The sequence below is a fragment of the Mercenaria mercenaria genome, chromosome 14 (genome assembly GCF_021730395.1).
Source record: "Mercenaria mercenaria strain notata chromosome 14, MADL_Memer_1, whole genome shotgun sequence".
NCBI classification, from domain to species: Eukaryota; Metazoa; Mollusca; class Bivalvia; order Venerida; family Veneridae; genus Mercenaria; species Mercenaria mercenaria.
In genome coordinates this window covers 49329888-49401976 of record NC_069374.1, presented here as the reverse complement: position 1 = coordinate 49401976, position 72089 = coordinate 49329888, and the positions used below count along the sequence as shown (strand labels likewise).

Here is a 72089-nt window from a genome sequence, read left to right as displayed (position 1 = left end):
GTGTTTCCGTGGAGTTCGTCGGGCTACTGTTGTACATGTCAGGATGTGTTGATACATAACAATTGGAAGTGATAATAATTTTACGTTTCAGTATCTAGTCGGAATCAACCAAACTGTTTTTATACAGTTGGACACGGCTGGTTGTGTTTGCATTTTCATATGGAATATTTGAATGGCACTTTTCTGCGTGCCAGTTCATTCATTTCATTATTACAACTTGATGTTGCACGACTCATAGGTACAGTGGTGAAGAGCACATACTTTATGTGTCAAGCCGCCCTATACATAAACATAGAATGTGACCTACTGACTTTCTTAATATTTATCATCAGTTTGACATTTGAAACATGTAACTCATATTACTCAGGTGAGCATCCAGGGTCACCATGACCCTCTTGTTTACACTAAGGCATATATTTACTGGACTCAGAAGGGCACATGACGCCATTAAAACGGCAGGACGCTTTGAGAAAGGGGCAGGGCTCCGCGCCCTTCTGTTCCGCGCTAGCTGATTGGTCAATGTCTCCCTGGTCAATATCTGTTGTTGCGAGTGTGCGAGTAGTGTGTCCTTAATTTTTAGTGTTTACACATATATGGTTCAATCTTAATTAAACTTGGTCAGAGTGTTTTTCAGAATTGTCTTTTCATCCCTGTAGAAACTTGGTCATGTGGGGTCAGAAACTAGATTTCTATGTGGACATTGTATTTTGTAGCTCGACTTTTCTAGGAAAGTTATAGCCTATACGATCACTGTCTGTGTCGGCATTGGTTATATTTTTTTTCAAAGTCTAATAAATTCTAAACAATCAAAGATATTCATTTGAAACTAGGTATGTATATTCAGTTGGACTAACACTACCCTACAAAGACTGCCCATAAACCTGGATGCATTATTTTCAGAATTATGGCCTTATGTACTTGAAAATACCCATTTCATAAGGTTAAAGTTTTTCTATGTTTAATCATTTGAATATTATCCTTTTTATTATACTGTAATTCTAAATATATATTCATTGGGACTATACCTACCTTACTTAAAATGCCCATTACTCTGGAATCACTATTTTCCAACCTGTGTAACTTCTTTACTGTTTTTTTTTTTTTTTCTTTGTTTTCTCATAACGCTTTAATGAATTGAATAAGCTCTTAGATATTTACCTCTACCTTTTAACGTGGTTGGTGGTCATTTAGTTCAAGGCATCTACCCCTGAGGCATTTGATGTACCAACCAGGCTCTAGGGCGGGGATTTAGACAAAAAAGGTTGTCTCTAGGGTGGGGATTTAGACAACAAAATTTTTGAAATGTCAAGTTCCCCTGGGTCAGCCCGCCGCCCCTCGGTCGGGCAAAATATTGACAGGTGCATAAACAAACAGTGCTAAAATGCATTTAATATGATGATCGTGATTTTCTGCCAAAGACTGACTTGGCATATTGGTAAAGAGATTGCGATAGAGCCGCGTCAGTAGGGACACACTGGATCGCACTAAAATCAGATACGAAACGATTATTTTTGCAAAAGCAGTAAAGTCAAATACGACTGAAAATAAACAAACGCCCCTAGTACTCACTAAAAGTGTTATAATGATTATTTTAGGAAACACCACAATGCAGCGCAATATACGTCCGAATGTATGACGTGTGACCCATAATTGTGACCTAGACATTGAAGCTAGCCATCCAAAAAATGCACTTGGCATGCCGTCTCGATGTGGTGAACATTTGTGCCAATTCTTGCATAAAAACTACTTTTTTTTCACTGGATCCGCCCATGTATAAACGGGAGAAAAATCGTGTGCAAACAAGGCAATTCACGTGCTGTTAATATATGACTTTTATTTTTGAAATGCTTTGCCAGGGACGTATGTATGTATTTCTGCGCAGACTGATATTTGGCATCTGCATCTTGTTTCTTCCATAATAGCCTCTTCTTGTAGCATTATAGATACAATGTAATCCATAGTATGTTTAGCTGTATCAGTTTCCAACCTCAAACGTACTGCCCCCATCAATGTACGCACTAGCTTTAATGAAAATGAGATAGGTGTTGAATTGAGATAACAGAATAGGTGTGAAAATGAGATAGGTGTTGAATTGAGATAACAGAATAGGTGTGAAAATGAGATAGGTGTGAAAATGAGATAACAGAATAGGTGTGAAAATGAGATAACAGAATAGGTGTGAAAATGAGATAGGTGTGAAAATGAGATAGGTGTTGAATTGAGATAACAGAATAGGTGTGAAAATGAGATAGGTGTTGAATTGAGACAACATGATAGGTGTGAAAATGAGATAGGTGTTGAATAGAGATAACAGGATAGGTGTGAAAATGAGATAGGTGTGAAAATGAGATAACAGAATAGGTGTGAAAATGAGATAGGTGTTGAATTGAGATAACATGATAGGTGTGAAAATGAGATAGGTGTTGAATTGAGATAACATGATAGGTGTGAAAATGAGATAGGTGTTGAATTGAGACAACAGGATAGGTGTGAAAATGAGATAGGTGTGAAAATGAGATAACAGAATAGGTGTGAAAATGAGATAGGTGTGGAAATGAGATAACAGAATAGGTGTGAAAATGAGATAGGTGTTGAATTGAGATAACAGAATAGCTGTGAAAATGAGATAGGTGTTGAACTGAGATAACAGAATAGGTGTGGAAATGAGATAGGTGTTGAATTGAGAGAACAAAATAGGTGTGAAAATGAGATAACAGAATAGGTGTGAAAATGAGATAGGTGTTGAATTGAGATAACAGAATAGGTGTGAAAATGAGATAGGTGTTGAATTGAGATAACAGAATAGGTGTGAAAATGAGATAGGTGTTGAATTGAGACAACAGGATAGGTGTGAAAATGAGATAGGTGTGAAAATGAGATAACAGAATAGGTGTGAAAATGAGATAGGTGTGGAAATGAGATAACAGAATAGGTGTGAAAATGAGATAGGTGTTGAATTGAGATAACAGAATAGCTGTGAAAATGAGATAGGTGTTGAACTGAGATAACAGAATAGGTGTGGAAATGAGATAGGTGTTGAATTGAGAGAACAAAATAGGTGTGAAAATGAGATAACAGAATAGGTGTGAAAATGAGATAGGTGTTGAATTGAGATAACAGAATAGGTGTGAAAATGAGATAGGTGTTGAATTGAGATAACAGAATAGTTATGAAAATGAGATAGGTGTGAAAATGAGATTACAGAATAGGTGTGAAAATCAGACAGGTGTTGAATTGAGATAACCGAATAGGTGTGAACATGAGGTAGGTGTTTAGTTGAAATAATATAATATTTGTTAATAATATCAACTGTCTTTAGAAGTCTTTCAAAAATCTTTGTAGACTAATCTGGGCTCTTTTGTAAAGGAAAAATAGACCCATTTCTAACAAAGGAAGAGGTATGTAATAATACATACACGTAGTCAATTTATGACGGTACACCCCATATTTTAAGTTTGATCACCTCAAGACTGGGCTGCAATCACCAGAATAACTCCCTGTTGCGTTTTATGTATGCAAAAGCCTCACATTGAGTTAAAGTGTGGTAGTGGCATTATGCATGGCAGAATCAGTCAAAAGTAGAATTCTTCAAAAAAAGTAGCAATAGTTTCTTTTAAAGAAAAGAAGGTTAAAATTCCTGGTTAGAACTTCTGAATTTAATAATTAAAATGTTCATTGTAATGTTAAAAAGCCGTGGCTTGAAAACTTTTATTTGGATATAAGAATATTGTTGGTGACCGTGTCCACTCGTGTGCAAACCGTTCCTAAAAACATACTTGCAAATAAATACCGTGATGCAGGACCTAAACTGGTGCACTGTAGTTTTAAGTAAAATATTATGGCACTAGTATCCAGAGAACGGCATTTTATAATAACATGGATAACTCCATGCCGTTTCCAGACTTAAGCAGACAACTTTCAGCGCTTTAATACGTTTTAAATATACGGGGTGGGATTGATTATCTACCTTTTCTTCAGAAAAAAAACGTTATGAAAAATTTTACTCAAAAATCTGAATTATATTGTTTTTTGAAACTTTTACCATGTGATCAAAAACCTACGACTAAGCACAGGCAATAAATGACTATGCGATATGGAATCAGTAAAACGAAAATGAACATATCAGTTGAACCGAACTGTTAATTTTCAGCTTCATAATTTGTGATATCATATCGAAACATCAAGAGACAAAACGCCAGGCGTATGAGGATGCGGATACATATTTTGACAAATGTTTGCTCATGTAATGTGAAGAACAAATTTAACAATACGTTAAACTTGTATAAGCGGTCTGGTACCTCGGTCGCTGGAGAATAAGAACAGATAGTGGTCCGGGTTTCATAGGCACTTCCGGCCTAGTCGGATAATGGCGAAAAGAAAGAATCCTCAATTTTGCCAGTTAAATTGGCACTTTCGTGTTATTCGTAAGCCAGTTCCTGTTGTTGTTTTTTTGCATTGTGTACAGCAAGAAACATAACTCCATCCTGCTTTTTGCAAGAATTATGGCCCGTTTTGGACTTTGAATATCATAAAAACACACGGATAGGACAATATTTCTTTTATACAAAGACAAAATAATCAGATGAGCGCCTGCAACTGCAAGGCGTTGCTCTTGGTTTGATAGCATGGCGGGGTCAAGAAAAAAAAAAAGAATTCAAAAACACCTATCCGGTGTATAGAGGTCAAATGCCCACAGATATCTACATTTCTAAAACAGTCAGGCATTCGGCCTGGCACCTGTAAGATATTACGAATGTCACAGAAAACATTACATTGCTTTATATTTTAAAACGAATTTTATGAGTGTAATCATTACCTTTTTATCCAGTCAGATAACATCTCGTTTAACCCTTACCCTGCTAAATTTCTGTAATGAACTCGTCCATCTTTCAATTTGGACAGTACCATTAACTGTTAATAGGGGTGCTTACCAAAAATACTGACTTAATGGCCAACAGTGTAGATCATGATCGTACTGCACGGATGTGCAGGCTGATCATGATCTACACTGATTGCAAAGGCAGAATCAATCGTGTCCAGCATGTAAGGGTTTATATTACGGGTTTTTCCGTTCTTTCTGTATTTTCAACCAGTTCAAAGCAGGTATCAGATAACAACTTGCTTATTAGGTAGCAGGGTACACTTTCGAATTTTGGCCCCCGTCAATATTTGTTATAAAGAGAACATCGTGATTTTGGATGTCTGTAAATTAAGGTGAGAGATAATGATTATTAATTCTTTAGAAAATTTATACAGCCGATACATGTAAAATTCTGATGTCAGTTGGAAAACTAACTGCTGGTAGCTTTGTATGATCAATGAGACACCATTTCGCGGAAAAATTCAATTCACGGAAGGGTTCTGAGCTTGTTGATTGATACTCAGGAACATTTTCGTTATTTTCCGAAAAAACGAGCTGGATGGGCCCCCATTCCGTTTATGTCCTGACGTTCAGTAAGGACTATTAAATTAAGAAATGCAATAAAATTGGACAGTGTTCTTGCAGCGGGATCATTGTAGACTGTTCAAAAGGTGCAAAATTGATGATTTTGGCACGCTATTTTTCATGGATGATGTAAACCTTTCGCTTTGATAACTTTCTTTATTCTTGTATGAGAATCCTGATCTTGCCATTAATTAAAAGCACAAAACATGCACGCAATTTATAAAATAGCCACCCAAATTTTGCTCATAGGGGAAGTGCAATATTGCGACTCGCTACATGTAAGACCGTCCGTGCCCAAAATTTTCGCATCTAAGTGTACCTTGCTACCTTACGACTCATAACAAAAGAGACAGAAATGATAAAACGAAATCCATTTCGCGAAATGCAACTCCTTCCGCATTTCTTACCGAAAAAAAAATAAAGATACGCGTACCGTACGGTTAATTAAGGAAGGGCTTCCCCTTCATGAAAGAAAACGTATGCGTGGTATAAAAATGGCTTTGAAGTTTTTTTTACTTTTCACCTGTAGTGCCATTTCTCGATCAGACGTGCGAATAAGATATTTCATATCTTTTTAAGATTCATATCACTGTTTTAAAAGTCTGGGAAGTTGGAGAAGCAATAACCTAAATCATTAAGTAAAATCTCTGATTTCTGTCATCTTGTTCTGGCGTGTTGGCGCGTCTGAAGAGATATATGGCAGAAATCAGCCACCATAGTTTTTTTGTGATTTCAGTATGCAGTATGTATGCGACCAGTGCAAACCAAGATCAGCTTGCACGTACTTGCAGTCTGATCGTCCGCTATTCAGTCAGTTAATTTTCAGTATACCTTCAAATGATAAATGGTACTGTCCAAATTAAAATGATGGACCAGTCCGTTATAGAAATTTAACAGGCTAAAGGCTATCAAGACACTGTCATAGTCTGTAAAAAGTAAAACAAAATAGTCTTAAAATATCCAGTTGAAATACTGATTTAGATTTTAACTGACTTTTCCAACGTGATTCAGATATGGAAGCATTCCATTTAAGACTGTTTGTGACAATATATCAAAATAGAACTCAATTTGACAGTTGTTACTGTTTTTATAAACCATTCACTATTTACAGTAAAGTGATAAATTGTAACTGGATGTAATAGCTAAATTTGAGAATTTTCATAGCATATAAAACTGAACGTTTTTTTAAAAGTACAATATCGAGTTCGAGAGTTATTGTCTAAAAGATTATCTCTGGCCTGCGGCAGATTTTTTATCTCCCGTATACATAACAGGTCATTGTTACTGTATGTTTTGTCAGAATAGCAATATAGAAATTGAATATCATTTTGTAACAGTTTGACCATTATGAATATGTAAGAAAAACGTACTTAAAATCAAGTCATTGCCGTAGGACAACTGTAATGAACGAATTCGTCAGAGCAGCACCTCTTATTGCAGTCCAAAAACTGTACAAACAGTAATTGCTTCGTTGCAAATGACTTAAAACAGTTAACTCATTTTGTCCGGTGTAAAAGTTCTTTTTTTTTTTGTCCAAATTGATTCAGTCACCCTGGTATAAGTACTGAACAAAGTAGACAGCGCACCACTTTTATTTTATTGCAGTGTATAAGCAAAAATACAATGATTCTTTCATTGCAATTGACTCAAAAACAGTTTTGTCACATTAGCCCGATGTTACTAAGGCGTGCAATATCGTGTGTGGTTTTACATTTTGTTTAATGTAAAATTTCTTTTTTGTTTTAATGGAGCCCGTCATGCTGCCCTTACTTCTGAACGTATTCAGCAGCGCAGCACCTCAACTGCAATTTAAAAGCTAAACATAGAATTATTATTTTCTTACAAATGAGCAAATGGCACTGTAGTCACAGTGATTCGATATTACAAAAGACCTTTGGAAATATTTAGCATGTGTACCTCATTTGGTGCAATTTGGTGTATATTTTCAAATTTGAACATAAATATTTGGCAGAGTCATCTTTTAAATATAAAGCAATTTAAACACGATGACAGTTTTTTTTAATATGTTCTCGTTAGATTAAATGCGCGCCCGTCTCGCCGCTACATTGGATCCGCCTTTGATCGAGCCTATTCTATGGATCTTTCAATTTTGATACCTTTGTCTACTTTGCACAAGTCTAGAATTAGCGTTAAACACTTTTCGTCACTTTCAACGAATCCGTGAAACAGCCAGTTGTTTCGTGGACTACGGACTTTCTAGCTGTTGAGCTTACTGTTTAGTTATGTTGACGAGATACTAGTAGGTATGTAGGCAGATACAAAATTTGTCAAGATAATATTGTAATCTTTCCAGGTATCGTGTGCAGTTTTCTGAAAACATATCAGTAGTTATTAAGATATATAAGGATAATATCTTAAACTGTCCAGCAAAGTTGTACATTTTCTCGAAAACATTACCGCAATGTTTTTTTGCTACATGTAATAGAAAGAGCATTGAAACTCGAGGGTAAACAATTTGTACGAGGGGGCGTAGCCCCCGAGTATAAATCGTTTAGCCGAGAGTTTTTATGTTCTTTCTGTTTTGTATCATAGCCATCCATATATGGTAGTTGTAGGCGTTCCACAATGCCATATACAGCAGTTCAGTGAGTACTTAAAATCCTTGCTTTACAAATGTGTAAAGCCCGGGTAAAATAAACCAATGCTAGAGCAGAAAACTTCCCTGTCTACTGTTCCAGACACGCTGGCATACTTTCCTATCCAACAGTGCGGTAACTAGCGTGCGGGTATTAAATACCTGCACACCTTTAGTTACCGCACTCTGTATTCAGAGTATACGAATTACCTGCACCAAATTTTGTTAAGAAAAAACACCGAGCTATGATACAATTGCTTCTTGTTTCATAGCTCAATGTTTTTTCTTCAGACAAATTGGTGCAGGTAAATCGTATACACTGAGTGCAGGGTGCGGTAACTACAAGTGTGCAGGTATTAAATACCCGCACGCTAGTTACCGCACTGTTGGATAGGAAAGTATGCCAGCGTGTCGGGAACAGTAGACAGAGAAGTGTATTTTATTGATTTTCTGCTCTTGTATTGGTTTATTTTACCTGGGCTTTACACATTTGTAAAGCAAGGATTTTAAGTACTCACTGAACTGCTGTATATGGCAATGTGGAACGCCTTCTGAACTACCATATATGTATATGGACGGCTATGATACAAAACAGAAAGAACATTAAAACTCTCGGTAAGCGATTTATACTCGGGGGCTAAGCCCCCTCGTACAAATCGTTTACCCTTGAGTTTCAATGCTCTTTCTATTACTTATTTTAAGGAAACTTTAACTTTTCAGAAAAGTTCCAATCATCAAGGTTAGTTCGTTTCATAAAACTTATTAACTGTATTAAGACCATTGCTTAGTTCCGCGATGGCTAGGTTATGATGGCATATTTCTGTCACCAGAAAGTTAGATCACAGACACCGGGGCTGTAGAACACTTGCCCACAATATTGGGAGGTTTACTGGAAATGTTATTGTGATAATTTACGTTATAATCTCGAATAATCTCGAAAAGTTTTTGTAAGTGACGACAACTGCCATTTATTAGCAAGATTAGCTCGATGCTTTCAGAAATTATGTTGATCTCTCAAAATTTTCTGAAAAAGCTTTCCTAAATTGCTAAATGTTTCCTCGAAATAGAAAGTCTGTCTAGAAAAAAAAAAGATTTATTGCGATAATGTTTTGAATAATTGAACTTTGTTGGAAATTTCAGAAACTAACCTATTTTCAGGAAATGAATAAAATACCTAGAAAATATCATTTATTGCTGAAAAGTGTGAAGAAAAATGCACACATTTCCTGGGAAGTTTACAATATAATCGCGATATCCGTGGCAGAAATATGCCACCATATTTCGTAGCTATCTCATGGCAGAAGTATGCTACCTTGTTAAATGCAAATGAAGGAAAACAACTGCAATAACTGTTTGCCTCAGCGAGAATAACGATTATGTCCCTACTAATTGTTTCGAATATACCCGGAATTGAGAGTGATTAGAAGTCAGCGACCTTAACCACTCGGCCACGGAGGCCCCTGAGATACCGGCATCTCTAGATACCTGACATACGGTATATTATTTCACACCTATATATTTTTAACTAAATAATTAGAAGCTTTTCATTCTATCACGTGACAATACAATAGAAACCAGTACTGTATGTCACCTGTCTTAATTATTTATAGTAACATCCGAAATCTACAATCCACCAACTCCATATTCTTTTTTTTTTCATATTGAACTCCAGTCCTAAAGATCCATATCTTTTACAGACAGTATCTAAATTTTTCAGATCATAGGTATGAAGTTAAAAAGCTTTGAAATGAAGACAAATGTACATATATTTCTCAAAAATAGATATATTAACAATAGTTTAAGCAGAAGCATATAGTTATGAGCATTTAATATTTTCATGTAAAAGAAAATGTTGTGATCAAAAAAATGTAACTCTTCTTTGACCTGGAGAGCATAAACATCAAATGGACATAATATAGCGAATATTTTCTACTTGGGTGCATTTGATTCAACATTCAACTGTAATCTGGATTTCTAAATACTGATCCATGATACTGTATGCTAAAAATATAGAACAACTGGAACTGTCCTTTAACATCAAAAAGATGCTGTAGCAACATGAAAATTGTTAAGCTCTAACTAGGACTCGAACCCAGGACCTCTCACACCTAAGGCAGACACTCTACCACTTTCCTATAACAGCAGTAGCTATAGCTAGGCAGTTTAAGTGCACCGATTACATTACGTGAACTGGAACAGTTTTGTGACAATAACACATAACCGGCTTACTCCGGATTATCGGCGTATTCGCTTTGTTACCTAACGGCAATTTTCGTGAAAAGAAAAATATAATCTAATGCTGCAAACGTTTTAATCTGAAAAAACTGCCCGAATTTCTCTGACGTGTTTGTTTAGAGTATGAACTTACTAACTGGTAGTACCAGTGAAATATAACTTACACTGAATGTTATATATTTGCCTTTATAGCAGCTGGCGAATGGCAAAGCACAGGCGTCTGAAATTCTATCAATAAGACCATAGAAGTCTATCTTTACAAAAAATACCCCCTATATATATAAAATAATATAGGGGGTATTTTTTGTAAAGATAGACTTCTATGGTCTTATTGATAGAATTTCAGACTCCTGTGGGCAGCCAGTGGGCTTTGTCAAAATATAAGCAGTTACTTTACCAGTTTCGAGAGGACATCAGTTGATAGGAAAGTACAGTTCTAAACTAAATACCTTTCTGCAACACATGGAGTCATTAGCAGTCACTGTCAATCAGTATTATGACTAAGATCGGCGATCATTCATTCATTCATTCATTCAAATAAAGTCCGTTGTTTACATTTTTATCGTAACCGGTGCTCTTGTAAAAAACACTTTTTTGAAAACTCGAAGAATGCGAAGAGCTATGGTACGGTCTCTATATCTTTTTCATATTGGAAAGGACAACTCTTCCAATTCCGTATGATATTTGGAATTACCTCCCTTATACATAGCGACAGCAGTATTTAAAAAAATGTGATATGTTTCTTATTTTTGAACGAAACATGTTACTGTAAGCACTCAATTTCTTAGTAAGAACGTTTCCTAACTAGTTATGATTTCGGTTCAAAATGTCACGAAAACTTGTTGTCATATGTTCGTTTAATGTACATGACATTTTTCTACTTTTTTTTTCGTTTAACGTGGTACTACGCCCGGTAATCTCCAGAATCATAACCTTTCGGTTATATATGGAAATGCTTCTGTTGTGATTTCCGGTTATGATGGTTTTCACGTGAAAACAGTGACACAGGTAAGAATTCTTACGTTTTCTTTCTAATATTACTATAAATGAAAAATCAGCGAATGCTATTCGATGCACGTTTGAACAATGATTACATACATACAAGATTTTCCATGCAGCGGCCAACAATTTGCTTCCTGTCAATTTTAGAAGTTGTACACATGATGACATTTCAGCGTTTTTGTGTCACCCATACCGCTTTCTGCTGTTTTCGAACGCAGAAGTTTTCTTGCCATAACTCTGGTTACTCTGGCTGGCCAGAGTAGCCAGAGTTCAGCCAGAGTAGCCAGAACTCTGGTTACTTTGGCTGGCCAGAGTAGCCAGAATTTCTAGGATTTTAATACGTTTCGCTGGTTAGCCAGAGTAGTCAGAGTAACCAGGTCCCACGTAAAAGGTTTTTCAATCTTAGCTGAATTTGATTATGAAATCTAATAATTGAGCCGTGCCATGAGAAAACAAACATAGTGGCATCTGCGCAGTCTGTTCAGGATCCATGCTGGTCGCTTTTAAAGCGTATTGGACATAGAGAAACTGTTAGCGAACAGCACGGATCCTGACCAGCCTGCGTGGATGCGCAGGCTCGTCTGGATCCATTCTGGTCTCAAACCCACTATGTTGGTTTTCTCATGGCGCGACTCATATGTCATTTCTATCTAAATAGCTTGCTTAAAACTGAATTTCAAGTTACTAACTATTTTCAAGTGGCTATTTAGAGTAGCCAGAGTAGCCAGAACTCTGACCACTACGGCTGGCCAGAGTAGCCAGAGTTCAGCCAGAGTAGCCAAAATTCTGGTTACTCTTGCTGGCCAGAATAGCCAGAGTTCAGCCAGAGTAGCCAGAAGTCTGGTTACTCTGGCTGGCCAAAGTAGCCTAGTAACCAGGATGTCAATTGCTCTGGCTACTTTAGCTAGCCAGAACAGCCAGAATTTTCGAGATGTCCATGGTTCTAGCTATCCTGGCTAACCAGAATAGCCAGAGAAAATACTGTAATACGAAATGACCTTTTTGGATGATACTCAGGTTTGATTTTTTAGTGTTTTATATGTATCAAGTGTATCATCGTACCATCGTGCATCGCGGTTTAGTATTAAATAAAAAGTCACGATTGTCCGTACATAACAGTGTGAAAATAGTGAAAAGTCAAATTACATTACTGAACAAAATTGATTGGTAAGACTAAGCCAGATTAAATGATATTTAATAGTTACCATTATATATTGAATGACCCTCTTACACTATACCTGAATGTTTTAGCTCGTGTCACTGTGTGACAAGGTGAGGTTTTGTGATCAATTTTTGTCTTGTCTATCAGATTGAGTCATGCTCTTTGACTGAACTCAGTACTTATTCCATTTTATATAGTAAACCCTTAAAAATCTTCTCAAGTATCACAAGACCAAGAGCTTAAATATTTTGCAAGAAGCATTGGCAAGTACATCTCTTTCAAAATTGTTTAAATCATGGACTCCGGGGTCATATTTGATCTGCCTTGGGGCTTTAAGTTTCACATAGAGTAATATATTAAATCCTTTAAAAATACTTTTATTTTCCTTTAGGCCCAGACTATATATATTTTGTATGTAGCATGGCCTAGTGAATGCCTCTCTTAAAATTGTGCAAATTATGTCCTCCTGATGTCAAAATTGCCCCCACTTGTGCTAATGAGATTGCAAAGTCGTACAGGAAAATCATTTCATCTTCTCAAAAGAATTGCAATGACAAGATGTAAGATATTTTACATGTTCAAATCAATACCCCAGAGTCAAAATGGTTTCTACTTAAGTTTTATATAGAAAAAAAGAAAACATGATATACTTACATAGTAAAAATCTTTTGGTTAAGAGTTGAAATATTTTGCATGTAAATTAGCAAAATGTATAATGAAGTTTTTTTTTTTTCAAACTTGATTGAATCACCGCCCCCCCCCCCCCCCCCCCCAGGGCAATATTAGTCTCTCTCTGTGGATTATCAATATACTTCTAATCTTATACAGTTAAGTTTAAAATTTCCAGAATTGCCCAGACTTTAGAGTTAACAATTACAAATTGTGAATCTTTACTATGACTGTCATAACCCACAAGGTCCAGGTAAGCGATTCAGGACCTTATTCAGAACCATATGGGTCCTCTTCTTTATATTGATATCATAAACAATTGCAGTGAATTCCATATAACTTTAAGTGTAAAAATAAAGAATATTTATTTGAAGGCTTCTGGTTTTTTTTTATTTATTTAACTTTAGTGTTTGCCTTGAATTTGTACCAAATAAATCAACTTGAAGACATATAATATAAATAAATTGGAGAATAATTTTTTCATACTTGTTAACAGCAACCAATTCCTGAAATTTGCATTTTAAACATGTGGAAGCTGCCTACATGTTGACATGTGAACACATACACTTAAAGCGGCTTAATAACGGTATTTCATCTAAACCCTTGGAAAAAAGGTAGGTATCTGTGACATGCCAATCAAAACGCAAAATGCCATTCAAAACTTGATTGTGGTCACCTTATGCCATCAGGCATCAACATTCAATGTTGTATTAACTCGGTATTACATGTGTACGTGTATGAAACGATATTGAGTGTGTTTGGATTAAACAGTTATAGGACTGCTAACTGATAAGCAAGACAATTCTTTGAAGTCCGTTTGATGAATCACTTGATACATGAAACACTGGAAAAAACCCTGAGGGTACAAAAAGGGTCATTTCGCAACATGTTAAAGCCCTAGAAACTCTGGCTACTCTGGCAAAAGTCCGTTTTATGAATCACTTGATACATAAAACACAAAAAAATCAACCTTGAGAGAACCAAAATAGTCAACAATCTTCTCACACCTTTCCAATATAGATTCCGTTCCAAACATGTGAGGCTTAACTATTTTCCTTTACATAAGAAACTTTTGACAATCTCCAATTTGGAAACAAACAGGTCTCATTGTAATGGATTTCTCGAAAGCTTTCGACAAGATCGATCATCAACTCCTTCTCTATAAAATCGTGAAACTTTGTGTCTACAGAATCTCTCTATCCTGGATTCAATCTTTCCTTAGTAACCGTTCTCAATCTGTAGTAGTTGAAGGCTCACACTCTTTACCAGTTCTATCAGGGGGTTCCTCAAGGTTCAGTGTTGGGTCCTTGTCTCTTCCTTTGTTTTATCGATGACCTTCCTGACTGTTAAAGGTATTAAAGGTAGAATACGCTTATTTGCTGATGACACTATCATATACCTCAACATAGACTCGTTAATAGACTCTTACAAAGTTCAAGATGATTTGACAAAATTAGAAGAATGGGAACGTAATTGGTCTATATAATTCAATCCTGATAAATGCGAAGTAATAGGAATCTCAAAAAAGAGAGAAAAATATCATCTTTCTATATAAATTACTTAATCAAGAACTAAAAAACTACAGGAAATGCTAAATATCTTGGGATTACTATTAGTGATGTCTTAACTTGGAAACACATATTGAAATTACATCTTCAAAAGCTAGTAACACTCTCAGATTTATAAAACAATATGTACAGTGTAATAACAATAATATTAAATAAACTGCCTGAAAAACATACGTTCGCCCACAATTAGAGTACTGTAACACCATATTGCATCCACTGCAAAAAAACTTAGTATATGGGATTATTATCATTATTATATTATAATCATCATCATCATCATCATCATTATTATTATTATTATTATTATTATTATTATTATTATTATTAATCCAGATTTGTTGAGCGCCCATTTAATATAAAATATACGTTCAAGAGCGCTTAACAATTAAACATGTGACACATCGCATGTAGGAAAATCACAAAAACATGGCATATGCAATATTAAAACTAAAACTGAATGATTTGATTAATGGTTATTTCTACAACATTATTCGGGATGCATGTATTCTTCTATGTTCTAGTGTCTGCCATTTAAGTTTCAAGCATTGATGTTACGTTGCTTTGGTATGAGTAGCCAGAACATGTTAAATCCTAATAAAGTCTTGTTACTCTGGCTAAACTCTGCCTACTCTGCCCAGCCAGAGTAACCAGAGTTCTGGCTATTATGGCTACTATAAATAGCCAATTGAAAATAGTTATTAACTTGAAATACAGTTTTAAACATGCTATTTAGAAAGAAATAACATATTAAGTTTCAAGATCGAATTAAGATAAGACTGAAAATGTTTTGCGAACACGGGACCTGGTTACTCTGGCAACTCTGGCTGACCAGAGTAGTCAGAACATGTTAAAACCCTAGAAACTCTGGCTACTATGGCCAGCCAGAGTAACCAGAGCTACTTTAATTAACCACTTGAAAATAGTTATTAACTTGAAATTCAGTTTTAAATATGATATTTATATAAAAATGAATATTAAGTTTCATAATCAAACTCAGCTAAGACTGAAAATATTTTGCGAACACGGGACCTAGTAACTCTGGCTACTCTGGCTGACCAGAAAAGCCGGAACATGTTAAAATCTTAGAAACTCTGGCTAATCTGGCTGAACTCTGGCTACTTTGGCCAGCCAGATTAACCAGAGTTCTGGATACTGGATGAATGCTGGCTACTCTTGCTGAACTCTGGCTACTCGGACCAGCCAGAGTAACCAGAGTTCTGGCTACTCTGGCTGAACTCTGGCTACTCGGGCCAAATAGAGTAACCAGAGTTCTGACTTCTCTGGCTACTCTGGCTAAACTCTGGCTGAACTCTGGCTACTCTGGCTAAACTCTGGCTGAATTCTGGCTACACTGGCTAATTTCACGCACATGACATTGTACAATTATACTAGTAAGTGCGATAAGCACCTTGTACTTAATGAAATTTGGTGTCTCAATGATAAATCGAACATCTGGAAACAAACTGCAGTACAAGGTAAGTAAAAATAGCTTAAGGTAATATCTAATTATTAAGCAATGCAGACAGAAACCAGTATAAGCGCGGCTACTCCAATGATAATAATAATATAGGCCTTTAAATTCATATTATAATCCTATTTCTTTATTTCATTAAAACAAACTGCTTACTATTTTGGCAATTTACTTAATCATCCTTAGCAGAACCTTTGCAACTCTATAATTGTGCAATATCAGCCCATCATTGTCAGCCCATCATTGTCTGCTGAAAGCTGTATAATGAACCAAGACTGAGCCTCGGGAGACATTGAGAATAGTCTACAGAACACAGTCATTCCGCATGTATCTATGATTGAATCCCATAGTTGAATTCTTCACGTGAGGAAGCCATCCAGCTTGCTTACGGAAGGTCGGTGGTTCTACCCAGGTGCCCGCTCGTGATGAAATAATGCATGGAGGGGCACCTGGGGGTCTTTCTCCACCATTAAAGCTGGAAAGTCGCCATATGACCTATCATGTGTCGGTGCGACGTTAAAAAAAAGAATCCCATATTATAGGCATATGTCTCTCATTTGTAGAGCAAAAGCAACTAAGACTAAGTGTATCGTCTGGTTTTCTAAGAGCAAACCAGACTTTTTACACTTGACCGTATAACTTGATGACATAAAATATCCAACAGTAGTCATTAGAAATGTTTACATATGATCAAGTCTGGAGTTGTTTCTCGCCACGAACCACAACGATGCTGGTTTGTTCCACAGAACAATTTTAGTAAGTTCTTGTTTGGCCGCGACTAGATTTTCAATACGTTCAGCATTGGCCTTTTGTGTAACAGCTTTTAACAATAACGACTACCAAGAGCGTTTTGATGGAAAAACACCTGACTGAATAAATAAATTCAGAGTCTCCTCCAAGCCATATTTTTGTAGGAGCCTAAATATATCGGAAATAAATCCACAGTTTTGTTTGCCAGAATTCAGGTATCTGATAAGTCTATTGTCGTAGGGTAAAATAGTGGCACCTATAAATCCTTAATGTTTTAGTTGTTTTATTTCATTTTCCCCGTTAATGTCCTGTCTGGTGTTCCGTACTTTTACCAAATCCTCCAATATTTATATATAGTCTAAGGGAAGTAAATCATCGCCTCCTTTACTAATCTTACTAATATTTATGCATGTGACTTATTCCAACCAATTACGATCTGGTCACTCATAAATGGTCAATGTTTTGAAAACATTTATACTTTTACACCGTGCAAATAAAACCAAATATCTTTGGATATATTCTATATATATTCAGGTAATTAACTTTTTTGTACTTTGTAATCATATTTCTTGATGTAACTGAAATTCTGTATTGATATTTCAAGTATTTAATGAATTATTGCGAGTTATAAATTACCGTGTAGAGAGCGGTGAGTTACGCGCCACCACACCTATTGTAATTCTCGTTTGTTTACCATTTTGAAAGCTGTCATCTGTCAAATGATGTTTGCTATTTCTTGTTTATATTTACAATTAGTTGTTTTATATTTTCAGAGTACATCTATGATAGTAATGAAATCCTATTGATCATTATTATTAAACCCATAATTGAACATTAAAAATTCTTTGTCATCCGACCCACCTACGGAATCCTGTTGGGGCCATTTATAATGTCGCCGTCGCGTTTGTTGGGTCGACACACGACAACGCGAAGTGACATAGCGACATTGCGAAGTGACACCCGACAATCGCAAACGACGGCGACAATCCCAAACGACAATGTCGCGATATCCACTTTAAAATGTCGCCTTTCAAAAGCACGATATATCGCGATGTCACTTCGCATTGTCGAGCGTCGTATCGCATTGTCGTTATGCCACTTCGTAATGTCGCGATGTCACTTCGCGTTGTCGTGTATCGACCCTGCAAACGCGACGGCGACATTATCAAACGAATGCGATAATCACAAACGACGCTCGACAACGCGAAGCGACATTTTCCAAATGTCGTATCGTATGTCGCGTGTCGCGGGTTCTAGTGAGGGTCGACGCGCGACAATTCCAAACGATACACGACACGCAAAGTGACACTCGACAATACGAAGCGACATTTTCATAATGTCGTATCGCATGTCGCCCGTCTACCGGTGAAAGGGTAAGGTAAAAAGCTGTATTTCGTACTTTTCCGTACGTAAAATGTCCATGTTTTTCATTAACTTCAAATAATTGTAGAATGTTACAAACACAAGATATTTTAATGAAATAACTTTTATAAATTAAATTCAAACATTGTCTAAACGAATATGTAACTTGTATCATTTTACCGCCGACGGTTTCGTCAAAGGACTGTCTCAAAATGTATCATTTTTCGTGAAAATATGCATACTTCTTCATAAATTAAATAGAGGGGTGGTCCTTTCTAAGAAGCCATATCTTCATAACCTGATGTCCGATTTTAATAAATGATACCTTGTTGCAAAGGGCAAGCCAGTACCTAGAGAAATGAGGCCACGTCAGGTTCGAACACGGTCGGCTAGGATTCAAGGTCAAATTCCGGTAATATGAACTTGTCAGAGCAGTCAAGACAGTCCTGGAAACCCAAGCACTACCGGTACCTTCACTGAGTCCAATGACACCATTGGAGCAATTCTCATGGCTCCCTGGGTCAGACCAGCTTAGTCTTGGCCAGCACCCTACCGTATATAACAAGTTTAATCATTTTCTGATACCTCTCCTGAGCTCTGATGGCATCATATGGACTTGTAAGTAGCTTAAATGTAAAGCCAAAACATCTACGAACATATTCATATATATATGGTATAGGTAGGTACCTGGGGTGTAGAGACTCGAACAAGGGTCAAAATCTACCATAGTGTCATTATCAACTGAAATTCAGTATAAATTACAATAATAATAATTAAAAAAAAATAGGACGGGTATCAGAAAATGATCAAACTTGTTATATGCGGTAGGGTGCTGGCCAAGACTAAGCTGACCCGTACCGGGGAGCCATGAGAATTGCTCCAATGGTGTTACTGGACTCAGTGAAGGTAGTGCTTGGGGTTTCAGGACTGTCTTGACTGCTCTGATAAGTTCATATTTTGAGAATATTACCGGAATTTGACCTTGAACCCTAGCCGACCGGGTTCGAACCTGACGTGGCCTTTTTTCTCTAGGTACTGGCTTGCCCTTTGCAACAAGGTATCGTTTATTAAAATCGGACATCAGGTTATGAAGATATGGCTCCTCAGACAAGGACCATCCCTCTATTTAATATATGAAGAAGTATGCATAATTTCACGAAACCGCCGGCGGTAAAATTATACAAGTTACATATCCGTTTAGATAATGTTTGAATTTAATTTATAAAAGTTATTTCATTAAAATATCTTGTGTTTGGAATATTCTACAATTATCTGAAGTTAATGAAAAACATGGACATTTTACGTACGGAAAAGTACGAAATACAGCCTTTTATCTTACCCTTTCACCGGTAGACGGGCGACATGCGATACGACATTATGAAAATGTCGCTTCGTATTGTCGAGTGTCACTTCGCGTGTCGTGTATCGTTTGGAATTGTCGCGCGTCGACCCTCACCAGAAGCCGCGACACGCGACATACGATACGACATTTGGAAAATGTCACTTCGCGTTGTCGAGCGTCGTTTGTGATTATCGCATGTCGTTTGATAATGTCGCCGTCGACACACGACAACGCGAAGTGACATCGCGACATTACGAAGTGACATAGCGACAATGCGATACGACGCTTGACAACGCGAAGTGACATTGCGATATATCGTGCTTTTGAAAGGCGACATTTCAAAGTGAATATCCCGACAATGTCGTTTGGGATTGTCGTCGTCGTTTGCGATTGTCGGTGTCACTTTGTAATGTCGCTATGTCACTTCGCTTTGTCGTGTGTCGACCCCACAAACGCGACGGCAACATTATAAATGGCCCCAACAGGATTCCGTACCCACCCCTCATACAGCCATGTAGCCAAGTCATCTATAACTATAAAATACTTGAGCTAGTTAGGAGCGAGAAGAAGGGTGACACTATGAATAAATATGTGCTTTGCGAGATAACTACGCGGCAAACGACATAGATGGCCAAAGAACTGAAGTTTTCTATAGTCAATAATGTTCTCAATAGAGTCTATGTTTAAGGAACACAAAGCGAACTCTGTTGCAGTGTTAGGGCGAAGTCGCTGCACATGAGAACATAGCCTTCACACAAAACCGGTGCGAGATTTCTAATCTGTACATGTCCGAGGAAGAATAAGAGCTCCAAAGTTCACAGCCGTATAGAGCTTTAGGCAATACAACTGAACAGTAAATCGTTCTTGAAGTGATGGGAGTTGACTTGAGTGGGTGTATACCATTATTCGCAATATTCAAGAGTGTACCTCGCAACTTGTTACCAGCGTCGTAAACAGGCTTTTGTGTACTTAAGTACTTATCACATTCCATTCCCAAATTAGTGTAGGGTTCTTTTACAATTATAGTTTCATCACCTAAAGGAAAAACTTTATCGACGACTGAATCAGCTTCATTATAAACAGTCATACCACATTTGTTCGCGTTGTAGCAATATCTCCATTTTCGGGAATATTCATAACAGATATTCAACATTTCATCAATCCCGCACTTTGAAAATGAAACCAAAACTATGTCATCAGCAAATGTTTGCGAGCAAACGTTCATGTTATACAAGCAAAACCCATAGCCGCAATCCTCTAATTGCCTAATTAGACCATTAATAAAGATAAGATACAATATATAAAGGAGAGCTTTTCTCTCCCTGTCTGGTTCTTTGCATGACCGGAATACTGGTCGATGTTATACCTTGGTATTTTACACAACTGTAAACGTTCCTATACATTTCTTTATTCTATACCTATTTTATCTATCCTATCGCGAACGTTCATTTGCAACACGTGACCGTACAATATTATTAGGTTATTTAACATTGTTCTGGACAATACGGAGATATATTTGGACGGGTACTCAGCTGGGTACGAGTCCAAATATATCTCGTATTGTACAGTACAATGTTAGATAACCTTTTTATTCTATATCTATTTTATCTTACTGTAATAATAGTGAAAAGTGAAAAATGTTTCACTGAATATTGTATTCCTGCCTTTTCTAGATTTTTTCCAGCTTGGTATGAGTGCAAATATATATTATACAGAACAATGTTAGACCTTAAATAACCTTTTTATTCTATATTTATTTCACTTCATAAGTAATATACGTAATTAATTGAATGTTGTTTTTTCTGCATAACATCATTAAAAAAGGTATATGGTGCAACCTCCCTACAACAGCCATTATAGTAACTTAAAGATAAAATAGATATAGAATAAAAAGGTTATCTAACATTGTACTGTACAATACGAGATATATTTGGACTCGTACCCAGCTGAGAAAACCATATTGAACTCGCCTAGCGGCTCGTCCAATATGGTTTTCTCAGCTGGGTACTCGTCCAAATATATCTCCGTATTGTACAGAACAATGTTAAATAACCTAATAGTAATCGCTATTAATGTCGTATGGTCAATTCCACTTTCAATAAGTTTATAAAACAAGCCATAATGCAAACTCAATGTTAATGTGTATTACATTTCCGGATGGTATTTGTTTCGGATACTTGATTGTACTTTCAGTGTAAGACTAGTGTTTTACTGTGTTTATTAGTGGCATATATAGTGTATAAAAAGAGAAACAATAGTGTCCAATATACTGTCAGTTCTCAATTTTGAACAATAACTTTCATGTGGTAACAGTTAATGACCAATGAATTTAAGAACTCGTACCGAACCACTATATTTACAGTATAAATGTGCGCGTCCACTAAAACACAAAATGTTTTTTATGCCCCCGAAGGGAGGCATATTAGTTTTCAACTGTCCGTCCGTTAGTTCGTTCGTTAGTTAGTTCGTTCGTTCGTTCGTTAGTCACAGCGTTAACTTTTTGCATGAAGGCACTTTACTCGCGAACCACTGCCACACTATGTACCCGGATAATCTTAACTCTATTCAGCGACCCTAACTCAGTGCCAATATGGCGGATGTAAAGCCGATACAGCTTTGTTTTCTGTGTAATTTCGATGTATAAAGGAATGTTTCGGTTGTTATATCTGTCTCCGTTGATCAAATGTATATTTATTTCAAAACGTATCATGTTAAATATATCAACCCTTGTGTTTTCAGGTGAAATACCGACGAACAAGGCAAACTTTTCACTGAAAAAATTTACAAAAAATCTTAAAAAATACTTGTATGCTTTTGATGCCTCGACTATTTTGTTGTTTGAAAGCAAAAATATACTGCTTTATAGGCCCGTTTACACTTTGTTGTTAACCCACTACACGTTGACACAATACATGTTCAAATGTACTGACAGCGAGAAAAGGGATAAAAACCTAACTTCGAGTTGATAAAAACCGAACTCAGTTTACATGAGGAATGGATAAAAACCTAACTTACACGAAATCGCGGGAAGGATAAACACCTAACTGACTAGTGTTCTATAGAAATGAATAAGTTGACATGTACATGGTCTGATTATTGTAAACATTACTTTACATTGTAAGCAGTATTGTTTTCAAACTTTGGCATTAATTTTACAAGATGTTATATGTATGCCCACTTCAGTCAAATATTTTTTCATAATTTTAATATTAGGCAAATAGCAGTGTTTGCAAAAATCTGGATAAACCCTCGAAAATAATTCAATATAAAAGTCAAAATGATTATATAATTATATAAGAAATTATTTAATAACACCGATGTTCGAAGTTCTGTAACCCCCAACCTTCTCTCCCTCCATCTCTCTCTCTCACGCACTGTTTCAGAAGAATTGCGTTTGTTTCAAATTTTGTATATCTTATAGTGTAAGAGATTTTAAAGAGGTGCTAATGGAATATTTTGATATTGTTTAAATGGGGTTAGATTTATGATTGATCATTAAAAATGATATTTTTCAGACGGTAAGTAGGGAAGGAAAGTGTGTGTGTGTGTGTGTGTGTGTGTGTGTGTGTGTGTGTGTGTGAGGAGTTGAGGGGAGGGATAATCATGGACTGACAGGGCAGGTGTGTGGAAATCCACGCATTTTTCACTTGTCCAAGGACACTTAAAACTCCACTTGTCCATAGTCAAATTTCACTCGCTCGGATTTGTCATATTAAATCTTCATGCAACTGCAAATAGTCACATTCAAAAAAAATCTTAAGACACTGTATTTCAGAGATTTGGCGGCATTGTTTTAAATTTTTGATTACTGTTTGTCGTGCGAAAACAGCAGTTGATAGTTCTTAAATTTTTTGTAAAATGTTTTACATTTCAACATTTATATCTCCAAGGTTTGTTTTATAAACGCTCTTGTTGGTAAGGCTCTTTGGGTGGGGTAGTGTGTAGTATTTCTTTCTTAAATAGTATATGATGGCACCATTAACCGGGGAGGGGGAGGGGTGGTGGGGGTGGGGGGGGGGGGTGAACCTCTATATGCAGCTCGTCTGGGCGCACTGGTATTAGCAATAGAAGTAAAATGACCTCAAGAGGGGGAGTGCGGTCATGACGGTTTATAACAATAAGGCTGTAAGGCTGTCATTATTAATATTGTTATGATAACTATTATTATTATTATTATTATTATTATTATGTACAACGCCATTGAATATATCATTGTATAAGAATAGGCGTTTAATCAAATTGATCAGTTTCAGAAATAATTGGCTTTGAAAGCGAACAGCATGGATCCTGACCAGGCTGGTCTGGGCCCATGCTGGTCGCAAACGCACTATGTTGGTTTTCTCATGGCGCGGCTAATATACCATTTTAATAACTGAATAACGTAGAGATAGTACCTAAGTTTTTCAAATCATAGGTTTGAAGTTAAAAAGCTTTGAAATGAAGACAAATGTCCATATATTTCTCAAAAACAGAAATATAGACAATATTTTAACCAGAAGTGCGGAGTTATGAGCATTTAATATTTTCATGATAACGAAAATTTTGTGATCAAGGACATGTAACTCTTCTTGAACATGGAGAGCATAAACATCAAAGGGACATAATATAGTCAATATTTTCTAATTGGGTGCATTTGATTTAACATTCAACTTTGATCTGGATTGCTAAATACTGATCCATGATACTGTGTGCTAAAAATTTAGAACATCTGGAACAGTCTATTAACAGAAAAACTATGCTTTAGCAGAATCTAAATAGTTAAGCTCTAACTGGGACTCGAACCCAGGACCTCTCACACCTAAGGCAGACACTCTACCACTTCCCTATAACAGCAGTAGCTAATAGCTATGCAGTTTAATTGCTGGATTACATTGCGTGAACTGGAACAATAATCGGTGAACTCCGGATTATCGGCGTATTCGCTTTGTTACCTAACGGCATTTTTTGTGTAAAGAAAAAATATAATCTAATGCTGCCAACGTCATAATTGGTCAAATCTGCCCAAATTTCTCTGATGTGTTGTTCAGAGTATGAACTTACTAACTGGCAGTACCAGTGAAATATTACTTACACTGGATATTTTATATTTGCCCTTTTTGCAGCTGCCGAACGGCAAAGACGATAAGATTTGTCCAAATATAAGTAATTATTTTACCAGTTTTGAGAGAATTTCAATTAATGGGAAATTACAGTTACAAACTAAATACCTTTCTGCAACACATGGAGTCATTAGCATTCACTGTCAATCAGTATTATGACTAAGATCGACTGTCATTCATTCATTTCAAAGTTTCATAGACAGAGTCCGTTGTTTACATTTTTATCGTAACCGGTGCACTTGTAAAAATCACTTTAGTTTGAAAAATCAAAGTACGCGAAGAGCTATGGTACGGTCTCTAAATAACGCCTCTGTCAAATTATATAGAAATGTGATAATTATACGTATAGAAAACGCTTCGGACAAGAAATCGTTTAGACCACGTGACTGAATTTATTGTATTCTCATAAGTGTAACTGTATTTTTCTGTTATTTACTCGGATGAATTTTGTGCCTTGGGCATGTATATCTGACCAGTTTTTGATTTATACGTATTGACTGAAGTCAGAAATATTGTATCTCAACAAGATTTTCACGAACTCAGACGATACACTCGAATTTGGTTTGCAAGAAGAAAAGTTTTAATTTATTTGCAGTATTCGGTGGTGTACAGCTGAGTTTGAGCACAGTACACTTCACAGACCGCTCGAAAACAGCACCAATTGGCAGGACACATCGGTAAAACATCATTGCAGAAAGCTTAATAACAGATGATAGATAAGGTATTTCACAGTTTTTACTTTGATAAATTCAATTTCCACTCAAAATTGATACAGATATTTTGTTTAATATGCGTGTATGTTTTATGATATGGTAATGATTTACCCTTAGAATATAATAATCTGTATAAAATTTAGCATTTTCAACACGCATTTTTCTCTGAAAAAAATATAACTTTAGATATATAAATGAATCGAATTTCATAGAATGTGCTCTACCTGATTACTTTAACCTTTATCATGCTAGACACGACCGATTCTGTTTTTGCGATCAGTGTAGACCATGATCAGTCTGCACACCCTTGCAGTCTGATCAAGATCTGCACTGTTCGACTAGTAAGTCAATATTTTTAGCTCTACTATTTATTCTACTCACCCTAGCGTCGACGTCGGCTTCACACATTGGTTAAAGTTTTGCATGCAAGTACATATGTCTATCATTTAAAGGCATATAACTTTGAAACTTCTTTTTCTTTTTGTAGGTCAATTTTCAACCTCACTGGGTCAGGTCCCATAACTATGACTTGTATTTTTCGGAAATTATGCCCCCTTTTGGACTTAAAAAGATCTGGTTAAAGTTTTACATGCAAGTTACTATCGCCAAAACTAATGCAGATATTGAAATGAAAATTCACATGTGTCTTTGGGGTTATAAAACTAGTTGATAGCATCAAGTACAATATCTCTGATATGAATGTTGGCCAAATTACGCCCCCTTTTGGACTTAGAAACTCCTAGTTAAAGCTTTGCGTGCAAGTACATATAGCTTTTACTTAAAGACAAATAGATTTGAAACTTATTTTTTCTTTTTCTAGATCAATTCTCAACCTCACTGTGCCAATTTCCATAACCCTGACGTCTATTTCGGGCAAATTATGCCAATTATGCCATTAACCATTCTGGTAATAAGTTTTGCGTGCTCGTTACTATCTGCATAACAAATGCACATAATAAATTGAAGCTTCACATGTGTCTTCGGGGTTATAAAACTAGTTGATTGCATCAAGTCATATAACTCTGACATGTAATTTGGCAAATTATGCCCCCTTTTGGACTTAGAAAATCCTGGTAAAAGTTGTGCATGCAAGTTACTATCTGCAAAAATAATGAAATTGAAACTCTGTAGATATCTTAACATTAGGGTAATATTCCTGCCTCTGGGACACAATTCGAATAGCCGAGCACTGGCTGTCTCAAGGACAGCTCTTGCTTTGGTAGCCACCCCTTTTAACAATAAATGGTACTGTCCAAATTTAAAGACGCACAAGTTCATAATAGAAATTTAACAGGGTAAAGGTTAAGCACCAATAGAATCTAATAGATATCAATTCCAACAAGTTGTGTAATACAATAGTAAAGCATGACAATTTTTAGCTCGACTATACGAAGTATAAGGAGAGCTATCCTACTCGCCCCGGCGTCGGCGTCGGCGTCGGCGTCTTTCCGCGTCCCCACCTTGGTTAAAGTTTTGGTGCACTTTCTCTTTTTTCAACTTATCTCTGTAATTACTTGATGGATTTGATTCAAACTTGAAATACTTATTCCTCATCATCATCCACATCATCTGACATAAGGGCCACAACTCTGGCACCAATATTTCATGAATTATCCCCCCTTTTCACTTAGATTTTCAGGTTAAAGTTTTGATGCACTTTCACTCTACCTCTGTTATTACTGAATGGATTTGATTCAAACTTAAAATAGTTGTTCAGCATCATCACCCACATCATATGACACAAGATGCCTAACTCTGGCACAATTTTTCATGAATTATTCCCCTTTTTACTTAGAATTTCAGGTTAAAGTTTTGGTGCACTTTCACTCTACCTCTGTTATTACTGAATGGATTTGATTCAAACTTAAAATAGTTGTTCAGCATCATCACCCACATCATATGACACAAGGTGCAAAACTCTGGCACAATTTTTCATGAATTATTCCCCTTTTTACTTAGAATTTCAGGTTAAAGTTTTATGCACTTTCACTCTATCTCTGTTATTACTGAATGGATCTGATTCAAACTTAAACAGTTGTTCAACATCATCACCCACATCATATGACACAAGGTGCAAAACTCTGGCACCATTTTTTCATGAATTATTCCCCCTTTTTACTTAGAATTTCTGGTTAAAGTTTTGGTGCACTTTCACTCTACCTCCGTTATTACTGAATGGATTCGATTCAAACTTAAAATAGTTGTTCAGCATCATCACCCACATCATATGACACAAGATGCATAACTCTGGCACAATTTTTCATGAATTTTTCCCCTTTTTACTTAGAATTTTAGGTTAAAGTTTTGATGCACTTTCACTCGGTCTCTGTTATTACTTAATGGATTTGATTCAAACTTAAAATAGTTGTTCAACATCATCACCCACACCATATGACACAAGGTGCATAACTCCGGCACCAATATTTAATGAATTATGCCTCTTTTTGCTTAGGATATACTTATATAGTGTTTTGATAGATTTTATTTTTACCTCTCTTATTACTTTAGGTTGATATTTTTGACATAGACTCAGGCTATTGTGTAATATCTTCATCCACAATTGGAGCCATTAAACACTCCAGTGACAGCTCTAGTTTCCTCAGATGTGCCCAGTTTCACTATCCAACATCGAAATAGTCGAGCGCGCTGTCTCCTGTGACAGCTCTTGTTATTCATCCTAGAAAGATGTTTCCTGTATTTTTTTAAGAATTTTAGACAGAGATTTCTTCCCCATTTTTCTTCAGATAATTAAAACATGAAAGGCGGTAAAACCCGATTGTGAATGCTAGTACTGGGTAATATTAGAAAAAACATTTGAGCTACACCATGAAAATACCAGCGTAGTGTATTTGCGACCGGAATGGATCCAGACCAGCCTGCGCATCCATACTAATCACTAACAGTTTCTCTAATTGCAATAGGCTTTAAAAGCGAACATCATGGATCAAAAGTTTTTCTTCCGGATAGGAAAAGTCTATTATGCGGATCAAGGGAGAGAAATTCATACTGTAATTTCAAGTGAGTTTATTTATGAAATAAAATAGGCAGCACTCTAAATGAGATATCAGCTAACATACAAAAGATCGCGCAAAACTGCTCAGTCTAAACGAAGTGTAAAACTTTATGAAAAAGCAAAAGATAGTAATGGAACCTGTGTGCTGTATGTCAGATCATTCAATATAGTGAGCTGTAGCTTAGATCATTCCTGCCAGTGGTTAATAGGATACTTGCTTCAACACAATAACTTAACCAGTTATTTCCAAGTTGAAAAAGCGGCATTACTTTACGAGACGCCTAGTTATGAAACGCGTGCCCTGCAAGCCAGACAGTCACGGACGTTTTAATTCAGTCCTGCTACAATTACAGATCTTTTTAAACACTGCATAGCATTTTTGCCTAATCCATTTTAATTACTTAATCCGCACCGTTGAAATATAAATTATATATCACATTTTGAAATACGTATTGTTAATATGATGTGAAAATTAAGACAACCGTGAACTAGTGCAGTCACATAAATTTATTTGTTTAAAATTTCATAACCCATGTTGAAAAAGTCACAAAGTATTAACCAATGTATAATAAGCTGAATTTATTCAAGTAACAGTCATAATGGTATAGTATAGGTTATCGTCAGGTAAACCATTTGTTTTAAACTGACGACTGTTTGAAAAACTACTTGGTAACGAATATTCAAATCGTTCTTGTTCAGATCTGATTAAAACACTGACTTATATCTTTTATTTCGTATTATGACAGAAAACATCTACAGTTGCGTGTAGTTTCATAAAACATATTTTAAAAAGGCTTTTTGTACGCCGAAATATAATTTCCCATGAACTTTCATAATGAAAACTTTTTAGAAGTCCAAGTTTTCAAATCCGTCTTGACAAGCAGAAATATCAAGCAGACGACCAAACATTATTTGAGCCGTGCCATGAGAATACCAACATAGTGGGTTTGCGACCAGCATGGATCCAGACCAGCCTGCGCATCGGCGCAGTCTGGTCAGGATCCATGCTGTTCGTTAACAGTTTCTCAAATTCCAGTAGATTATAAAAGCGAACAGCATGGAGCCTGACCAGACTGGTCGCAAACCCACTATGTTGGTTTTCTCATGGCGCCGCTCATTTATTTTCTAAAGTTGCCTAATGCATGTATCACGAATGAAATAAAATGCATTGTAGACCATGATGAACCTGCACGGACGTGAAGGTTATGAGCCTGCACGGACGTAAAAGCTGATCTTGGTCTGCACGGGTCGCAAAGGCACCATCAGTTGCCATCAGCAGGCTAAAGGTTAACAATATTCTAGTATACAAACGTCACATTTGACATTTTTCAAGCTGCATCATAAATTTTTGACCTAAAAGTGTACTTCAGTTTGTCAGTTTCCGAGACACTTATTAACGACTATGAATAAAATTATCTTTACCAGCCATTAATTGAAATTCTTAAACATCGGAAACTAAATTCATTAAACGAATTTAGATTAAGGCTTTAAAAGAAGAAAAGTAATTATAACGAAGAGCGAAAACAACATTTTTGAAAATGTATCATGCTCAATCTCACATTGATATAGAGGATATTTGTTTGTTTGCAGTGAGATATCGAAATATATCATCACCGATAAGGGAGACAATTGAATATTTTCACGAAGGCGGAGTCTGAGTGAAAATATCAGAATTGTCTCCCTTATCGGTGATGATATATTTCGATATCTCACTGCAAACAAACAAATTTTCTTTCTATTTTATGCTAGTTTGTGAAGATCAACGAATTTTCTGTTTATTACGTGCATAAATGTTCATATAAATCCAATATTTCATGACGAAATTCGGATTTATTTAAGCTACCGTGTTACATATAATACATCCGCTAAATTACCATGGTCACTTAGGCACATTAATATCGAATATTGGTGATTAGGTTTATTAAATCAACACGACGCCATTTTGTTTTTAAAAACAAAAACTGCATTAAAATATTCTGTGTAAAAATACACAGTCCGCGGCTAACAGAGACATTGACAAATGCCGGTAGTTAAGTAGACGCATATTTAAAGCTTTTCGGGTCAATCCGTCAGTTCGTTGAATAACCGGAAGCTTGCTTTGTTTACCAAAACACACGCTGAAGGTCAGATTAAAAAAACAACACGAAAATTCTAAACAACTGTGGAATATGCGTAAGTCCTTGGAAAATCAAGCTGCAGAATTAAATATCATCATGGATTCAATAGAAATAGCTAGGAAATATTGATCTAGGAGCTGCATAGCATAACAAAATGGATGGAAGTTGGAACACAACTGGCTGGGTTGCCTTGTAGTTGTAGTGGGAACGTACTTCGACGAAAATGCTGGCATATTACGTAAGGTTGAGTTGATGTCTTGTGATAATTAACTAAGACAACAACCAACTAAATGTGCTGTCGCCAGTAAAATCTACCACACGATAGTGAACCAATGGAAAAAAGTAGAGGAAACACACAATGACACATATCTAGCTACATGAATGGCAATGCCTAGCAACCAAGCTGACAAAGGTAACATAATTATAGCTAGCCTATTCTATATAGGATTGTCTAGCAGTTCATGACTCGTGTATGGCTTGAGTATTAGTATAATCCAGTAATTTTAAAGGCAGCAAAGGGAGGTAATTAAAGAATATATTTCAAGGGAGATAATTTATCTAGAAAAAAAAGAAGTTCGGCACTGTGAGTGATATCAATTAATATCTCATTGCTATTTTCCAGTATTTCACCAATAAGCATAAAATAAATAGAGGATATTTGTTTGTTTGCAGTGAGATATCGAAATATATCATCACCGATAAGGGAGACAATTGAATATTTTCACGAAGGCGGAGTCTGAGTGAAAATATCAGAATTGTCTCCCTTATCGGTGATGATATATTTCGATATCTCACTGCAAACAAACAAATTTTCTTTCTATTTTATGCTAGTTTGTGAAGATCAACGAATTTTCTGTTTATTACGTGCATAAATGTTCATATAAATCCAATATTTCATGACGAAATTCGGATTTATTTAAGCTACCGTGTTACATATAATACATCCGCTAAATTACCATGGTCACTTAGGCACATTAATATCGAATATTGGTGATTAGGTTTATTAAATCAACACGACGCCATTTTGTTTTTAAAAACAAAAACTGCATTAAAATATTCTGTGTAAAAATACACAGTCCGCGGCTAACAGAGACATTGACAAATGCCGGTAGTTAAGTAGACGCATATTTAAAGCTTTTCGGGTCAATCCGTCAGTTCGTTGAATAACCGGAAGCTTGCTTTGTTTACCAAAACACACGCTGAAGGTCAGATTAAAAAAACAACACGAAAATTCTAAACAACTGTGGAATATGCGTAAGTCCTTGGAAAATCAAGCTGCAGAATTAAATATCATCATGGATTCAATAGAAATAGCTAGGAATATTGATCTAGGAGCTGCATAGCATAACAAAATGGATGGAAGTTGGAACACAACTGGCTGGGTTGCCTTGTAGTTGTAGTGGGAACGTACTTCGACGAAAATGCTGGCATATTACGTAAGGTTGAGTTGATGTCTTGTGATAATTAACTAAGACAACAACCAACTAAATGTGCTGTCGCCAGTAAAATCTACCACACGATAGTGAACCAATGGAAAAAAGTAGAGGAAACACACAATGACACATATCTAGCTACATGAATGGCAATGCCTAGCAACCAAGCTGACAAAGGTAACATAATTATAGCTAGCCTATTCTATATAGGATTGTCTAGCAGTTCATGACTCGTGTATGGCTTGAGTATTAGTATAATCAAGTAATTTTAAAGGCAGCAAAGGGAGGTAATTAAAGAATATATTTCAAGGGAGATAATTTATCTGGAAAAAAAAAGAAGTTCGGCACTGTGAGTGATATCAATTTATATCTCATTGCTATTTTCCAGTATTTCACCAATAAGCATAAAATAAATAGAGGATATTTGTTTGTTTGCAGTGAGATATCGAAATATATCATCACCGATAAGGGAGACAATTGAATATTTTCACGAAGGCGGAGTCTGAGTGAAAATATCAGAATTGTCTCCCTTATCGGTGATGATATATTTCGATATCTCACTGCAAACAAACAAATTTTCTTTCTATTTTATGCTAGTTTGTGAAGATCAACGAATTTTCTGTTTATTACGTGCATAAATGTTCATATAAATCCAATATTTCATGACGAAATTCGGATTTATTTAAGCTACCGTGTTACATATAATACATCCGCTAAATTACCATGGTCACTTAGGCACATTAATATCGAATATTGGTGATTAGGTTTATTAAATCAACACGACGCCATTTTGTTTTAAAAACAAAAACTGCATTAAAATATTCTGTGTAAAAATAACACAGTCCGCGGCTAACAGAGACATTGACAAATGCCGGTAGTTAAGTAGACGCATATTTAAAGCTTTTCGGGTCAATCCGTCAGTTCGTTGAATAACCGGAAGCTTGCTTTGTTTACCAAAACACACGCTGAAGGTCAGATTAAAAAAAACAACACGAAAAATTCTAAACAACTGTGGAATATGCGTAAGTCCTTGGAAAATCAAGCTGCAGAATTAAATATCATCATGGATTCAATAGAAATAGCTAGGAAATATTGATCTAGGAGCTGCATAGCATAACAAAATGGATGGAAGTTGGAACACAACTGGCTGGGTTGCCTTGTAGTTGTAGTGGGAACGTACTTCGACGAAAATGCTGGCATATTACGTAAGGTTGAGTTGATGTCTTGTGATAATTAACTAGACAACAACCAACTAAATGTGCTGTCGCCAGTAAAATCTACCACACGATAGTGAACCAATGGAAAAAAGTAGAGGAAACACACAATGACACATATCTAGCTACATGAATGGCAATGCCTAGCAACCAAGCTGACAAAGGTAACATAATTATAGCTAGCCTATTCTATATAGGATTGTCTAGCAGTTTCATGACTCGTGTATGGCTTGAGTATTAGTATAATCCAGTAATTTTAAAGGCAGCAAAGGGAGGTAATTAAAGAATATATTTCAAGGGAGATAATTTATCTGGAAAAAAAAAAGAAGTTCGGCACTGTGAGTGATATCAATTTATATCTCATTGCTATTTTCCAGTATTTCACCAATAAGCATAAAATAAATAGAGGATATTTGTTTGTTTGCAGTGAGATATCGAAATATATCATCACCGATAAGGGAGACAATTGAATATTTCACGAAGGCGGAGTCTGAGTGAAAATATCAGAATTGTCTCCCTTACGGTGATGATATATTTCGATATCTCACTGCAAACAAACAAATTTTCTTTCTATTTTATGCTAGTTTTGTGAAGATCAACGAATTTTCTGTTTATTACGTGCATAAATGTTCATATAAATCCAATATTTCATGACGAAATTCGGATTTATTTATGCTACCGTGTTACATATAATACATCCGCTAAAATTACCATGGTCACTTAGGCACATTAATATCGAATATTGGTGATTAGGTTTATTAAATCAACACGACGCCATTTTGTTTTTAAAACAAAAACTGCATTAAAATATTCTGTGTAAAAATACACAGTCCGCGGCTAACAGAGACATTGACAAATGCCGGTAGTTAAGTAGACGCATATTTAAAGCTTTTCGGTCAATCCGTCAGTTCGTTGAATAACCGGAAGCTTGCTTTGTTTACCAAAACACACGCTGAAGGTCAGATTAAAAAAACAACACGAAAATTCTAAACAACTGTGGAATATGCGTAAGTCCTTGGAAAATCAAGCTGCAGAATTAAATATCATCATGGATTCAATAGAAATAGCTAGGAAATATTGATCTAGGAGCTGCATAGCATAACAAAATGGATGGAAGTTGGAACACAACTGGCTGGGTTGCCTTGTAGTTGTAGTGGGAACGTACTTCGACGAAAATGCTGGCATATTACGTAAGGTTGAGTTGATGTCTTGTGATAATTAACTAAGACAACAACCAACTAAATGTGCTGTCGCCAGTAAAATCTACCACACGATAGTGAACCAATGGAAAAAAGTAGAGGAAACACACAATGACACATATCTAGCTACATGAATGGCAATGCCTAGCAACCAAGCTGACAAAGGTAACATAATTATAGCTAGCCTATTCTATATAGGATTGTCTAGCAGTTCATGACTCGTGTATGGCTTGAGTATTAGTATAATCCAGTAATTTTAAAGGCAGCAAAGGGAGGTAATTAAAGAATATATTTCAAGGGAGATAATTTATCTGGAAAAAAAAAGAAGTTCGGCACTGTGAGTGATATCAATTTATATCTCATTGCTATTTTCCAGTATTTCACCAATAAGCATAAAATAAAGTACAATAACTTTCAAACATTTTCAACCGCGGAATCTCAGAACTTAAGAGGCCAAAACTATTTTGGAAATGAAAATTTTGACCATTTACCATTTATTAGAGCCAGGACTTACAACAAAAGGTCCGCATTCATTCACGCTTTACTGATAAATAAAATTTGTGAAAAAATCCTTTGGAAGCATAGAACGCAACCAAGTAAGCGAGATAATTATGAAATGAGCTGTGCCATGAGAAAACCAACATAGTGGGTTTGCGACCAGCATGGATCCAGACCAGCCTGCGCATCCGCGCAGTCTGGTCAGGATCCATGCTGTGGCAGTGCGCTAACAGTATCTCTAATTCCAGTAGGCTTTGAATGCTGGTCGCAAAGCCACTATGTTGGTTTTCTCATGGCACGGCTCAAATGTGCAACATCCCTCACGCTCCCTAGCACGTAAGCTTGAAACTTAGACTTGAAAATGTGAAAAATTACTTTTTGCATTATATTTGTAAATTGTTTACGGAATCTAATGAAATTTTGCTCCAAACAACAAACAAAAGCTTCGCAAAGTTTCAGCAATACAGATTTATTAGAGAAGAGCTAACGGCATATTGAATTTTTAGAGGTTTTAAGTTTAAGACTTAAATTCAGATGTAGCTATTATTGTTAAAACAAATAATTAAATACTCTAACACATAAACAAGATTCAATATCGAAAACAAATCACTTCATTTGAGTTTGTTAACATTACTGACCAATCAGAATGGACCAAATATTACTTTAATTAGTACCACAGGTATGCGATTATCTTGTTTCCAGTACAGTTTACTGTTTACTTTATTAGTTGTCTCTGACCTTAAATAATTGTTCAACATCATCACCCATATCATATGACACAAAGTCCATAACTCTGGAATATAATTATTTTTGCTCAAAACAATAACTTTCAGAATTAAGAAATACATGTACATATTCCATAGCCATAGATCTACTTGTAAATCATGTAGAATGGAGTAACATTTCCTACATTAAAGCGTAATGGTATCATAAAAAAATCGCACGTCATTCACCCATAGGTTACTTTTAGCACACATACGTCCGTAACAATTACTGGTCTGTATAACTTCTGGCCGCAGGAAATCTTTCGACTTGTTTCATACTTGAAATGCTTGTTTCACATTATCACCCACGGTTCTTAATTCGGGCACCAATTGTTTATTAATTACGCCCATACGGTGTAATATTCTTGCAGAAATGGTATATGACTTATGTCCCTTTTGTTTATTTAAATTTTTGATACATTTTCTCTTTATCTGTATCATTACTCAATACATTTGTCTTAGAGTTAAAGCATATACCAGTATCATCATCCACATTGGAGTCAGTAAACACTGCAATTATAGCTCCAATCTCCTCATATTTGCCCTAGCTGACTATCCGGCATCGTCCTCATCTTTTTCAACATTATTATTTTTATGGATACTATTTTAACCATACTAGCTCGTGTATTTCAATGACCTCGAAAGTAATTTATCTAATCGTAAAGACTGATTCATTGAGATTTGATAGCATAGACCAACACTGACAACAGATTTAACAGAATTTCTACAACAGCTGTCACATTGAAATACACGATCTAGTATGGTTAAAATAGTATCCATAAAAATAATAATGTTGAAAAAGATGAGGACGATGTTGGTAGTGATTATGGTTATGACGATGATGAAACTGATGTTGATGGTGTCGAAACTGATGGTAATAAAACTGAGCACAGAAGTCTCCCCTTGCGCACCTTAATGGTCTTCTGCCTTTCAAGTATCTATATAAATGACCTCCTTGAGTTTGCGTCTCTTTGCAGATAATAAGTTGCAAATGACATTTTCCTCGCGAAAGCTACAATATCCAAATAAATGTATGTACAACACGACCTTATCCAGCTTCAAAAATGGAATTCACTATGAGAAATGAATTTCAATCAATCTGGATGCAGTATAGGAAAAAGAAAAACTGATTTAGACACCAAATATACACTGCACAACGCCTCACTAGAAACAGTTTCATCAGCAAATTTTGGTATCACAATCTCAAATGTTTTTACATGGAAAAAAAAAACACAAAGAAAACATCACCAAAAGGAAAAGGACACTAGGATTTTTCAGACGTAACATCAAAAGTTCACTCCGTCAAACTTAATCCAACACTAGTGAGTCCAAAGCTCGAGTACTGCTTCTAACGTCATGTTGGTATCGGTCCTACAGGACAAATGAGCCGCGCCATGAAAACACCAACATAGTGTCTTTGCGCATCCGCACAGTCTGGTCAGGATCCATGCTATTCGCTTTCAAAGCCTACTGCAATTACAGAAACTGTTAGTGAACAGCATGGATCCTGACCAGACTGCGCGGATGCGCAGCTAGGTCTGGATCCATGCTGGTCGCAAAGCCACTATGTTGGTTTTCTCATGGTGCGGCTCATAAACATAATTATTATGATGATGATTATGGTGAATCTGAAAAATGAGAATGGTGGTTATCATGGTAACGAGTTGCGGTCATGTCGATCTCAAAATGTCAACAAAAATACTAACACGGGTATCATCTCCGGTAATGGAATATATTCGGGTTGTTGTATACAAGGAAAAGCCGTCCCTATTTTATCTATGTATATGTATATATTGACACTGTAAATTTGGCGTTTCAATTCTGTGCGGAAGGACTACAAAATGTTCTCAAAATCGGTCAGTCATGACGGATGGGTATGACTATGTGGATCGTGACTGTAAATAAAAACGTACCTCAAACTGTACATTGTTCACCGTTTTTAGTCTTGATGGACCTGGGTAGTGTTCAGTGAAACTTTAGAAATACAAAGCTGTCATTGCTGCAATTCTGTTATGAAGTTCACAGTTAAGCCCAAAAATGCTTGTTCTTCTACACATTAAAGAAAAGAAAAAAAAAAGTATCAAGCCGTCACACGATTGTCAGTTAAAAAATCATATGTGTCGTTGCAACGCATTTTAGGTCGAGAATCATAGCTGTCTGAATTATTGCCTTTTTAGACTTAGAAAACTGGCAACATTTTAGTTATAGTTATCTCAAATACTAAAACTATATCACTTTAAACATTTTCTTCAGTAGTTGAGAAGGAAGACCTGGAACCATATTTTTTTCCCTGCGTGTATATAAGATAATTATATATATATAAAAACTTACAGACGAGCATAAGCACATGTAGATGGCGCTCTTGTATTAAATAGAGATGGTGTTTTAGACCCCGCCCAACCCATCCCGACAAAAAATATTGTCGAAGACGAATTATTAACAACTAGACTTTTTCCGGAATACTTTTACGGAAGCTTTCTCGTATTCGATGAAAGCTGAACAGGAATCTGAGACTATAAGAGACGCGCCAAGAGAAAATCAACATAGTGCGTTTGCGACCAGCATGGATCCAGACCAGCCTGCGCATCCGCGCAGTCTAGTCAGGATCCATGCTGTTCGCTTTGATGAAAGATGAACAGGAGTTTGTATCTTAGACAGAAAATCCATAGATGTATATAAAGCCGTTACAGTTTTGATACTGTTTGTTATGGCGACATATTTCTGCCATAATATAACATGTTAGAGTTTGCGAGCTAGATAAATATCGAGCTGTAGTTGACTAGTTATCTACCTAATGTTTGCGATTTATTTCCAGTAAGATAAAATATCTTAACATAAATAAGGACCAAGGGAGTGCTCAAAACTGCCATCAGATAATTTTTTCTTCCTTTTCTTTTTCCTTTATCGTACTGACTAAACAACGCAAACATTAACTAAATAAATAACCGCGTACTTTTCTTGATATTTATCTAGATAACGCGAATCTGTTCGTGAACGTTTACGGGTTGATGTCCTAAGACTTTTTTTAGATACATGGACTACTTAGCTGTGGTATTAATATATGCCTGTTTTCTACTTTTGTTTATTATTGTAATGTAATTTGTGCTGCCCTGATGCTACAAATCATGTTTAACTTTGACCTTTCCATCAAATGACAGGCCATTTGTCAGTGTTCCAAAATATCAAAACGCTAAAACAGACAAATGAGCCGCGCCATGAGAAAACCAACATAGTGCGTTTGCGACCAGCATGGATCCAGACCAGCCTGCGCATCCGCGCAGTCTGGTCAGGATCCATGCTGTTCGCTTTCAAAGCCTATTTCAATTAGAGAAACCGTCATGCTGGTCGCAAACGCACTAGGTTGGTTTTCTCATGGCGCGGCTCAGATATCCTCTATATATGGCAGTCAGAACATCGCATTAACGGAATAAGTTAAAGGTTCATAATGGCTTTGTTTAAAATGTGGCTGACATATTTTTCCGTTCAGAACATAAAATACATTAATTTCTTGTTAAATCCCATTTCTGATGATTACTTTGTTTAACATTTGTCAAAGGTTTGAATATTGCTGAATATACTAGAATGTTTTATTGAATCTGTTGGTTTTTATTACCTCCCTTTATGGATTTAACTGTAACATTTCATGTGCAATTTTAAAAACAGTGCTTTTCTAACCATGTAATTACGCATAACATCTATTTGGAAAGCTTTTTAATCTGTTTTTAATTTAAAGCATTGTGTACCTTTATACTGCTGAAAAAAATGTAATTTAATTTAATTATATCTACTTTAGTACTAATATTTAACATTCATGTATGCTTGTTTCTGTTAAGGTAGTTCTGCACGTTTGGATCGTTTTTTTTTTCTACAATGTATAATTTTATTAAACTCCGATTTTTCAAAACTTCAAAATATACCTAGAAAATTCAGCAAATAAAAAAGATAGTACTTGATTTTTTGCTAGACTGATTTGAAAAATTTGGACCTCACGCAATTTTTCACAATGGAAGTCTGTGGGAAAAACATAACTTTCATAATATTTTCGTGAACAGAAATTTTTCTACAATGTAGATTTTGATGAAACTTCTCACAGTTGTAAAAAAAAAACATGTGGCCTATATTGTGATGAAATAAAATGTATAGGTCCGTGTACTTATTTTTGAGATATTTGACCATGATTAAAGTGAACCGAATATTTCACGCCAATTTTGAGACATTATTTTAAATTATTCAACGTGTCATCTGTTTTAATATCATATTTTGACTTTAAAAAATATAGTAACAGTGCTATTTTAATAAATTTACCCACATGTTGTCATTAATTCATAAAATTATTTTCATATCCGTACGCCGAATCCAGGCTTTATTCTACGTTTTTCCGGATAAATTACGTTACGCCATTACTTCCAGTTTATCAAACGTGCAGAACTACCTTTTATTTTATGCTAACTAATGAAATACTGTATTCTATCAGTTAAATATTTTCATATTTCATCACTCACACTGTGAAAATATGAATTCTATATTTTCACACTGTGAGAGATATAGCTCCACCCCCTCATTACATTGTGTATGAATTTTAAATTATTTGCTTAAAACAGGATGAAGACTGTAGTCGCACTTTGTTCTTTATAGTTTATTTCTAGATGCAAATTATTTTACTTAAAGAGAATTTCATAACGTTATGCAGCAAAAAATAAAATAGAATGGTACTTTATGTTGTGTGCGTCTTTATAACGTCACAGTACGTCTGACGTCATGTCTGTTTACGCGCGTCTGTTTCCCGCGCTGAGATTAAAAATAGTTGCAAAATGCAAATCTCAACGTAATTGAGCATAAAATAAAAAGAAAATTTGTTTGTTTTCGTGAATATGGAATATATCTCACCTCGAAGTGAGAAAATGTTCACATTTTCACTCGCGCTACGCGCTCGTGAAAATATTTGAAATTTTCTCACTTCTCGATGAGATATATTCCATATTCACTCAAAACAAACAAATGTCCTCTATTTATCACATGTTTGACGTCGCGGGAGTGTAATAAAGCCATTAAATAAAAATGATAATACACTAGTGTAATAAAGCTTTGACGCCGACGTCATTTACAGTATAGGAGACGTTGGTCAAATTGACTTGTTTATATAGTAAAAGAAAGTAGAAGTTTCGATGTTTCGGACAGGAAAGGCTAACATGTGATAAAAAGAATATTACATTTGTGACTTTCCACCAGAGCCTCGCATTTTATTATTTTATTCAACTCGTTTAATAAATTCAATATGGAAAGACACTCATGTAATATCCTCTATAAAACAAGCTTACGCTAAAATGACGTCACGTCAACGTGCGATGACGTCAATATTTTTTGTTGCGACCAAGAAAGAGCGCTACTATATTTTATCTACTGTTTTATATTAAGAGCATATTAGAGTCGAAATAATGTATAGCAAAATTATGTATTACCTAAATTGATACACTCAAATCGGTTATACATCCCCTGAACAATTCCCTAGGGCTAGGCCCTCATGAAATTACTCCACGGACGTATTTTCGTGCATTAATAACATTAAAACACGCATTTGCTATTATACATTATGTCCTAAATAACATTATACAACTCCCGACTACTTTTGCCTTTTTTTAAGGTACACAAAAATATAGTTCTAGTGACATAACGTAAAAGTTTTATGCTGTTTTCATCAAACTTTTCTGATTAGTATTTATGTCTCTATTGGACTTATTGTGTTTTCGTTGGAAAACTTTAATGATAATCTGCTGAAAATGTAACACGAAAATAATAGAAATTAACAGGATCTGACCGGTTTCAAGAAGAGTGTCGAACTTAGTTCGCTCGAATACGGATAATTTTAACAAGACCCATCGCTCGAATTCATCGTCAGGTCCCGGCAAAAACACTACGTTGAACACAATGCTACACTGAAGTGCATTCTATTTTTAGCAAATAGAAGACATTAATTACATGTGTATTGACATATCTCCATGTATATGAACTTACATTAATAAAGTGTCCACTTAATAACAATGAAAACTGACAGCTCTCCATTAAAGTTATATCATACATGGTATAAAATATGGTGTAAACGTATTCCTCGGACAAAGGCAGTTTTACTTTCGCATTGGTCATTAGTAAAGGGAACCTTCAATAATATTTAATTTCTGTCGGTATGGAATTAAAATTTCCAGGATGGATGATGCTGTTCTCTGTGTGTGCCTTTGGAATACAAAGTTCTATGGCTTTCTTATCGACAATGAGAGGTATGCATTTTTCACACTACATGTTCATAAAGAATTCCAGCCTGAAAATGGGCAGTAAATAACAAAGTCTTAATTTCGTAACGTCAGCTAGGACTCTGTTGTAGAAAAAAAAAGGTTATAAAGATCAGACTTAAGGACGAAGGATGCCTTTTCATCCGGTTCAAGGAAGATTCAAATTTATTGAACTGTAGCAGTTTTCATCATACTTCGTTGAAATATCTTATATCATGTTTTTTCCTTAATCTATATAAAAAGTATTAAATCAATTTATAGATTGAAGCTTCAAAACATTCTATTTTGAAAATAAGTAATATATGTGTTTTACTGCTTCAGTTATTTAAACAAATATCAAAGCTTAAGACTTCCTGTCTGTTTTTTTTTTTGAAAATCATGTGTGTTTGCAGTTATCATTCTCCAACCACATTTTGAAATTCAATTTGAATGTTCCTTAATTTGGCTAGTGTCAAAGCCATTATTTTTTTAAGTCAGATATATTAATATATTGGTCGAGTAGTTCATTTCCATGTTAACATTAATCTAGTTCACGATATCACTGTTTTGTATTAAAAAGAGAATTTTAGTATAGGTATTAGTATATAAATAAATTCTCAATAAAAACAAAAAAATAGGTATTAAAACCAATTTTAAATTGACCATAAAAGTAACGTTCGGAAGAGCCTCGCATTTTATTATTTCATACATCATAATTAATAAATTCGGTATAAACTGATACTCATGTAATGTTCTCTACTTACTTAAACACAGCCCAATTCGGCCTTTAAGACAAAAGTGTTATTTTAACAAATGTTGTATTCGGCTCAAGGTGTTGTCGTTTACTTGCAGTGCGCAAGCGCTGAGTGTGTTCCGGCCTAGCTAAAGCAAACTGTATGAAAACATCAAAGATCAAATAATTGTTAAATTGACCTGTTTAGATATTTTTGATGCAACAGTACTTTCTTTTATGTTGCATTTACTTCGTGACTAATGTGGTGAAGATGGTTTTCTACCGTCATAGTTATACTGAAGTAGACGACACATTTATAACGGAGTCACACTTTTACTTAATAAATAAGTGGTTTGACGACTGATTTATTACAGTTCAGAGTCAAGATGCGCAAGAATTCAGGCACGGGGATGGGGGAGGAGGGGAGTAGGGGTGGAAAAGCCCTAGTATGGATCGTGGCAAATTGGGACGATTACCACAAGAAGGCCTCAATTCTTGTCATTCTTACATGCTCAATTAAATTCCTTTACGCTGACAATAACACTTTTCATTTATATTCATGACCCAGAATATAAATAGCCTATTTGATGATTTTTGTCGCCATTGTCTAAACGTTTAACATAAAATTTGTAAAACTAACGATATATAAGAATACTGATATGTCAAAAGGAACTTTGATTGAAATACATATTAAAAGACTTAGTGTGACCCCCATCACAGTACCTTGTGAATATGGAATCATAATAGTTTGCTATTGTTATACAATGTGTCTTTTGTTTCGTCACAAAGCTGAGCTGTCTTTTGATCATGTAAATGATATGGTAATAGACTTAGAAAGCGTTTATCTGAGGTGCATAATAAAGAATAACGAATGTATGCAATGTATATAGAAAATAATGAAACAATATTATGAAACCTTAGACAACCTATCATAGATGTAGTGTGCAGATTTCCATAATAAATTCAAAACATACGCATCAAATAATTTCAAATTGAACCTTTAATAAAGCTGTTTGATTGATGGATGTTTGGGTATACAGACACTAAATGAGCCGCGCCATGAGAAAATTACATAGTGGTTTGCGCCCCAGCATGGATCCTGACCAGCCTGCATATCCGCGCAGTCTGGTCAGGATCCATGCTGTTCGCTAACAGTTTCTCTAATTGCAATAGGCTTTGAAAGCGAACAGCATGGATCCTGACCAGCCTGCATATCCGCGCAGTCTGGTCAGGATCCATGCTGTTCGCTATCAGTTTCTCCAATTGCAATAGGCTTTGAAAGCAAACAGCATGGATCCTGGCCAGCCTGCGTATCCTCGCAGTCTGGTCAGGGTCCATGCTGTTCGCTATCTGTTTCTCCAGTTGCAATAGGCTTTGAAAGCGAACAGCATGGATCCTGACCAGCCTGCGTATCCGCGCAGTCTGGTCAGGGTCCATGCTGTTCGCTATCAGTTTCTCTAATTGCAATAGGCTTTGAAAGCGAACAGCATGGATCCTGACCAGACTGTGCGGATGGTCCTGATCCATGCTGGTCGCAAACCCACTATGTTAGTTTTCTCATGGCGTGGCTCAAATAGGAAATTGACGCGAAAAATATAATGGTATCGCATAATGGCGTGTTCAAAGCGTTTTCAGTGGTTTTGCTCTGTACGGCTATTTTCCATATTTTCTTTGCATTTTTTTTTCTTTTGCTGAAATACCATCACAGATCTATATTTGACATTTAGAAAACATTTTCATTATGAAATAATAGCTTGACAGAATTTGTCATGGAATGTTAGGTCACTCATATAGAATAAAGAAGGCCATCTCTTACCCTAAAGTTTTAAAGTTACAAGGATGTCATGTGGTGACAGTCTGTCAACACTCACTCTGCATGCTTGCGTTCTTTTCCAACAATAAAGCTTTGAAAAATAGACGACGAACTAATGTCATCATGGTCCTTGTTTTACTTAAGGATTTACAAAATGATATAGTTTTAAATATTGTACCAACAACCATCAGATAGACTTCCTTCACCCTGTCCATGACACACTGACAAAGTAACGTATAAACCCTGCAATAGATGTTGTGTGGTGCGTTCTAGTTGTAAAAGTTACAGGACCGATAGAGTGCATTATCGCAAATACCATGGCGTTTGGTTTTCCTGCAAATATATAAATCGAGGTCTTTGTCCCAACGTCATGACGTTTGCGATAATGCACGAGTGATTGTCCTTTAACTGTTTTATCGCATAGAAACAATATCATTTATTGCCCAAAATGATATAGATTTTACAAAAACGGGAGTTCTTCGTGTCAAATGTCCATTTGTTTGAGTGCATACCTATGTCGCCATGTTTTTCCTGTACATCTTTATACGAAAAACTATACTGTTATATGTCATGAAAGTTTTTTTTTTCAGTAATACTGTTTTATATTAAAACATTTTTGTCTGTTGTCGATACAGTTCCTATACCATGTATATCGAAGTTAAAAGATCAAATGAAAAAAAAAAAAAAAAAACAAGCGATAAATCACTGTTATATATAGATAGTTATTACATGCATTCCCGAGGCCTCCGTGGCCGAGGGGGAAATGCCGTTTTCAAGGGCAGATAACACTTTTTTCAATACTGGTGACCAATGACTTTGATTGCAAGTCTGTATTTCTTAGATGATTGTCCTTCATTATCAAAAGTTTAAAGAAATTTTTTTATTAGTAAATATTTCGAACATCTCATACACAGAAGACTGCAGCGAACGCTCTTAAGGTCGCTGACTTCAAATCATTTGACCCTCATCGACGTGGGTTCTGCGTATGAGTAAGAATGGAAGATCGATAGTTCTACCCAGGGTTCCGCTCGTGACGAAAAAAGTACGGAAAGGCACCTGGGGGCCTTCCTCCACCATCAAGGCTTGAAAGTCGTCATATGACCTATAATTGTGTCGGTGCGACGTTAAACCCTACAAAATAATAAATCAGCCGCGCCATGAGAAAACCAACATAGTGCATTTGCGACCAGCATGGATCCAGACCAGCGTGCGCATCCGCGCAGTCCGGTCAGGATCCATGCTGTTCGCTTTCAAGGCCTATGCAGTTAGAGAAACCGTTAGTGAACAGCAAATGCACTATGTTTGTTTTCTCATGGCGCGGCTCAAATAAATACATACATTCCTGATCAAAGTATTTTTCCGCATACAAAACTTGTATAGACACTTTCTCAGAGGCCTACGTGTATATCAGAAATGAAGCATTTAGTCAAATACTTAGTCAAGCTCAAGCGTAAACGAACTTAGTAATGTCACCAAACATTTCTAAAGCACATTTTGGAAATTTCCGGGCATATCTTGTTGAAAATGTAATCAGGTTAAAAACTTGTTAACTAGATTTTCTTGTATAGTACCACGTGACACATCAAATATAGCATTATGTCATTATCTGACAAGTTGGTAACTAATTTACATACATCTCAAAGTTTGTTCATTTTAAGCCTAGCCAGGTACTGGTAGACACCTATTTTGGAGTGGGCAAAAATGGGACTTGGAATTGCAGAATGGGCCATCCTCCTGTGTTTTTGTGCTTTTGGAATACAAAATTCTGTTTCTATAGTTCAGCAAATGCGAGGTAACGAATGCTTCTGTTTGTTTTTTGTTGAAATCAGTACCCATAAACAAATGTTAATATTTCCAGCAACTTATAGCTCATCATTCATAGTATATAGGCGATTTTTCCAACATGCTTATTTGAGCCACGCTATGAGAAAACCAACATAGTGCATTTGCGACCAGCATAGATCCAGACCAGCCTGCGCATCCGCGCAGTCTGGTCAGGATCTATGCTTTTCGCTTCCGAAAGCCTATTGCAATTAGAGAAACCGTTAGCGAACAGCATGGATCCTGACCAGTCTGCGCGGATGGTCTGGATCCATGCAGATCGCAAATGCACTATGTTGGTTTTCTCATGCCGCTGCTTATTTACACTAAAACCAGCAAAGAATGTAAATTAATAAAGTGATTGAAAACTAGTGTTAGATATTGGTAATAAAAACGCAAAATGGTGATTTTCTCAATTATCTTAGAAACGCTTTAAACAGTTTAAATATAATTAGTAATTTGACAGAATGTCTAGACATGCAAAAAACAAACAAACAGAGCATACTTTCTTTCCAAGTGCCCTTGTCACGTTGAACAACCTCACGTCTGAAATTGATGTCCTACTCACGTTTGAAACTTTCACGCAGGCAGTATGACAACTTGTATTAAAGTGTGTATATAACCCGTTTTACTATTCATGTAACACTTTTAACTTTTTCAGTTTCACTTTCTCACTTTGATATTTCACTGTCGATACTTTCGTAAGAATCTTTTTCTTACATTGCCTTCGCGCCTGTTAAATTGTTAATAATTCCCTCAAATGAAAGTTACATTATTATTGAAGATAGACAGATAGCATGCCTTTAGTGTTGCTAAAATTCTTTTTCCCCTGATCCTAATAGACTGCAAATGATAGTCCTGTAAATCGTCAAATTCTCATCCGACATCTATAGTTCAAGTTCTGATTCAAAAGTAACGTATTTATTTGTCCTGGTAACTGAAGCGTTACATGTTGACGGGTTTCTTACTTAAAAATATGTCATTTATGGTTCAGAGTCCCACTCACTGACTGTCAGATCAAGATCAGACTAGTCACAAACTGCCTAGCCGGATAGAGACAAAATACTATTTCGGATTGGGCTTAAACATGGGACTTAAAACAGTAGAATGGACATTTCTTTTGTGCGTCTGTGCCTTGGGAATTCAAAACTCATTGTCGTTCATTCAGAGTATGAGAGGTACTATATTGTTATTTTTGTATCATTTTATTATTTCCATTGTAATTTTCTACGACGATATTTTACAGGACCGAGAAACATTTTTCTTTAAGGTAATTTTGAAACAAAGAAAACTTGTGTATACGCATTTGCTTACCAGTTAAAACATCCTATATGTAAATATGAGTGTCTTACAAAAGTTACGGCTCAGCATGTTTAGGACATGCAATTTCGGTACTTAGTTCTGTCGCAACGACACAATGACAAACGTCGATATGGTGCCACGAGATAAGATGTCGTGCGCACGAGATAAAATGTCGTGCGATTGAGATAAGATGTCGTGCGCACGAGATAATTTAATCTTAAAAAAATAAATGCATGTCCTAAACATACCACCACAATTTATACCTTTTTAACACATAATGTCGATTTTATAAAAAAATCTTCGGTCTGTAAAATGAGTTATTGTAAGTAACTTATTGTAACACGGAAGTGATGAAAATAACTATTTCACGTACGCGTTAACAAAAGAAGTTGAGTTTGTTTTAGAAAGTTTACAAGTAATTCTTTTGGCTCTATTTCTTCATCATTGTATATAGGCTAAAATATCGATTCAAGTTTTGATTCATGAATATAGCTTTAATTTGCAACGAATTGTATGATATATGATTTTGTTCATAAAATGAGATACACGTTGCGTTGAACTCTATGCCCGTCCGCTTAGCGCAGATCTTGACGGAGCGCCATCTCCAGGGGAGAATTGTGTTCTCCGTGACGTCATTAGTCCCCCACCTCTGATTCATGTGGGGAAATTGGCAATTACTTGCGGCGAACAGGTTTGTACTGGTACAGTATCCAGGAACACTGGTTAGGTTAACAGCCCGCCGTTACATAACTGAAATACTGTTGAAATAACGGCGTTTAACCCAAACAAATAAAAAAACAAACAGTTTCCAATAATTTCGACATAGTTTTGCCTTTTATTTTCTGACGTTACAAATCGAAAGGTAGCCCTTCGGAAGAATAAATACCGTGTGCTCGTATACAAACCGTATACATGTAAAGTGTAATACAGGCCGGGTTGCGGCCAGTTTTCATTCTATGTGCGGATGTGTTGTAATTTAATAACAAGCTTAGTGCTACACTATTCATATTCCTTTTTTCTCTTCAAATGATACCGAAATTACTGCCCAAAAATACTAAAATAATTCTACGAACCTGTGCAAATTAAGAAAATATATGTCCTACCTCAGTGAAAATATAGAACATATAAATACAATGAAAGTATGCAGTTTTTCTCAGTAGATCTATATCATAAGAAAGTTTATAATAAGATATACATCCTGTTAAGCTATTTTAAATACTTCCGGAAGAAATACCAGCATCTTATCTTCTGAGAAGCAACTAGCTGGACACTATTTCGTGCAGTCTTCTGCCAAGCAATGGAGCAGTTCCTTTAGAAATGGAACAGTCCGTAGAAATCATTTTATTTCAGAACATTAGCTGAGATATACCTCGTTATTATGTCTTACATGTACGGTATTGAGCAAAACATGTTTTAAATTGTAGTAGAACTTATTTCCTGTTGTTTTTTTTTATTTAAGAAATTGAGCAAAACTGTTTCCGAGACGGTGGTTACTGTATCAATACAATCCCGCCCACTCCACCAAGACGCCGCAATAACAACAGACGCCGTGGAGGCGGTGCTAGAGGCGGAGCTGGTGGCAGAATGGGTACTCGAACCCGAACGGGATCAAGACCTGATCCCAGAGCGCTAGGTGCCCAACACACACGCCTTCCAGGTTCGACCCAACCAGCCGGCGGTGCTCCCCTTGCTGCCGGGGCACCAGCATATCCACCTCCTGCTCGTGGAGCAGCTAACAATCCGCCACCACCAGCCGGACAGACACCAACTCAACAACAAAACAATGGACTTTTTAATTTTGGAAGCAACCCTAACGATCCATATGGTTCCTTATTCAGTATGATGATGTTTACCCGAAAGAAGCGTCAAGCAGGTGTACCCGAACCCCACGAACGCCCACGAAGACGACAGGGACAAAGCATGTATGCGTTCCTTAATCAACATTGTAGGAAGTCTGAATTTGACTTTGGCTGTCGCAGAGAGGGTGGGATGTGTTGCTTGCCATTCCTAAAGTAAACCAGTAACTAGGTAAGTGTGAACTTTGGTTAATCTCGATTTAGCAAAGAATACCTTCCGGTTTTCATTTTCTGTTCATCGTTTTCGGTAAGGTTTGTCACTTTTAGTAAAGTACATAACAACATGGACGCCTGAAAATAAGATCTCATTCAATTTCATCTATACCATAAACTTTCCCAGTCGAGTTGAGTGAACTAGAATTATCTGAACATATGAAAAGAAATGAAAAATAACAAAAGAAAAAAAAAAATCCCGTAAACTGACAAAGACCTTTTATCACATAAATGTGCTCTGTGTCCATTCGATCATGTAACTTCGGCGTGTAATTATGCCATAAAAACACATTTTCTTGTTTTGGCACACTGTATTTCACATAACCTAGTATCAGATTTGTTGTTGCTTTTTTTTTTTTTTTTTTTTTTTGATGGAACGACAAGAACTTTTACGGAACTGTATTCCAATACACTTGATTGGATATACCCCTAGTCTACTTCTCGGAATTACGAGGACCTCGTAATATCGATTTTATGGTAACGTCAGTGACGTTAAATTAACCCTGTGTACTCGCAAATTAAACAAAATAATTAGGATCGGCATAAACGACATTTTTCCAAAACTATACCTGTGTTGTCGAAATTATAATATACGACACCTTTGTCTGAAATACACATGTAATACACATGTAGTCACGATGCAAGTATTACAAAAATAGCTTTAAGATAAGCTGAGGCAGATTTGATTTTGAGAAATTTTAAAACAAAACAGCAATATTGTATTCTTAAAAAAGGGTAAGAAAAAGCAAGATATTTTACAAATTGTCGAAACTCAAAATTTTACTTCAGTTCAAAAAAGATAAGTTAAATCGAAATAGCTGGAAGAACGCTTGAAGTTAGGTAAAATACGCGCAATGACGAGGATGACCGTGCAGTAATAGGTTTTTTTTATATAAATACACGCAATGACGAAGATGACCGCACAGTAATAGATTTGTTTATATAAATAAACCGAATTTCAATGATTTTTATCATTATCGTTTTTACATCATACTTATGAAGTATCATCTTAAGAAATTAATATTTTTATAAATATACATCATTGACGTTTATATTCATTTTCTATTATTTTTTCTCATACTGAAATTCACTACTAATTTCATAATTAAATATGTACATGAAGTCCGATACATCAATTTTCACGCTAGGTACGTTTTTGCCATTATCCTCCAGAAGTTCAAACTAAGTTTCTTTAGCTAATGTATTGCGAAGTAAAATATTGTATTGCTCTGGCTTTGAAAAAAATCTTTTAAATAATGCTTACTAGAAGTAACCCGGTGGTGTCCGTAACCGCTTTAGGAAGCAAGCAATGTGATGTTAAGAAATGGCTGCTCAAATGATGCTTCAGTTTTGTATACTAAAACGTTCTTAACGACGTCAAATTGTGGACTAGAAAGAAATAGTTCAGTCATTTATATATTGTATGTACATACAGCAATGTAGATTTGTAACTACGATTCTTTTGGACATGTTGCTAAGATAAAAAGTGTACAAATGTGTCGGTTATATGTAAATCACTTGACGTTAATCAACTGTATTTATGTCATGCGGCGTAACGTACTATCTACATAAGAACGGTGTTTTAGTATTTATTCATAGCACGTCATAAGTTGACGTTGAGCTGAAGCGGATTTATTATTTTTCTCCCGATATAAATGTTATATTTTATACCAAGCTGTCCATCATATGTCTTTACCGTCACGATTTGTACAATTTTGGGGAAAAGTGTCCGTTTTAGAATTCTTTACGGGGACGTATATAGAAGACAACGCCACGATGATGGATTTTGTCACCTTCCGGAAGTCGTACTCATAGGCTGACAAAACGTTAGAAATGCAACAAAAATCCATTTGTATTCTTCAAGTTTTATAAAGCGTGTAAACAATGCAAGACAACAACGTTTTATGGCCGTCAACGTCGCTGCTGTTTCACGTAAAAGTGATGAATTGTACTGGAGCAAAAGTTAATTTTATTTCGCTATTTTAATGATTTTGTAGGATTAAAATATGAAATTTGTATTTAAAGATATAGATCTCAGTTGAAATTTAAATCGAAACGCTTAAATGTTTACAACTCTTAGCATTTTAGTCACTTATGAGTAATACAAGATCGGCAAATGTCGTGAATCATCGGAGGTTTTTTTTTTCGCGTTAGTTCGTTGCGTGTCCGTGATTTCCTTCGTCAAACATCTTTACATTTCAGCAGGGTGATTATTCAACAAGAATATATAATTTTTCTAAAATACGCATGAGATTATATTTTGTATAAATACACGAGAAGTCGTATTGACCGATAATTTATATGCCGTAACACTCATCGGTCGTAAAACAACGATGTATTAGAAATAAAATGGAAATATACATAAACAGTTGACGCTTTGATTACTGTAATTACGAACTGATGGCGGTTCACCCAGTGAATATATATATGTATCGGTGAAAAATACCATAAAATATATTACTGACCGCAAAATATACTTTTGTTTCAAGGTAGGATGGGTCGTAAACAATTTATGTATTTAGTTAGCAGTTATACATGAATAGAGATCATGACAACGTATTTTTCTCATTATACATAGCATGGTAATCCGAAATAATAACAAAGATTAAAATATAGCATTACCTAGGATGCAGGTTAAGTCAAGAAGTCATGATATGTAGCTGAGGTGCACCGAGTTCAAGGGAAGGATGAAAGCGATGGTGGTTGTCGGGGGCAAGTTTTTTTTTGTTATGTTACAACGCGGAAATTTCGTGTAGTAAAAGAAAATTTGTCGATCTATTATTCTAAGTCAATATGTAAGTATAAATGACTCTGACGTGTGTATTTGGTTTTGTAAACAGTTCATCAATTATAACATAACATTATGGCAAAAATACAAAGTTTTCAAAGCCTTTTAGGCAGGCTATTTAACTATTTGACAGAACCTTTCTTATTTGGCATGTGAAATTATGTTTTACTGCATGAACTGCTCCAACTAGTAAAATGTCTTTAGGCATGTTACTTGTCATGTGCATTAATATACACTTCATATCTTTTGACAGAACACGTTATTTTGCTGTTTTTGTCTATGAACATGCCGGGCTAAAAACGCGTCCTCGGATTTATGCAATCTTTAACATAAAAACCACCACCTGAGTGACCAACTCGCAACGAAACTTTACACAGAAGATAAATACTTTACAGAGAGAAAAAATACATATTTCATACGATATATAATTTTACGAATTTAACGAAGTAGCACTGACTGCCCTTACCACATAGACATACGGTTAAAGTGGACATTATTTAGTCTGATCACTACCAGGTCAAATGTAAGCCTACGCTTGTCTAGTCACGTGTAGTTAAAATATAAATGTAAAATTATATAGCTCACCTTTTTTTTTTTCAAATACTACATTTTTTCATAACTTTCTGATATGTACCTTATACGCTTCCTTGAACAAAACTTTGACGGCATATGCGACAGAATTAACGTTACAGAAGAACAGCGTTGCATTTTCCTTCAAACAACGAAAACACGTCGTAGCTGGCAATGTAAATTTGTACGTGGCTAAAAGTAACTTCTCTTTATTCAAGAAGTGTACGGTGCCCGTAAACTGACATGTAAAACGTTTTTATTTTTTTTTTTTTTTTTCGTTTATTACGAAATAAAATTATTTCTTTTTCGTTTTTTTTTTTTTACAAAATAACATTTCATTTCGTAAAAACGAAATAAGAACAGTTTCACGTGTCACTTTACGGGCACCGTAGAAGTGCGTGTCTTAAACGAGACTTTTCTTTTTATTTTCAGACTTAGGGAGTAGAAATGTGATTTCAAAGAAGTCACTGTCAAGGTGAATGACATATTATATATGTCTACAGATGAAAAAAAAGATGAGCGAAGAAAGAAAAAGGGAAAATCATCAAAGCAACTTCTATACGATATATCATATTATAAGCACATGTTGTATGTCCAATGAATATATTTTATTTATAGCCATGTTTGTCATTGAAGGTTAAAGCACATACATGTTAAATGGTGCAGATTTTTTTTTTATCAAATCGCCTTTCTTTATATAATAATAACCTACTTTTGTAACAGAAAGAACAGAAAGTTTATAACATAACAGTTGGAGAAAATAAGTTTACTGAAGGAAATCTAACATTTACATACAAATGACGTATATCAATAAAAGGGAGTAAACCCTGCGGAATATGTTTTGTCATTTTGACTATATATTCGGGTTGCGAACTGTCGTACAAATTACCTATTTACATGAAAACTTTTACCTATCATTAAACGCATTTTGAAAAATTCTCGTTGCAAGCACACATCAATTGTTAGCTGGGAAGAAACTGGTTTCATGAATTTACGTACGCAATCACGGATAAATTATTGTACAAGAAAAAGGTCATTTAAACATAAATTTGTCCATCACATTTAGAAAAAACTCAACAGCTTTAATTTTCTGTTAAGACGACTTAACTGATAGGTAATTCAAATAAATGCTTCTTTTTTTTAAAGTAATCACGGAGGCCATTCTGTGTTTCCGTATAATACAATTCCGTGTGGGATTTGTGCACGTGGCATTAACTCTAATAATCAATCGAAGTCTGCTATTTTGCTCCTTCATTGCATTATATGGTTTCAAAAGATGTTCTTACGATTTCTAGTTGTGAAGTGTTGTCAGTAGTTCAAAAAAATTAAATCATGAAGATACACAGAATCCAGTTGTGTTTTTATGCACATATCTATCCGCAAATGTGTGATTGTCTGCGTTGTGTGTAATGTTTTTATACACTGTTAAATATTTATGGTTCCGGAATTTGTCAATAAAATTTGAGAAAAAATACGTGTAGTTTCTAAACAACCTTTCCTTATTTTGACCCTGACTGCTATGAAATATGCTGTGTTTGACAAAAGTCTAGTCATTTTTTAGTACTTTGAGGTTGCATAACCAACTTTTCTAGTCATTAAGTGTAAACATTATTGGTAATTTTTCATGATATTTCAGTCCTTGAGAATACCACATTAATTTAATACATGCTTATGAGGATAATGGCAAGTCCAAAGTTGACTTGCATATTTTGAGACTTGAAGCAATTAATGACAAGTCCAAAGTTGACTTGCTTTTTCTGAGACTCACGACAAATAATGGCAAGTCCAAAGTTGCCTCGCGTATTTCTAGACTTACGGCAAATAATGGCATGTCCAAAGTTGCCTCGCGTATTCCAAGACTTGCAGCCAATAATGGCGAGTCCAAAGTTGCCTTCTGTATTATGAGACTTGCATCATGGCAAGTCCAAAGTAGTCTTGCGTATTCTGAGATTCACGGCAAATAATGGCAAGGGCAAAGTTGACTCGCGTATTTCGAGACTTACGACAAATAATGGCAAATCCAAAGATGCCTCGCGTATTCCAAGACTTGCAGCCATTAATGGCAAGTCCAGAGTTGCCTTGTGTATTCTGAAACTTTCAGAATTGCCTTGACAACACCATGGTGATTTTAAGCGTACTTCCATTGACTACAAGTAAAAAGAATACCCATAGAGCGTACATATTTTTCTACCTTTAACCAATCTCCTGATGACGCACATAATATCTTGTCAGTATATGTATGTTTTGGAATGTGTATAAAGCAAAAACGAATTCAAATTAATTAAATTTTAAGAGAAATGTCGGAAGAAAAAAAAAATTACTTGTTTGACGTATCGTACTGAAGTGCATTAAAATTAGAAAGAAAACGTGGCTTTTACTTAATTTCATCTGTTGATAATGTAAGAACTCCATGGTAATGTAAAAACTCCATGGTAATGTAAAAACTCCATGGTAATGTAAGAACTCCATGGTAATGTAAAAACTCCATGGTAATGTAAGAACGGTATGGTAATGGTAATGTGATTCGTTGCATTATCCTTACGTTATTATAGCTTCATGATTCATATGCTATCAAGCAAGCCAAACAAACTCAAACCTGAAGGGACATGAAAAGACACAAAGACAAAATTCTCCGTGTAACAGACGTAATAAATCATAATGTGCTGGCGAGCTGATGTAAACCTTCATGGAACACGGAACCCAATGGTATGTCCACAACGTGAAACGTTTTTTTATTACAACCAGTATACATGTAATTGTATACCTTAAGAATCAGTACTGATTTCAAGTTCTTAGATAAATTGGAGCTAGTCTGTTTGTTCATCTATTCAATTTCCCTATACTTAAATTCAGTAGCAACATACGGGGACGTGACACTTACCAGAGTGGAGCATTAAACATCTTTTTGATCGTATTGTTCTTTGTGTTGCCACTGCAGTACTTTCACTGTTTTGATAGAGAAATACAAGGAATAGATGTATGTTTCCTTTGTAAAATGATGAAAACGGACAAAGAAGAACATTCCGAAGCTCCTATGTTCCTGTATTTTGAAGTCGCTGATCCTGTGTCTCCTACGTCACTGACTAGTAAGGTCATGAACTGCCCAAGAAATTTGATTCATAATTTATGATAAAACATGTTACAGGAATGTGTCAGTGATATCGTGGAATTGGTAAATTAGTGTTTTTGCCGATGAACGCACTGCTTTTTCTTTCTGAGTCGCGGCATTGTTTACCTGCTATTTCCGCATGTTTTTTTTTTCCAAAGTAATTGAGAAAAGCAACGAGTATTTTATAATTCTAGGAGCACATCTTGAGCTATATGCCATTCTTGACAATGATTTTAAAATAAAAGAAAATGTAACTTTCTTATCCAAAATCACCAAAACCGCTCAGTTTGATCCGAGATCATGCGTTACTGATCCGACGTTTTAAGGTAACGATTGAACACGGTGATATTGATGATATTTAGTTGTGAATGTGCCTCTTCATGCACTATCTATTCAGTCAAGACTTGAAGTTAAAGGCCCACCACGACTTAGTGACCTACTTTTTCTCTCTTACAAGAACTTTGTGAAAATCATTCAAATAATACAGCTATATTTCATAATGATAGGTGGATAATTTAGGCCATACCTGAATTAATATGTTTTCACAACTTCATCTACAAACTTATTCAATCAATCGATTTTCAGTTTAAGTTTAAAAGCATTGATGAAAAAAAAAAAACAAATACTGTTCTTAATCCTACATTCTTGCATAAAACCTTTGTTTTTTTGCCGATTTCGGGCATGCACAAATAGGGAAAAAACGTGTACAAACAAGGAGATTCTTGTGAGCACGCGCTGTTGGTGAACGTTTTGAATATGCTGTTGGGGGTCCAACGTAAGCAATTATGGATCCGAATCAATTTGGCCGAAGTCGAAAGGTCCGAGATTTACGAAATCTTTTCATCTGCATTTTTTAAAAAATGTCATTTTTCAACCTAACTTTACTTTAACTTGTAAAAGCCTACCTCTCTTGATACGCGACAGAATTGACGTTCCTTATTTTTTGTATTATTACGCGATTTGACTCAAAGTAAGTTTACACGCCGCGATAAAAGCCTAAAAATGATAGGCAAACAACATTTACAAATAATACAATTTCGTTTTCCAAATTAATTTGAGTCGAGAAAGTTGACATGCTAACTTTAAATTTACACTAAACTTTTTAAAAAATGTTTGTGTCTACTTTACACATCTATGCAGTCTACTGATGTAGTGATGGTGTGTAATGTAAAGCATAAACATGACGAAGCGTAAAGTTTGAAGGATTTTTCCATAGTTAATGAACATTTGATGAACAGAAGGTATTTATTATATATTTTTCAATTTATTTGTAGATCTCACCAACCATGTTTGAGTTTTTAAATCCCATCAAAATTGATTATATCGAAAGTTGGAAAAATTCAAATTTTTTGTGTTTATCAAACTTTGATCGCGATGGGATGGGGTGCAAAGCAAAATTTTCTAGTTATAGGCCTAGAGATTTCATTTTTAACGACATGAAGAATATAGGTTCGATACCAGTTTCTATTAAACGATAAATTTACATTTAAAAAGCGTAAAAGGGGCAGACTATTAATTTAAACCAAACAGAACTGTGTTCTGTCGGCACCTCACCTGCAATTGTGTAAAGACAGGGTGCCGTGTATGCCCTTTTCTCTAATTCCGAGCCTCTAAAGTAAAAGTTCATACCGATATATCGGGGAAAAGGGGGAGTCATGCTTATTTTACATATATTTAATATTAAAGAAATTACCACAACAAGAATGTCCGTTCGACATGTATAAAATATGCACTGGGTTTTTGTATGCCCCGGAAATGCATAAATAAAACATGTGTCCATAACAACCTGAAAAAGGCCGACTTCGATCGGCTAATGTCAGCTGAATGTCTTGGTTTTTCGATATTTCCAGCACTTTAGTTGTGTTTTATGCAAGAATACGATAAAAACACGTTTGTTTCGTGAAACAACATCTGCAGAATCCCTTGGGCTATGTTGGTGCACTCGCCCTACGGGCTCGTGCACCAACCAATCCCTTGGGATTCTGCAGATGTTGTTACACAAAAAAACGTGCGTTAACCCTACATTCATCCAAAACAATATTTAGCCATTAAACACATTGTCTTTGCCTTAAATATCTCTCAGCAAATTTGTTAGCAGATACTTGTATTTCTCGCATTTTTTCATGCAAATCATATATAATTACCATCATGGAGACACAAAAGAATACTGCTATTTTAGGGTGCCCCTTTAAGGATTTTCCACGTTTAAAGTTAGTATCTAAATATTAACTATTCAGTGAAAAATGCGCAATTAATATCTTTGATTTTTTACATGTGTTGAATAGTTTCAAATCAGAATTTATCGAAAACTGATTTTAAAGAGTGTTTCTTTTTTCAAATCCCCCCAAAAGTTACGTAATTTCAATTTTTTTTATCTTTTTGATGCTGGAATGTCATGACACTTCGAATATCTTAGTGAGGGTACACAAAAATGTACCAGTTTTAAATACTGCAAGATTTCGAGAAAGAAATTTTCATATGGGCTAAGTTTTAGACGCCGCAGGGAAAAAAATAAAAGTGATATGAGCCGTGTCATGTGGAAACCAACATAGTGGCTTTGCAACCAGCATGGATCCAGACCAGCCTGACCAGGATCCATGCTGTTCGCTAACGGTTTCTCTAATTGGAATAGGCTTTGAAAGCGAGCAGCATGGATCCTGACCAGACTGCGCGGATGCGCAGGCTGGTCTGGATCCATGCTGGTCGCAAAGCCATTATGTTGGTTTTCTCATGGCACGGCTCGTATATTTCAAGATACACCTTAAAGAAGAACTGTTGAATTTTAACCCTGTGTTGACTCTATTCAAGAATCATGTACACAATATTTCTTGTTCGTGCAAAGAAAAGGAGTCTAAACTGAGGCAAAACAGTATACGGCAGGTTGGACATTATCGGTGAATTTTTGAGGCCCTGGTCCATCTTTATATTTTTTTTCATAACTGCATTTATCAGTATGGAAAGACAGGTCTGTATATTATTATAACATAAGCCTGCTGGGGGCAGGTGATTTAGCTTTGACGGCCATTGCAGACCAAGTTTAGCCAGTAAATTTTCAGTGAACACCCCACTGAATAAGCAGTGGTGCTGCCAGACTATTTTAGAAATTTAGCAGGGCAAAGGTTAAAAAACACATAAAATCGAAGTTACTATGAATATGTAGATATAAGATTTCATTTTTCGAAGTACGAAGAGGTTTCAAACTCTCTTCATTCTTTAACCTTTTTTCCTGAATTTTAGTCTTCTCTGGCGGCAGCAGAGTACTTAAGTGTACTTATATTAGCGTAGCAAAATTTAGCTCAAATGCCTTGAATTGAGTAGTTTCGACTTTTTAGCGCTAAATTAACTAATAGACGGCATCTGAAACACCAATGATTTACGGAATGGACCGAACGTTACCGTTGTATCAAACTTAATAAAGTTTGCATATATATATTATGCATGTTGACCTGTTTTCTATTTCCTTCTCATACTGTGGAAATATCTCGTATTAAATAAATGTTATCTTCATTTTATTCTTCTGTAAATTTGTACATGTATAGAGTGCAGAATGTTGATAATTGTTTGTTTTCGAATTCACACTTGGTTTTCAAATCAGTAAAATGTTATGGTGACACTCGTAATTAGCGCGACCAGACAAACTGGCGATCTACTCTGAAGGTGTTATTACACGATGTTTACGGACAATGGCGAAGATAAAAAAAATGCAACTTAATTTACATTAGATGACTTTTGCACTTATGTTCAAACAGGTTTAATTATTCTATTCACAACTTTCTGCAGAATATTAGCTAGGAATGCAGTTATTGTCATATTTACACAATAAATAAGTATTTCTCTGTGTTCTGTTGCATTGTAATTACGGTATTTTCAATACGATAAATATTACATTTTTATTAGGAAAGCCTTCCATTTCAGCCTAATAAGACTCCGGCACCAGTTCAGTTCATTTGTCCGGAAAATCCAGATCCTGCGAAAGCAGCAAGTCCGCTTAAAATATCTGCACCATACTTTTTATATAGATAGAGAGCAATAGCGAAACTATTAACCTTTTTTCCATTGATAATACAAATAGACTAGCTGCTATGGCAACGGTAACAACATATTGAAATGCACACAGGCACGTCCCTTGAAATAGTGAGAAATATATTATTTCATATGAGCTGTGCCATGAGAAAACCAACATAGTGTATTTGCAACCAGCATGTATCCAGACCAGCCTGCGCCTCGCAGTCTGGTCAGGATCCATGCTGTTCGCTTTCAAAACCTGTTGCAATAGCGAACCGCATTGATCCTGACCAGACTGAGCGGATGTGCAGGCTGGTCTGGATACATGCTGGTTGCAAAGCCACTTTGTTGGTTTTCTCATAGCACGGCTCAATTATGTTATCATTAAATATGGTATTTCGGCGGAGAGCAATATGAATATGATTCTCATATTTTGTTCGCACTGAAATGTAATGCTGCAAACTGTGCTAAGGCACCGAATTGCAAAACTTTGAGGTCTCGCAAATAACGGTTCCCTGAGTAATGGCTATTATATTACCGTAATTTGCGCAGTATATTTATTATAAATTTATAAACTAAATGCATGCGGACTTGCAATTAGTTGCGTAATTGTTTTTCCATGCGCTCCAACTGATCATTCACTTCTGGACATGCGCAGAAGACCTCTCCAGCTCTGCAAATAGCAACATCGTTTTGTAATAATAAACTCATACATTAAGTGCGGTTGTAGTCCATTTAATATAGATGAACCTTTCTTTTCTGTGATACCATGCGTCTTTCATTACATTACCTCATAAAAATTGAAGTAAACAAACGAGGCTGCTTTTATCTGGCTCTGTTGTGTTTGATACTTTTAAAGGATCACAATTTTAGAATTTAATTGCCATTTAATATGAGTTAATCTGGTGTATCACAATCAATCATTCTGTGTACTTACATATGAAATTCATATTTATGGTAAATTAATGGAAATTTACATCCATAATTACACAAAGTTCACAGTCAATTACAGTGTCTATATATAATTATTTTAATGAAACAACAAGATAAAATATAGAACGTGCTGATGGTAATAATATATAGTAAAAGTCAACATTGATTTTAGTTTGTATAAAAAAGAGAAAGCAACTTGACCGCGATGGTTGACCTTCGGCTGATTATTCATATCGGTTATTTCATTGTTGAAATAAAGGGTGATTAGGGTAGCCATGTATATTTATATGGAATTAGTTTGTATACAATCAGTATCAAGTATGTATACTTACATTTGATCAGTTAAAACATTCCAATACACTAATTTATAATTACACAAATCATATCTCCACTTTCCCATGCAGCTCGTGTTTTACGTACACTCCTTTTCAATAATAGGTTGTGCCTCATTATGTATTATAATACAAAGGTCAACCATCGGGGTCAAGTTGCGTCCACTATAAGCGTCAATTATTGAAATAATATTTTCTTTAAACAAACATGTTATTGTATAGCCAATGCAAGTTGGGGTAGAGTTTGACCAAGGCCTCCGAAAGTCACGTGTACTTTGGACGTTAGAAATCAATCCAGGTGTCAATCGCCGCGGCAAAAATGACACCAATCTTTAACCCATATCATGCTGGACACGACTGATTCTGACTTTGCGACCAGTGTAGATTATGATCAGCCTGCACATACGTGCAGTTTGATCATAATATACACTGTTCGCCATTCAATCAGTATCTTTTTTTTTGGTAGGCACCCCTTTCAACAGTAAATGGTACTGTCCAAATTGAAAAGACGTAGAAATTTAGTAGGTAAAGTGTTAAGAGGGTTGTAGAAATAAATGACACATTCAAACAAAACTTTATCGTTCCATATTTCTATTTAGCCTTCTTTTCAAAACTGATTTTCTCTCGATTTCCCTTTCCTTATAATTATACTGTAATTTGCCGGTTATTTTCTTAAACATTATAATGCTTTCGAGAAATAAGGACTACGTTCAACAATTTTTCTAACTCCGCTCTTTTTTGGTTTTGTTTCATAACAGACAAAAAGCCAGCTGTGGAGGTAAAAAAATTGTTTAGTATATTTGTGCGATACTACGGTGCCCCTAAAGTGACATGTTAAACACTTTTTTCCAATTAGGTAATGTGAGACTTTTTTATTTCGTTTAAACGAAATCATTTCGTTTAAACGAAATAACTTATTTCGTTTAAACGAAATGATTTCGTTTAAACGAAATGATTTCGTTTAAACGAAATAAAAAAAGTCTCACATTACCTAATTGGAAAAAAGTGTGTAACATGTCACTTTAGGGGCACCGTAGTATCGCACAAATATACTAAACAATTTTTTTCAAATAACTATTTCGTTTTAACGAAATCATTTCGTTTAAACGAAATAACTTATTTCGTTTAAACGAAATAACTTATTTCGTTTAAACGAAATCATTTCGTTTAAACGAAATCATTTCGTTTAAACGAAATAAAAAAAAGTCTCACATTACCTAATTGGAAAAAATGTGTGTAATATGTCACTTTAGGGGCACCGTACGATACGTCAATTTCTATAGCGTCATTTGCTTTGGCGAGGGCGACAAAAATTGTACGAAGAAAGCAGAATATCACATTGAAACTTAATCAGTATAATTTTCGTAATGATAGAAGCGTTCTGTCCCTGTAACAAAGGCTTGTCCTGCATTATTGTTTAGCCCGGCGAGGGATCGGATACTGACAAGAGCGAGCTTAAACGATGATTGTGTTTGGTGTCACTGCTGTGTCAACGGATTTTACAGGAATCGTTCTTTTCTGGGAGACAAGTGCGTACCAAGGCAACAACGAAAAGAAATGATGACTGATATGTGTTTTTGCCTCAGCAGAGAGTTTACTGTCGGAAAGATGGTCAATGCAAAAGAAAGTCAAAATAAACCATCTATTTCTTTTGCAAAGTACATAGCCAGTATTACAAAGTATTCGAAGCAAAAGTTATATTTCTACTGCAAAGTTTCAAGCGTCCGAAATAAGGTTATGGCCGGTGTTCCGTTTGGACAATCGTGACTTTTTATTTTTAATACTAAACCGCGATGCACGTTGGTACGATGACGAAAACACGATGGCGCGATGGCACGATAATAAAACAATGGTGGTACGATGGTGAAAACGCGATGGCACGATGATGAAATGGTATCTGGATGGCCAAATGGTATCTAACATGATTTTCATTGGTTTGTTGCTGAGGACGATTTCCGCTTAGTGTCTAAATTTCTATGTCAAGTATATGTATGACATCAAAACAGTCTGACAAAGACTTTGATGCTGGAAAAAATCGCAACAGATGCAAGATGCACAGTGGAGCAGATAAGAAAGTCTAAACCTGCGTAAGGGTTGTGCACACTGGATAGCGCATTTATCGACGCCTGAGCAAAAGAGGGATAGGGTAGAAAAAGTGTCCACCTTGCTCGTAAAATATAAAATCAAGGAATCTAGGCATATCAAAGAAATGTTACATGTGATGAGACGTGGCTGTACTTTTTTGAGTCTGAAAATAAAGAAAATGATAAAAAAAATATGGGTCGGTGAAAATAAAGAGGCCCGTTATTGACCGGCGGAGCAATCTCTAAAATAGACTGACAGTTGTCACTATTACATAAAATGAAAAAAGTAAAAATTTTGGACATTTTTTTATTATTAGTCTAGTGACTAGTCTAGTCATATGGCGACTTTCCACCTTTTGATGTTGAAAGAAGACCCCAAGTTTCCCTCCGTGCATTGTTTTATCAAAAGCGGGCACCTTGGTAGAACCACCGACCTTCTGTAAGCCAGCTGGATGGTTTCCTCATATGAAAAATTCAACGCCCAAAGTGAGGCTCAACATCACATCGGTGAGGGGCAAGTGATTGAAGTCAGCGACGTTAACCACTCGGCCAGAGAGGGGCTGACGTTAACCACTCGACCAGAGAGGGGCTGACGTTAACCACTCGACCAGAGAGGGGCTGAGGTTAACCACTCGGCCAGAGAGGGGCTGACGTTAACCACTCGACCAGAGAGGGGCTGACGTTAACCACTCGGCCAGAGAGGGGCTGACGTTAACCACTCGGCCAGAGAGGGGCTGACGTTAACCACTCCACCAGAGAGGGGCTGACGTTCACCACTCGGCCAGAGAGGGGCTGACGTTAACCACTCGGCCAGAGAGGGCCCGATATTCTTTTGAATCCACGAAAACTGTACAAAAGTACAAAATGATATAACCATACGAACAATATTATTTGAACAAAATTTCAGCATAAAACAAGCAATATCATTAACAGTAGATGAATTGTACAATAGATTACTGGCTATGCAAATTCACCGATTATTGTCAAACTAAAAACTAAATTTTGATAAAGGTTTATAGCATACAATAACATGCTATTAAAATATTTAGATAATTCAGAAATGATTGACAAAATGCACCCAACTAAATATGTTTTATTTGACATAAAACACTTAATGTGTATTCATTTCTTATTAGTAATACATTCGACATTTTACAAGTAAGTGGCGAGATGGCTTTGTTCTGTGACAGTTAATGCGCGTACAGATCTACGGCGAGTAGTCTGCAAGCATGAAATTAAGATAATGTATTTGCATATGTCAGAATGAACATTTACAATGAAAATAACAAGATGTTACTATTTTGTATGCACGTAACTTTTTAAAATGTGCAAAATTCAGTGTTTAAGTTAGGCCTACCATCTACATTGTATTTATGACCATCTCTTTAATATGTCTTTTAATATAATATTAACTTCAAAAGACGACTATAGTGTCAATTATTCTCAGGTATTATTGATCATGTTGTGTATAGACTGTCAAGTGTGTCGTTGTGAAACTGGTTCTGCAGTAAAGCGACATAACAAACACAGCAAGACTGATTTGTACAAGAGCAGTTATGTCCCTTTGTCTTAAGTGTCAAAACCTAGCTCTGATTTGAATCTGCTAGATCAGTATTTTACAATGTCCTTAGGTTCAGGTATTGGTGAAAATATATACATTAAAATGAGTTAATACAATACTTATTGTTAAGATAGAAATATTGGAAACTCCTCAGCTCTGTCGGAACGACAAAAATGTAAATGTTGCAGGCTCGATTTGATCGAGCTTGTTCCTGGACAGTTGTCAAAATGCATGCTACCGCCAACGCCCTCTAGCCCCGGGTTGAGCAGAACCCAACATTTACAGGTGTTACAAGAACCAGAAAGCAATTAAGAGACATCCGCAGATGTGTTCGTACGTAGGTGTGTAAATGCAACCTTCAATAATAAACTAGCGTGTAATTCCATGAAAAGATTAAGATAATTGGCTTATCCTTTACTAGAATATAATTGGCAGAACTAAAAAAAACTGGAATTTAGAAGTGGAGGGGGAATTTGAGGTAACAGAGCCTGCAGACTGAAAACAAAATTAATATTCAGGTACCATATCCAAGGGATGATTATACATTACCCAATGTATGAAACCAATGAATCACCCAAGCCGAAAAGTTCAATCTTGAAAACTAAACAGTACCAATTACACATCATTAAAATAGTGCTTTACGATATGAAAAGGTCAAAAAAGAACAGCTCTGAAATAGATTTTAAATCGGTAATTGACAAAGATATCGCTGTTTACAATTTAGGAAAATGGCTGATGAAAAAAGCAGCCGTTTTTTTTGGTCTATGGTGTCATTTACACACTAAGAGCAATTTATCTTCGTAGGACCACATTCGTAACAGATTGCATTTGTAACAGATTTCGTACTATGCGATCGCATTCGTAATAGGTAAAATGTGTTACGAACGTGTTTGTTCAACACGGGGTTGACAGAAGCACATAATTATGTATCATGTTGAGTTTTATACTGCAAATGTTCAATCAGTTGGTTGTCATCGCAACATCATTAAATGACTGCCATAAGCACAATCACAAGTTAGCGTCGTCGTCGTCAATGCCAATGACGTCATAAAATTATTTGAGCCGCATCATGAGAAAATGGGCCTTCGGAAATCTTCGAGGCTTTGCATCTGCGCAGTCTGATCAGGGCCCACACTGTTCGGTGTATTTCAAAGAAGGCTTAAATGCACAGGTCAGTTTAAATAAACACTTTCCGGAAATTCACGAAAATTTCCGAATGCCAATTTTCCCATGACGTGGCTTTTTTATTATCATTTCTGCATCCACTGCCACTACTACTATGATATGATAACAACTTCAGATACTTCTACTGTTACCTCGACTAGCTGAAATGTAGACCCACATGCTCAGTTCATTGGTTCGAACCAGGTGGCAACATACATTTGTAGCTATCTTTCGTCATCCAGAGCTGTTTCAAGTTGGGTGGCAAACAGGAAGTTGCCATGTCCTAGGACGAATTATACACATTTTGTCATGGACGGAGTCGTTAGCCTTAAGTCTAGGAGGGCCCGACTTATGTCTATGGGATTTTAGGAAAATACACCTTATGTTTTAATTACCCTCACCTCACTGAGCCCGCCTGTAAGGTAGTAGGCCTTCTTTTATTATAATCCCGTCATAAAATAGCGCAGTTTGTGCGTTCGTGCAGTTATATATAGTCAGATTTTCAAATTATTTGGTATAAATGATCAGCATGGATAGAAGGTGTGTTGCGATCATGATTCATGTTGCTATATCCAAGATCAAGGTCAAAGCTCCCAATTGAACTGTAAAATACTGATCAAGTAGAATCAAGTCAGAGCTAGATTTTGACACTAATGACAAAGGGACATAACTGCTCTTGTACAAATCAGTCTTGTTGTGTTTGTTATGTCGCCCGATCCTTTTTTTCTCTTTTCATTACTTACGTTTTGTATTGCTTTGGCATGGATACATCTTTCTTGTTGTATAAGGGTTTAATTTACATACCATTGTTAACTTTACGCTGTTTTAACAGCAGGGTTGTCACTACAATATTACATGCAGATTTCATTAATCAGTATTGTTTCGTCGTGTTTATTTCTGAAATGTACCTTAGGACCTCCAACTCTTAAGTTACCGAAAGAAGTAAGTGGATCACTGAAACGAAATAAAACATATGTTCTGAGGGGTGAATTCGAAAGAGGTATATGTACTTCTTTATTTATACGCATTTAGACCGCTTTAGCTTTCATTCCTCCTTTATTATAAATGATGTAACCTTATTTCGGACGCTTGAAATTTTGCAGTAGAAATATAATTTTTGCTTCAAGTACTTTGTGATACTGGCAATGTACTTTGCAAAAAAATTTGACTTTCTTTTGCATTGCCATGCAGGACAAGCCTTTGTTACAGGGACAGAACGCTTCTATCATTACGAAAATTTATACTGATTAACAATATTTGTTGAGTTCACTTTCAGCCAGGGCTCATAAAACTGGTGGTCACCCGATTTCAATGTGGCATTCTCCTTTCTTTGTACAATCTCTGTTGCCTTCGCCAAAGCAAATGATGCTACAGAAATAAACGTATCGCACAAATATACTAAACAACTGTTCTACCTGTGGAGGTAGCAGGCATTTTGTTTTTTTATGAAACAAAAACAATCAGGAGCGGAGTTAGAAAAACTGGTGAGCGTAGTCCTTATTTCTCGAAGGCAATGAAATGTTTAAGAAAATAACCGGCAAATTATAGTATGTAAGGAAAGGGAAATCGAGGGAAAATCGGTTTTGAAAAGAAGCCTTGGATTTGTTTTGTTATTTTGTTGTAATATATTTGTTTTTGTCCCGGGATCATAACTCGCTTTAGTCTGAATTCCGAATACTTTGGTACAAATAACCACCATATATTGACAATCTGTAGTGATCATAAACCAAGTCCCCAGGGCAAGGGTCAAGGTAGAGAAATTATTTTACAATATTTAGACTATATTGTTCAAGTAAAATAAATCAGCCAGTTTGTTTTATATGTCTCATGGATAAAATATTGAAATGTTCATAATTTTGCTATTTTTACGACGAATTCATTTCTTTTTCTCACTTCGTTATGTAAAATCTGGCCTTTCAAACATTTAGATGAATCTGCACGTTTGATAAACTGGAGGTGCTCACGGTCGTAAAGTCATTTATCCGGATAAATGTAGAATAAAGCCTTAACTCGGTATACGAAAATATAACTCGTTTTATGAATTAAAGGCAATTGTAAAGTAAATTTATTAAAACGGTAAACTTGTAATGTGCGGATCTGTTTAATATTAGGCAAACATTTCAAAATCAAGCACACGGACCTATACATTTTATCTCAGCGCACTAAAGACAGTATGTGAGAATTAAGTTTTATTAAAATCTACATTGAAGAAAATACCTGATCCGCGAAAATGTTATCAAAATTGTGTTTTTCCCATAGACGCCCATCACAAACACTTGTGTGAGATCCAAATTTTTCAAATCATAACCGTGTCTTTTTGTTTGCTTATTTATTTTTTTAGTTTATTATGGAGCTTTGAAAAATGAGGGTTTTAACATATTCTACATTGTGGAAAAAATTAATTCAAACGTGCAGAACTACCTTAAAACTACGTTGTCATCCTTTTTAAAAAAATTAAAATATGATGGCAGATTTCTGCCACGTCGTGTTTGCGTTTTCGAGTAAAAAGTATTTTGGTATTCGTGTTTTCGTGTTGACGCGTTTTTGAGCCGCCAACACGCCTACACGACATGTCGTAACTTATTTGTGAGACACGATAATAAAGATTTGATATGATATATATATATGTATATATATATATATATATATATATATATATATATATATATATATATATATATTATACGAATGTCGAACCAGGACCAATTTATTGTGCAGTTCCGGATTGAATATCTAACAGAACGGAAATCAGCATTATTGAGTATTTGTGGTTTAATATTCACAAAAAAAAACAAACTTAAATGCCAGTGAGACATGATTACAGAATTTTGTATTTATACACTCTCTCTCTCTCCCTCCCTCTGATGTATTACAGAGTGGTGAACGATTTCATTCCATATTTGCAACTGACCCTTTTTCGTACATCAAGTAAAAGGAAATACACGCTCACATTTTTTTTTCAAAGATTGTAAGAGTGATGTGATTATGGATGACCGACTCCAAGTTACTATCCAAAACGTTTGCGGATAACTTATTTTACCATCATTTTTGATAAAGGAAACATCAAACTATTGGTAAACAATTGTAAAACACAAAATAAAAATGTCAAATTGAATATCATTTTTTTTCTATAGTGCCTCAAGTAGACGGATTTAATGAGACAGAATTCATGTTTCAAAACTGAAAAATAAGGTCGAATGCTGTGTTTCTGTTTTGAATTTTGCTTACTCCATTTAAAAATTACTTTCGGGCAGATGTAAAACCTACCTTAATTTCTTCCACAATATATAGTCTAAGAGTGAAAGCAAAATAGAGAACTTCAGCGCGTGTAACTCAATATTTTTAAAGATGTGTAACTCTACCTCTTCTGTTTAATTAAGTAGTAAATTCACTTTGAACAAAAAGAAATCGCTTAAAAGATTCATCTTTTTCCATTTTTGTACAAAAAATCAATTATAAGTCTTGAAAGAAGTAAAAACTTACTAGAAAAAAGGAAAATAAGCGAAAAGAAAAAATGGTCCGAGTAGGGCTGGAACCTACGCATCCGTAAGAATTACATTAAAAGTAGTTTTATGGTAGGAATTGAATACTCTTCAAAAAGGAGGTTCTCTATTAGTCGTTAAACACAAAACAAAACAAAACAAACAAACAAAAAAAAAAAGAAAACATTTCATGTTAAACACGTTCATAGGCGCTTTACATAACTATGCTAAAATGAAATTAATGCTGTCAAATATGTGTTCACGTACATGTTAAAATATCATTACATACTAATTTTATGAACATCGTAATACCTTCTAATACCCGAAGAGTAGAATAAAACCTATCACGTCAGTCATTATCCATTTAGCGAGGGCTGAAGTCGATGATAAATTTTTCATTAAATCTGACAAGCGTAATAAAGGCACCTGTTGTTGCATTTTTATGTGCGGCAAATATAGAAACTGACAGATTTTGTATAAAATCGTTTACTAAATGGCCAATACTTTTGTTTACGGTGTCTAAGATGTCACTATCAGTATAAAGTGGACATGCAAGTGTTGTTAAGACTTTCATGTCCACATAATAAAAATGAGCCACGCCATGAGAAAACCAACATAGTGGGTTTGCGACCAGCATAGATCCAGACCAGCCTACGCATCCGCGCAGTCTGGTCAGGATCCATGCTGTTCGCTAACGGTTTCTCTAATTGCAGAAGGCTTTAAAAGCGAACAGCATGGATCCTGACCAGACTGAGCGGATGCGCAGGCTGGTCTGGATCCATGCTGGTCGCAAACCCACTATGTTGGTTATCTCATGGCGCTGCTCATATTTTTGTTTTCAATTTGCTCCTTATATTCGGACTACGTGTATTTTACAATCTGTACCGTTTATACTAAATTCTTATCTTTATGCATCCAATGAAAATGAAACTTTGTATAATGTTACATGTATCAACATGAAGTTGACAATCGCATGTTGGCGACATTTCTAGTATTTCCAGATATGCCGATTTTAGATTTAACCATATTAAACAAGATCATCTGTATCTCCAATGTGTACTCAAGTCCACGTATAGTTTCCATCAAATTCAAAAGAAACTTGGTATACAACATCAACATGAAGCAGACATATGCATTTCAATGGAATGTCCATCATATCCAATCGTGATATATTTGTTTGGACTTGATCTTATCAGAATTACCTTCCTACCTTATAAACTCAATTCCTCCTGCAATTTCAATCGAATTGCAAAGAAGATTGGAATACTTTACCACTATAAATCGGACACATCTGGACTTGTGAGTTATGCCCTTTGTTTGGACTTGTCCATATCAGAGTTACCTCTCTACATTGTGTTATCTTCTTATGTCAGATACCATGCAATTCAAATGAAACATAACGTGGGCATGCGCATTTGACTGGACTTTCTTCAAATCATCAAGTCAGAAATTTGTCTTTAATCGGTCTTTTATTTTTTATATCTATTTCTATCAAGTATTTTCATGGTGCATGCGTCATACAATGCTAATATCATTTTTTTTATTGTGTGTTTTGTTATACGGAATACAAATTTTACCTTATAGATCTTTTTATTTTTCTATTTGGATCAGCCTGTACCTGGTGACACTTGCTTTTTAAGGTTTACAGTTTTACAGAAATGTCAGTCATATGTAGGCAGCTAACTTATATACTTGAAAAAAAAAAGGTATTGTCAAGCAGATTATCTCATTTTATCTTGTTGCAATGCAGTTAGTTCTTTAGCGAACATGTTACCACCAACAATTTATTATTACGGTAATTTATTATAATCCCCTTACCTATCTGCTCCCTCGCCCAAACAATCACCGCCTCCTCCCTCTAACCTCCCGCCTTGTAGAACGAAATTGCAATTAAACGACGCGAACAAGCGACAAAATAATGCGGTCAGCGATATTGAAATTTTGGCATTGTATTAATACGCAATCGCATCATATCTACGCGTATCGTATCATCGCACTGACCTTTACCAATATAAAGTATTTTCGTTCATGTTTGTACCGCAGTTATACAATGCAGTCCAGAACTCTCGTTGCAAGGAAGTTGTTGCATGCATGCGATATTGTTTCTAACATGAACACTATTCTTTCTTCGTGATATGCTTTGGACCATTTTTGCGCCGAAATTAAGTGTCCTGAAACCGATATTTTACTCGTTTTTATAAAAACAAACTACAGGTTCTGCGGTACGATTAGGTCATGTAATTACTCTTGTCTGACACAAAATTGTGTTTCTTATGCTCTTTCGCACTGTAAACAACGTAATTTTGTAGAAATTTCAAATTTACTACCTCCTGCCATACACACTACTTATCACATTTAAACAGCTCGTTGGTCCGAAGTGACCCTTGAAATAATACATATCCTTAAA

The 72089-nt window shown here is 35.7% G+C and overlaps 1 protein-coding gene across 2 annotated transcripts; it reads left to right on the top strand.

Annotated features, from left to right (window-relative positions):
- The first annotated feature begins 46094 nt into the window (after window positions 1-46094).
- LOC123527514 (uncharacterized) lies at window positions 46095-54486 on the top strand. Of its 2 annotated transcripts, none has more exons than XM_045307009.2 (3): window positions 46095-46254; window positions 49045-49613; window positions 53445-54486. In XM_045307009.2, exons 1-2 carry the CDS (start codon window positions 46164-46166, stop codon window positions 49599-49601), a joined length of 648 nt encoding a protein of 215 aa, XP_045162944.2. In that variant the 5' UTR covers window positions 46095-46163; the 3' UTR covers window positions 49602-49613; window positions 53445-54486. The 2 variants fall into 2 exon arrangements, with proteins under 2 accessions (XP_045162944.2, XP_045162945.2); XM_045307010.2 differs by lacking the exon at window positions 46095-46254 and adding an exon at window positions 47271-47461.
- The last annotated feature ends 17603 nt before the right edge of the window (window positions 54487-72089 follow it).

Excerpts from the sequence above, each read along its gene's own strand:
- LOC123527514 (XM_045307009.2), top strand. The coding sequence starts at position 46,164 with ATGGGACTTGGAATTGCAGAATGGGCCATCCTCCTGTGTTTTTGTGCT. Across the intron at positions 46,255-49,044 it reads TATAGTTCAGCAAATGCGAG|AAATTGAGCAAAACTGTTTC; the intron begins GTAACGAATGCT and ends TTTTTATTTAAG.